The 71,038-nt window shown below is 45.9% G+C and overlaps 2 protein-coding genes and 1 pseudogene across 2 annotated transcripts; 1 reads left to right on the top strand and 2 right to left on the bottom strand.

The window, feature by feature from the left end:
- Nucleotides 1–22,823: 22,823 nt before the first annotated feature.
- Nucleotides 22,824–23,387, bottom strand: LOC122896528 (annotated as a pseudogene).
- Nucleotides 23,388–29,296: 5,909 nt separating this feature from the next.
- Nucleotides 29,297–37,684, top strand: PGRMC1 (progesterone receptor membrane component 1). Its single transcript, XM_044234946.1, has 3 exons — nucleotides 29,297–29,729; nucleotides 33,135–33,290; nucleotides 36,347–37,684. The coding sequence occupies exons 1-3, from the start codon at nucleotides 29,402–29,404 to the stop codon at nucleotides 36,448–36,450; spliced, it is 588 nt and encodes a 195-aa protein (XP_044090881.1). The 5' UTR covers nucleotides 29,297–29,401; the 3' UTR covers nucleotides 36,451–37,684.
- Nucleotides 37,685–39,886: 2,202 nt separating this feature from the next.
- Nucleotides 39,887–68,295, bottom strand: LOC122897109 (A-kinase anchor protein 17B-like). Its single transcript, XM_044235265.1, has 7 exons — nucleotides 68,246–68,295; nucleotides 66,653–66,727; nucleotides 62,180–62,284; nucleotides 49,430–50,198; nucleotides 47,903–48,030; nucleotides 46,188–46,455; nucleotides 39,887–44,426 (listed from the first exon to the last, which is right to left on the bottom strand). Exons 4-7 carry the CDS (start codon nucleotides 50,180–50,182, stop codon nucleotides 42,798–42,800), a joined length of 2,778 nt encoding a protein of 925 aa, XP_044091200.1. The 5' UTR covers nucleotides 50,183–50,198; nucleotides 62,180–62,284; nucleotides 66,653–66,727; nucleotides 68,246–68,295; the 3' UTR covers nucleotides 39,887–42,797.
- Nucleotides 68,296–71,038: the final 2,743 nt, after the last annotated feature.

Here is a 71,038-nt window from a genome sequence, read left to right as displayed (position 1 = left end):
CGAGGGCATCTTGGTGCCAAGGAGATGACCTAGACGAAAGTGCTCAGAGGCTAATAGAAAGGGTTCATTACCGGGGCATGACACAGAAATCAGAGGGGCCATGTACTGTCTGATTCCATTTGTATGAAATGTCCAGAACAGTCAAGTCCATAGAGATGGGAAGGAAGCAGGTTAGTCACCAGGGGTGGCCGGATGGGGGAGGAGGAAGTGAAGGGTGACTGCTATGGGTCAGGGTTACCCTCTGGAGTGATGAGATGTTCCCGAATTAGATAGTCCGGAGAGCCGAGTAACTCTGTGACTATTCCAAAACCTCTGAATGATACACTTCAAAGGAATGAACTTTATGATACGTGAATTCTATCTCAATAAAGCTGTTATTTAAGAAAACAATCAAAGTAGATGTCTGTATTTATGTCTCATGTGAAACCCACAAATATGTACACACACTGAGGGGTAGCTGCCTTTTCACTGACACTGACACAAGATCACAATTTAAAAAAATGTATTACTGAAGGAGAGTTGACATACAGTTATATTAGTTTCAGGTGTACAACATAGTGATTCCACAACTCTATACACTATTCCATGCTCGCCGCACTCATGTACTCACCATCAGTCACCATAGCACGTTATCATAATATTTTTTATTAACATATAATGTATTATTTGTTTCAGGGTACAGATCTGTGATCCATCAGTCATACACAATACACAGTGCTCACCATAGCGTCTACCCTCCCTAATGTCTATCACCCAACCCACTCCATCTCCCCTCACCCCCCTTCCCTCCAGCAACCCTCAGTTTGTTTTCTGAGATTAAGAGTCTCTTATGGTTTGTCTCACTCTCTGGTTCATCTTATTGCATTTCCCCCTCCCTTCCCCTATGATCCTCTGTCTTGTTTCTCAAAATCCTCATAACAGGGAGATCATATGATAATTGTCTTTCTCTGATTGACTTATTTCAGTCAGCATAATACCCTCTAGTTCCATCCACATCACTGAAAATGGCAAGATTTGGGGGGTTTTGATGGCTGCATTACACACACACACATGCTACTTCTTCTTTATCCATTCATCTGTCAATGGACATCTAGGCTCTTTCCATATTGTAGCTATTGTGAACATTGCTGCTATAAACATTGGTGTGCACATGCCCCTTCAGATGACTACTTTTGTATCTTTAGGGTAAATACCTAGTAGCGTGATTGCTGGGTCCTAGGGTAGCTCTATTTTCAACTTTTTGAGGAACCGCCATACTGTTTTCCAGAGTGGCTGAACCAGCTTGCATTCCCACCAACAATATAGGAGGGTTCCCCTTTCTCTGCATTCTCGCCAACATCTGTCATTTCCTGACTTGTTAATCTTGCCTTTGGATGTCTTCTACGCAGAAATGTCCGCTCCTATCCTCTGCCCATTTCTTGATTGGGTTATTTGTTCTTTGGGTGTTGACTTTGATAAGTTCTTTATAGATTTTAGATACTAGCCCTGTATCTAATACGTTGTTTGCAAATTATCTTCTCCCATTCTGTCCGTTGTCTTTTGGTTTTGTTGACTGTTTCCTTTGCTGTGCAAAAGCTTTTGATCTTGATGAAGTCCCAATAGTTCATTTTTGCCCTTGCTTTCCTTGCCTTTGGCGATGTTTCTAGGAAGAAGTTGCTGCGGCTGAGGTTGAAGAGGTTGCTGCCTGTGTTCCCCTCTCAAGGATTTTGATGGATTCCTGTCTCATATTGAGGTCTTTCATCCATTCTGAATCTGTTTTCATATGTGGTGTAAGGAAATGGTCCAGTGTCATTCTTCTGCATGTGGCTGTCCAATTTTCCCAACACCATTTGTTGAAGAGGCTGTCTTTTTTCCATTGGACATTCTTTCCTGATTTGTTGAAGATTAGTTGACCATAGAGTTGAGGGTCCATTTCTGGGCTCTGTATTCTGTTCCATTGATCTATATCATTATATCATTGACTATATTCCTTATACTGCAACTTTCATCTCATGACTTATTTATAACTGGAAGACTGTACCTCTTAATCTCCTTCACCTACTGCTCATAAGACTATTAATACTCAGCAATTGCATTTATGTTATCTTGTTGTGCCCGAGTTTTTGCGTCTGAGAGACCACCAAGGAGCCAAGCACCGATGCAATCGCATGAGGGTTTATTTGACAAGCTTAAGCTTGGGCCCTAGTATACCCAACACAGTGGAGTAGGGACTTGGACCCTGAGTCAGATTACAGTCAGAATTTTTAAAGGCAGAGTAGGGGTGGACTTGGCAGTGGGTGAGGACAAAGGGGGTGTTCAGAAGGGCTATCAGGGTAAAGGAGACTGTCAGGATATTGAAGGCCTGGTTACTATCAAGCCAAGGCCATTTTTCCCTTTAATGAGGCACTAGCATGAAGACAATTAGGAGTTTCCTGGTGGAATGTCACATTCTTGCTATCAAGCATCCTTGTTAGTGAGATTTGGGTTTAGAAGAAATTTAACTTTACTTTTCCTTCTACCTCAGCCTCCTTCAGTTTTGTTTATGGAGGGGAGGGTGACATTAGGGCTTAAGGAACTGAGTTATTTGTCTCTGGAAATTGGGCTAGACTCGAGGTGGGTACAGCCTTGTTTTTCTTGACCTCCACAATCTAAATTGCCCTTTGCTAAAACTCAGAAACCTCAGGGATGGGGTAAATGTAGGTGGGTGGAAGTGTGTTTTGTCTGATGATGAGGCTACTGGGTTTTTAAAAAAAAGGCCTAAACAAAACCCACCGAAACAAAACCAAAAGTCCAACAAACCACATGACAGTGATTAGTGCTTACACTTCAGATAGCCTAAGCTTTCATCAGCCTTGGGAGTGCTGTGAAGGAATCTTGACATTGGAATGAACTGTGCTCATCCCTTTCCCTGGGACTCAAGGCATGAATGTGTCTTCCTCAACATCTGGCTGATATTTGATTCCCTTCCTCATTTTGAATGTGCTGTTGTGGGTGTTTTCAATGCACGGTTCAGTACGCATTCTCATCCACGCTGCAATGAATACTTCGCCTTAGAACTATATGAAACTCAGTTCAAAGTGAGTGCCCACCATTCACGAGGCATCATAAGAAGAACAAGATGGCCCATGAGGCTATCTCCTCCCCCTGGCTGCATAACCACACTGCTGGGTCCAACGGAGAGCACTGAAATGCCTCTGTGGGTTAGTCCACGGTCATGTTTGGCCACTCTCATGACTTCATTTTAATTTATACCCAGGAAATTCGCCTGACCAATCATTTTGACACTGCCGTCAACACTAGGGTCCGCCCCAAGAGTCCAAAGAACCAAGGCAGGGCTGTAGGTGTGTACCTCTGGGGCCCTAGGCATGGCTCTGCCACAAATTCAATGTGTGACCTTGGCAAAACCACACCCCTCTCCCCTTTCTGATACATTTCTTTTGTAAAATGAGGGAGACGAGTGTGACAAATTGTTATCCAAGGGTCTTTCCAGCTTGGCCATTTTATGGTTTATAGAACCATAGCTAACGGGGTGTATCAACTTAGAGCAGGAGGGGGTTAATGCTGAGACGAGGACTGAGAATCAGTGGGATGCTTCCAGAGGCCATGAGAAAGGGGGCAGGAAGCAAGAAGTTGTGGCTGATTCTGTTTCAAGTTTATATAGGCTGATTTCCACAAAGAAAGAAGCCAGTGATTTGAAGGGTATTTGTGTTTGTCCTGGATCAAGAAGCAAGCCAAGGGATATGGGGGTTATTTTGGTGATTGGTTAGGAGATTTTCTTAAGTTCAATAATGGTTAAAATAACTCCAGGAGGATGGACCTTAGAAGTCATCTCCATTTAGGAGTATGGAAAAGAGAAAGACTCCTTTGCCCCCATCAAATACCTCTTTTCCCATTTACTATTACAAAACCAAACCAAACCAAAGCAAAAAGCCCACAGGCAATCAATAGATCTCATTGATCAGATTTACATGAAGGAGGGAGGGGCTTACAACATACTGGACTCTGTACTGGGAACTTTATTTCCATCCAATAATTCAGTTTATTCTCTCAACAATGCCATGATGTAGGGGCTACCACTATGCCTATCCTACAAATGGGGAAACTGAGGTACTTCACCTTCACTCAGCACTCTTCCAGGAATTGTGTGTGGGTGGTACCAAACAGTAGAGGCATGGAACAGCACGTTCCCTACCATCTACAGTGGTTCTGTGAACAAAAATTATGTCAATTGTCTAGGATAAAGTCACTGAAAGGATTTTCAAGAGCTGAAGAAGATCAGAGATGGTTTGCTAGTGATGTTTTCATCTTCTCACTTGAAGACAAATTTCCCATTTTCGTATTACCCCAGAATGAAGAGAACCATAACTTGTCTCTCTCAGTTTTGGTAAGAGATTGAATGCACTTTTAACAGTTTTATTGTGCTTCCTACAATGACTGTGTTTCCCTTTCTGGAAAGCAGAGAGGTAGCATGTGGCCTCCTATGTCTGTGCTTTCTCTATGTCTAGGCATTTTCTCAATGCACTGTGAAAGGAAAAATTGTGCCTTGCAAAGTGAAGAAATGGAAGGATCTTCCTTGGGAAGAGAGGACATTTATTTTCAAAAATGGAAGGAAGAAGACAAGTCAACATCACCCAGCCTCCCCCATCTCCTGCCCAGTCCCCGGCCCCAAGCAGGGTCAAGTGAAGACCGTCCATTCCTCAAACACATTATGTTCTTTCTACCTCTGTGCCTTTGGGCAGGCTGTTCTTGAGGATTCTCATTCTCTTCCCCTTCTCCACAAATTCCAAATTCAGTCAAGGTAGAGCTCAATACTGTTGCTGAATCTTGTGAACCCCATTGCCCATGTATCCTGCTCCCCCACTTCCAACAGACTGGATTTCTTTCCCTTTACCCTGCGCACCAAGGAGAGGACTAAGGTATGGCAAGTATGATCAGTATGACATGGCAGACTCCCCAACTAGGCCCATCTCTTCAACTTTGTCCCCTCCCCAAAAAAACACAAACACACACACAGCACACGCATGTGCACATCTCACAGAGCACAATAGGTGGCTGTGGTTAAGTGGCTGAACTCAGGAACCAGACAACTTGAGTCTGAGACCCAGCTTTGTCCCTCACTAAATGAACGACCTCGGGAAAGTAATTGACTCACATTGCAACTCAGTCGTCTCCTCCAAAAAATGGGAATAATAATAGCACTTCTCTCATAGAATCATTTTAAGGATTAAGTGCACAGCTCAGTGCCTAGCATATAATAATTGCCTAGTCAGTGGTACTTAGTATTATGATTGCACAGGACCTGGTACATAAACGATATCATATACATATGTGAGTGTCAGAGTGGTTCACACAATAAAGCTTTAAGGGCTGAGATTAGGGAGAAGTCAGGGACAGCTGGGCTGCACAGGGAAGCTGCTTCTCCTACCTTCATTATTCGCTCTCTCTGCACCCAGTTCTTTTAAAAAAAGAAGATTCATTTACTTATTTATTTTTAGATTTTTATTTCTTTATTTGAGAGAGAGACAGAGATAGCGAGAGAGAGCACACAAGTGAGGAGGAGAGGGAGAAACAATCTCCCTGATGAGCAGGTAGCCCAACGTGGGGCTCAATCCCAGGACCCTGGGATCATAACCTGAGCTGAAGGCAGACATTTAACGCACTGAGCCACCCAGGCACCCCAACTTATTTACTTTAGAGAGCGAAAGTGCGCGTGCGTACGCAGGGGCCAGAGGCAGAAGAAGAGGGAGAGAGAGAATCTCAAGCAGACTCCCCGCTGAGTGTTAAACCCGGCACAGGGCTCGATCCCACAACCCCAAGATCATGACCTGAGCCCGAAATCAAGGGTCGGCCATTTAACCGACTTAGCCACCCAGGTGCCTCTCACTGCACCCAGTTGTTTTCCTTCAATGCACATGCCACACTTTGTAGTCACACCTGTGTTTGTTTACTTGTTTGGTGTCAGCCATTCCCAGGAAGCTAAGTTCCATGAGGCCTGGCCCATGTGTGCCTGATATGGTGCCAGGAAGATAGCAAGTGCCCATGAAATGGTTGCTGAGTTAATGAATAAATGAAGGAAGAATTCAGGTAGGGACGTGGGATTTAGATGGTCCCAAAGGAGGGGTGAGCACTGAATGCATAGGTAGGTAAGGATTCCAAATGGAAATCCTGAGACAACTGAGCATGTATAAGGTACTCGGGGGAATACAGTCAGGAGATCCAGTTGGCTGGCAGAGCAGGAGAGCATCACTCAACTTGCAAAGAGCGTTGGTTAGTAAGAGAGAAAACAGAGAGGAGGTAGGGAATTGCCTTGAAAGTCAGGCCACTTAGGGTTTCATTCTGTTGGCTAAGGTTTTGGCCTCTTTCAAGATGCAAATATTCCTAGGGAAAGTATGTTATCAGCCAAGTAAGATGAAGTATAAATTCATTTACTTGTTCTTTGCCTTGGGGAAAATTTTGTTAGAGGAGAAAGTGATGATACCACTGGAAAGTGGGGGTAAAAAGTGTATAAAAGGGAGTGTGGATGGCTCAGTCAGTTAAGCATCTGACTCTTTATTTCAGCTCAGGTCATGATCTTGGGGTCATGGGATGGAGCCCTATGTTGGCTCTGTGCTCAGCAGGGAGCCTGCTTAGGAATCTGTCTACCTCTCCCTCTACCCGCCCCCCATCCTTTCTCTCTCTCTCTCTCTCTCTCTCTAAAAAAAAAAAAAAGGCATATGAAGAGGGAGGTGGAAACAAATCTTTTCTCCTCCAGTGTTTTCTTGGTTCAGAACCGGAACTTCAAGCTATTAATAGCTTTTCGTTTTATCGAAAAATGACTTTTCTTTATTAAAGATGCAGACCTAGAGTAGGAGTCACCAGGGTGACATGAGGGGGTTTTGATTATTAATTAAATCTCTTTACTTGGTATAGGTCTGTTCAGTGTTTCTGTTTCTACTCGAGTCAGTATGGTAATATGTGTGTTTTGGGTTTTTTTTTAAGATTTTATTTATTTATTGGATAGAGATTACAAGTAGGCAGAGAGGCAGGCATAAAGAGAGGAGGAAGCAGGCTCCCTGCTGAGCAGAGAGCCCGATGCAGTGCTCGATCCCAGGACCCTAAGACCATGACCCAAGCCAAAGGCAGAGGCTTAACCCACTCAGTCACCCAGGCACCCCAATACGTGTGTTTCTAGGAATTGTCCATTTCATCTGGTTTGTTATGGTACATTTCCCTGTGCCATTGAAAGTCCTTTGTAAATACCATTTTTTTTTTAGATTTTATTTATTTATTTGACAGAGAGAAATCACAAGTAGATGGAGAGGCAGGCAGAGAGAGAGAGGGAAGCAGGCTCCCTGCTGAGCAGAGAGCCCGATGCGGGACTTGATCCCAGGACCCTGAGATCATGACCTGAGCCAAAGGCAGCGGCTTAACCCACTGAGCCACCCAGGCGCCCCTGTAAATACCATTTTTGATAGCTGCATAAAATTCTATTGTATGAGCATCCCATGATTTATTTAACCATACTCCTAATGGTTCTCCGCAGGTTATTCCCAGGACTGAAATGAATGTCTTTGTACAAAAATCTCACCTGTATTACTATTTCCTTAAAATAAATTCCTAGACATGGAATTTCCTGGACAAAAGATGGGTCTTAAAGCATCTGGGCCAAATTGCTATCCAGAAAGGCAAGACCAGTTTGTTTTGTTCATCAGCACATAAGAGTGCTTTATAATGTTGGGGCTTATGATTTTTAGAACATCTTTGCTGATCTGAGAGGTGAAATAGGCTACCTTAGTTTTAGCAGGCATTTTGAAATTTCGAGTGACATCCAAGTTTGGTACTACTTCATTATGCATTTGTATTTCTTCATATGTGATTCATCCATTCAGTTCTTTGTCCTGTTTGTCTTTTTCTTTTAGTGTACTTCCCATTTAAAAAAATTTTTTAAGTGTATCTATTTAGGTAATCTTTACACCCAATGTGGGGCTCAAACTCACGACCCAAGATCAAGAGTTGCATGCTCTTCTGAATGAACCCGCTAGGAGCCCCAGTGTCTTTCCCATTGAGGTACATCATCTCTTTATCAATTGCCTTCAATACTTATTATAAGAATTTTCAGGGGTGGGGGGGGCTTGCCTTTTGTTTTGTTCTTTCTTCCTTTCCAGAAGGCTTCGTTTTTATGTAAGCATACCAATCAACTTCTTCCTCAATGATCTCTTTTAACATATCTGCCTAGAAAGCATTTCCCCATTCTAGGACTTAGATGGATAATCTCATTTTTCTCCTTCTAAAAATTTGTCTTTCATAGATGCAGAATTTAGTTCAGTGTAAGATGCAATTATTTTTCCCAAATCGTAAATCATTCTACCGCTGTTTATTCGATAACCTTTCCCTTTCCCATAGATTAGTGAGGTTTCCTTTACCTGATAAATTCCTGTATATTTATGTATACATATGTACATATGCACATATTTTTATTTTGTTTATTTTCTAGGCTGTCTCTTCTGTTCTGTCAATTTGTCTCATCCCACCACTATTATACTACCTTCTGTTTTTCAAAACTAGTATTTGTACTGTACAAGCTTCCACTGTACATCAGACATTCTTCTACTCTTGCTTACATAGTCACCAAGTACATACCAGCCCTTGGGCTCAGGTTCACAGGGCTTCCACGGAGAAGGGTGTCAAGCTAGCCACATTCAGGATGTCTTTCTCTAATGTCCCCTCCCAGGAGCACTGCAAAGTTTCAGGCTCCGAGCGGTACAAAGTCAGGTTCAGCTGTGTGGATGCGAAGAGCACACAGCTCTGTGTCTTGGTACCAAACAGTTTATTTCCTGGGATGGCACGGAGTGTTGTCCAAATACTCAGGGCAAAATCAAGCCCATGGGAAAGAATCATATGACTGGGCAAGATGTCCCCAGACACCCAAGCTCCCACTCCCAATGCAGGACTGAAGACCAGAACCAAGAGGGGCCAAGAGACAGTATGGACATTTCTGAGATACTCAGTCCTACAGGCCTGTTTCTCTAGGTTGTATCTCGTTGCTGGAACTACCATGCTGTTTTAAATGCTGTGGTTTTGTCATAGATCTTGATAGCATTACTCCTCTGACTCCAGGTTTCTTAGTTCTTTACATTGGCTACTCTTCCAGATAAATACAACCATCAATTTGTCAAGAAGGCTGGCCTCCCTCCAGAGCCCATCTAAGTTACAAATTTCACCTGCTTAGATCAGACAACATCCTCATAGTGAACAAAGCAAGAGCCAAAATGAACCAGGTGTCAGTTAGCTGTGAGATTTCATGCCCTCTTTCGCTTGCAGAGGGAGGGATCTAAAGAGGGAGGACATTCCAGCTACAACTGTCTGAAAAGCTGAACTGAAGCGGCATAGCCTACCATGCCAACCAGTTTCAAAGTCTATTTTTCCCTCTCTCCAAAGTGGAATCACTCCTTCAAGCAGCAAATATTATTTTTCTTTAACTTACTTCTATTGGTAGCATGATGGAGTTACATTTCCACATGCTCTTGGACTTGTCTCTGTCTGTGGAACACGAACGACGGACCTAGCCTCTCCGAGCCTCAGTTCCCTTGTCTGTAAAATGGCGATAACGGTCAATGCTCTCAGTGTGCAAAACGCCTGCATTGGAAGCTGGCACAGAGTAAGCGATTAGTAAATGGCAGCTAGAGCCATCAACTAGGGAGCTGGTGAATCATGTGGTTGAAGGCGATAGGCTCTGGGACCAGACTTCTTGAGTTCAAATCTTATCTTCATTGCTAATTTTCTGATCTTAGACAAATCACCTAAACTGAACGTGCTTCCGTTTCTTCTTCTGCAAATTATGGGTAATGGAAGTACCTGCTTTATTGGATGGAAGGAATGAGTTTGTACTATAATATAGAGGTTTCTGGTACCTATTAGGCACTCAATTAACATTTGCTGTTCTTGTTGACTATGCCCTTGATCTTCAACCTTGTTATTTGTTATTGGGTCAAGTGTCACAACCAGGAATATGCTACCTCCTAGCACCATCTAGTGCTTGTTTGGGGAAATTCCAAATCTATCCTTCAAGCAGCAATCACTTGGTTGGGAGTGTATCTTTTTTTTTTTTTTTCAAGTGGGCTCCAAGCCCAGTGTGGAGCCCAACCCAGGGCTTGAACTCACAACCCTGAGCTCAAGGCCTGAGCTGAGATCAAGAGTCAGAGACTTAACCAACTAAGCCACCCAGGTGTCCCTCTTTTATATATATACACACATATATATATGTGTATATATGTGTGTATGTGTGTGTGTGTGTGTATATATATATATATATATATATATTTTTTTTTTTTTACTTGTGACAACACTTTTTTTTTAAAGTAAGCTCTATGTCCAGCGTGGGGCTTGAACCACAAACTGGAGATCAAGAGTTGCATGCTCTGCTGATGGAGCCACCCAGGCACCCCAGGAGAGTGTCTTTTAGAAAGCAATAAGAACCATTTTTAGGGATACAAACACTTTTCTGGAACTATCTTATGATTCTGACTTTTCTCTAGCTTCTCTGGGCTTGTATTTATAATAGTCAATGTTCTTGATTACAAACAACAGAAACTGACTCGGGCTGAATTAAGCAGATGATAGAGCATTTCACGGAATCAACAGGAAGCAGATGAGCCTGCCTAGGGAAATGGATAGGAAGCAAGGGAGGCTGAGCAGGGGGTGGGGGACACCCCAGTGAAGGTCATGCCATAGGACTGGCTTGGTTAGTATGTCATCATCTCTACTGTTTCTGAATACTACCACCAGGAGTCACAACTGCCTGTGGACGCCACTAATCTGACATTAGCTTCTGGGATCTCTGCTCCATGCAGTTTCTACGAATGGAATGAACTCAAACACTGCCACTTGCTGTATAAGTCTCTCAAGATTTGAAGTCTTTGATGAGACCCTGGGTCCCCTAGTGGTGTCCTAACTGCCCAGGGCACGTGAAGACACTTATGTGCTTCCCTTGGTATTCGTAGTGGGAGGTGAGGCCTTGCCTTCCAGATTCACAGTGAAGAACTGCCTAAAAAAGGTGTAGGGGCATCTGGCTGGCTCAGTCAGTAGAGCTCAGGGTTGTAAGTTTGAGCCCCATGTTGGGTGTAGAGATTACTTAAAAAAAACTTTTAAATCTTTTAAAAAAAAAGAGAGAGAGAGAGAGAGTTCAGATACCCGCCTCAGGGAGGGTTGCCAGACAAAATACAGGACACCCAGTTGAATGCAAATTTCAAGGGGGGGGAAATGAATGCTTTTTTAACAGATTTTATTTTTTATGTACACACAGCGTGGGGCTCGAACTCACAACCCCAAGATCAAGAGTCACATGCTCTACTGACTGAGTCAGCCAGGCACCCCTGAATTTTTTTTAGTATAAATATGCAAATATTGCATGGGACATACAGCAAAAATTTGAAAAGCCAATCATGCCCAGTTTAAGTGAGGAGGGCATGGGGAGACAAGCACTCTCATACACTGTTGGTTTTATTAGTAAAAGTGTATTAGTCAGATGTCTCCAGGGAAACAGAACCAGTAGGAGAAATATATAAAAGAAGATATTATAGGAATTGGATCACACAGTTGTGGAGGCTGAAGTCCCACAGTCTACCATCTGCAGGACAGCCAGAGTCCCAAGACTGAGAACCTGGAGCAGTAATGGCGTAAATGCCAGTCCAAGGGCAGGAAGAGATCATTGTCCCAGCTCCAGCAAGCAGGCAGGGAGGTGGTGAGCCCACGGATTCAAATACTGATCTCATCTAGAAATACCCTCACAGACACACCCAGAAATTATGTTTCATCGGGGTAACTCACGGGAATCAAACTGGAGAAAACAGTATGGCAGTTCCTCAAAGAGTTCAAATTAGAACTACTCTGTGATCTGGTCATTGTGCTACTGGGTATTTACCCCAAAATACAGAAACACGAATTCAAATGGATACATGCACCCCTATATTCATTGGAGCATTTATTACAGCATTATCTGCAAAAGCCAAATTATGGAAGCAACTCAAGGGTCCATCCATAGAGGAATGGATAAGAAGATGTGGTGTCTATACCCATACAATGGAATATCATGCAGCCATTTAAAAAAGAACGAAATCTTGCCATGGGTGGAGCCAGACAATAGATTGCTAAGCGAAATAAGTACGTCAGAGAAAGACAAATACCTTATGATTTCACTCATATGTGGTATTTAAGAAACAAAACAAGCAAAGTGGCGTGGGGGCAGGGAGCGGACAGAGCGGACAGAGAGACAAACCGAGAAGCACACTCTTTTTTTTTTTTTTTTTTTTTGAGAAGCACACTCTTAACTCTAGAGAACAAACAGATGGTTACCAGAGGGGAGGTGGGTGGGGGATGGAAGAAATCGGTGATGGGGATTAAGAGTACACTTATCTTGGAGAGCCTGGGTGGCTCAGTGGGTTAAGCCTCTGCCTTTGGCTCAGGTCATGATCCCAGGGTCCCTGGGATGGAACCCCACTTCAGGCTCCCTGCAAGGAGCCTGCTTCTCCCTCTGCCGGCTGCTCCCCCTGCTTGTGCTCTCTCTCTCTTCTGTCTCTGTCAAATAAATAAATTTTTAAAAAATCTTTTTAAAAAATATTCACAACCTCTGTTTGCAATGACATGGATGGAACTAGAGAGTACTATGCTAAGCGAACTAAGTCAATCGGAGAAAGACAGTTATCATATGATCTCACTGATATGTAGAATTTTTTTTTAGATTTTATTTATTTATTTGGCAGAATGGAGATCACAAGTAGGCAGAGAAGCAGGCAGAGAGAGAGGAGGAAGCAGGCTCCCTGCTGAGCAGAGAGCCTGATGTGGGGCTCGATCCCAGGACTCTGGGATCATGACCTGAGCCGAAGGCAGAAGCTTTAACCCACTGAGCCACTCAGGCGCCCCTGATATGTGGAATTTAAGGAACAAAACAGAGGATCATAGGGGAAGAAAGGAAAAAAACAAAACAAGAAGAGAAGGGAATTTGGGTCAATTGGAAGGGGAGGTGAACCATGAGAGACTATGGACTCTGAAAAACAATCTGAGGGGTTTGAAGTGGCGGGGGGTGGGAGGTTGGGGTACCAGGTGGTGGGTATTATAGAGGGCACGGCTTGCATGGAGCACTGGGTGTGGTGAAAAAATAATGAATAATGTTTTTCTGAAAATAAATAAATTGGAAAAAAAAAAAAAAACAAGATGAAACCAGAGAGGGAGACAAACCCTAAGAGACTCCTAATCTCAGGAAACAAACTGAGGGTTGCTGGAAGGAAAGGGGGTGGGGGATGAGGTAACTGGGTGATGGACATTGAGGAGGGCAGATGATGTCATGAGTACTGGCTATTACATAAGACTGAAGAATCACTGACCTCGATCTCTGAAACCAATAATATATGTTAATTAATTGAATTAAAATTTTTTAAATGTTAAAAAAATATTCACGGCCTCTGACCCAATAATTCTATTTTTAGAAATCATTACAGCCTTTGACCTAGGAGCTGAATTTTAAGGAGTTTGTCCTAAGGAAATAATCAGAAATAAGCAGTAACTTGTATACATAGCACTTGTTGTGGTTATCATCTTTAAAAAAATGGAAATAAGCCTAAATATGCAAATAAGGGAATGATTAAATAAATTACGGTTGGTTAATGCACATGATGGTATTATGCAGTCCTTAAAATGATGTTTATGAAGAATTTTAGATATATCTAAAATGGCTCAGGTAGTGAGGATGATATTAACACGGGAGGTCAAACAGCTGTGGGCACCAAGGTCTTGAGAGTATGTTTCCCGTGCAAGACAAACTGACAGGAATGTTCGACGATAAAAGCAGGGCAGATGACCGCATGTACAACGCACCAGTGATACCATCTTTGGCAACTTGCTGAATCTCTATCTCAGTTCACTTGTCTGTACAATGGGGATAACATAACAACAGAACTTAGAATAGTGCCTCGCACATACAAAGTGTTATGTATGAGCTGGCGTACATGCGCACATTTGAGGAGAGAGAGAGAGAGAGAGAGAGAAGTGGTGATCAAAGACAGTTGCCAGGGCGCCTGGGTGGCTCAGTGGGTTAAAGCCTCTGCCTTTGGCTCAGGTCATGATCTCAGGGTCCTGGGATCAAGCCCCGCATCGGGCTCTCTGCTCAGTAGGGAGCCTGCTTCCCATTCCTGCTCTGCCTGCCTCTCCGCCTACTTGTGATCTGTCTGTCAAATAAATAAATAAAATCTTTAAAAAAATAATAAAATAAAAGACAGTTGCCATATACTGTTCACCCAACTCCATGCTCCTCTATCTTTGCAAAAGTTTCATTAATTTTGGAAAGCAGTTGATGGGGCAGTGGAAGTGGTTCAGCTTCCCCGGAGAGCAGCTGCGGTGATATGTTCTTAAAATGGACAATCCTAATAGAAGCTTCCAGATGGCCTCTTTAATGGTAGAGCCCTGGGAGTCATTCCTAAAGTCTTGCTCCTCCAGTTCTTCCAGTGATTTTGCAAGCACGTAATTCTTTGTGTTAAGTTCCCTTTTCAAAAGTACTAAACGATTTCTGTTTCTTACCACTGAACGCTAATACAGGGATGAACTAAAAAGGTCTGCCTGGGACACGTAAAAATGCTAATGCCTTTTGACATCGGGTGTGCCTAACCGTACATGGGAGCCTGAAATCTAGGCGTAGGTCAAGGGTAAGTTGTTTAAATATGTGAGTCATAGGCATATGAAGAACATTTTAAGCCATAAGAACAGATGAAATCCTCTGGCTATAGAGTGGGAACAGATCCTGGCCCAGGACATGCCCGGGGCAGCCCAACACTTAGAAGTTTGATAAAAAGAGGTAGGAATGGGAAACCAACCTGAGAAGGAGTAGCCTGTGAGAAAAGGAAAAAAATATCAGAATATTTTATATTTGTATAAATATGTATCTCAGAAACCCAGTAAGGGAAGTAACTCAAGGTGCACAAATGAACTGTGTCAAATGCTACTGAGAAACAGAGACAAGGTTATAAAAACGTCCGTGGGATTGGAAACATAGACAAGAATGTTCCTGAAGGAGTGATGGAGGTGGAGGGGGCGGGACAAAGCCCCATGGAGCAAGAGGAAGAGAGAGAGGGAATCAAGGATATAAGGACAGTGTGTGCAGATAGACAAGCCTTCTGAGAATTATGGAGATAAAGGAAGCAGTTAAATGGAGGGGTAGCTAGAAAGAAGATCTGAGGTCCAGCAGTGGGCGGGGGGAAGGTCACGTTAAAGGAGAAGAAATACTAGAGCAGGTGTATTGCACACTGGCATGATCAAGCAGACAGGATGATGTTAATATGCAAGAGAGATGACACATAACTGTGGGCACAGAGGTCTTGACAGTACGCAAGGCAAACAGGTGCAAAACCCAAGGAGGACACCGTGGACATGAGGAAGGATGCTCTCTGCATTGCACCAGAAAAAAAAAATGGAGAATGGAGACACACAGAGAGGGTGGTGGGTTTGGTGGGGCCGGCGGGGAGGTAAGGGAGTTTCCATCTAATTGCTTTTATTTTCCCAATGAAATAAAATGCAAAGTCATCTGTTGTGAATGAAAACAGAGAGGGGATATAGGAGGTCGGCAAAGCAGGGGGGTGGTGTGATAAAGCATGAGAGAGGGTGGAAAGATGGACTGTGGTTATATGGTATCATTGTGGGACAGCATTGTCCATTTGAGACTTAGGCTGAAAGAATTTCAAGTGAGTCCTTCTCCATCCCGTTCCCAGGTCACCACTGATCTGTTTTCTGTCACCATAGATTAGATTGCATTTTCTGGAGATTTATATCAATGGAATCATGTATCATGTGCACCTTTTGGTCCCTAAATCTTTCATATTTTTGATACTACCGGAAATGGCATCTTTTTCATTTCAATTTCTGACCGTTCATTGCTATTATCTGGAACTGAAATTGATACTTCTGTGCCAACTCTGTCTCCTTCAACCTTGTTAAATTCATTCATTAGCTCTAGTAGCTTCTTTCTAGAAGCTATCAGATTTCTTGTATAAATGAGCATGGAATCCATGAAAAAAGTTTTACTTCTTCTTTTCTAAAAAATATAACTTTTTTTCAAGTGAAACCAGCCAGTAGGGCATGGTACTTTCTGCTACCATGTTCAATGGTTTATGTGTAATTGGGGAATAGGAGAACAGCTGGGTTTCACCAGGGTTAGGTTTTTGAAAAGGTCTAGTGTGTGACCAAGAGGGAAAGTGGCCAATGGATGGTAGACAGAAAAGCTGGTTGGGGTTGAAGACCATCAAGGAAGTAGAAGGCCAGGGTATAGAATGGGTCGTCCATGTGGACATTAAAGTCATCAAGAATGTTGAACTTGAGGGGGACAACTGAGTCTGAAGGAAATGGCTCCCTCAGTAGAATGTATACACCTCCTGTTCCAGGCTTCTAAAGGGTGGAAGGGCCCAGGGTGTAGATCTCAGACACTCTGGGACTCTGCCCCCCTCCCTAGTATGCACTTAAAGTTAGGGGGTCGAGCACTGGCCTGGGCTGGCTCACACATCACCCCTTTTACCCTAAGAGGCCTTCACTCTCAGCCAATCTAGCCGCAAGCTCTCCCGAACCTAGACTGAAGGGAAACCAAGTCCTCTTTACTCCCCTCCTTGGGCAATTCAAGTCCAGACCACCTTGTCACCAGCCCTGGACACCCTTTCTGGCAAGACAGAGTAAGGGAGAGAAAAATCAATTTCCAAGTGGGACAGTGAGATCACACATAGAAACATGTTGAGGCATGGAGTGTGTGTGTGTGTGTGTGTGTGTTTATACACAAGCAAAAGGAAATAAGGGAAATTTGTCTTTGATACCCTACACTTGCCATATATTTGATGATTCCTCCCATTTTATTTGAGTCTCTTGTCCCAGAGGTTCTCATGCCCCCACATTTTCTCTAGGCTGAAGAGGGATGCCTCTGTGAGCCCTGTTTCTGCCTCTATTCAGCAGTCCTCTTTTATGTGACAATGGATAAGAATGGGTTAATGGGATTAAAAACAACCCTACTGTTGCTTTAGCAAACCACTGAGTTTCCTAGGCAACATAATGCCTGTATTTCTCCTGTTTCTTCCTGTCTCTGAAAGCCCCTATGGAGGGAAGGGAGAAAATATTAACCTTGGCAGGCACTCAAGTCCCTGCTCTTCCCTTCCCCCTCGCCCCTCGATTCCCCCAGCGGTTGACCTTGCTCTCCTGCTTCTCGGAAAATAGAGGCTATCAGGTGTAAATTCCCTCAACCTTGAGGTCCCCACATCTCTCCCTCCCCTTTTAAAGGAGAAGGCACATCTCTGTGTCTGTCCTTTTGATTTCAAGGTCTTGTGTCTCACTTCCTGCCATAAGACTGGTGAATATCCGCCCTGTCTTGTATTTTCAGCCTCTGAGCATGGGGGGGAGGGGAGCTGGCCATGGACGCTGCTGGCCCAAGTCTATTACAATTTAGGGAAAAACTAATCAAACCCAGAAATCCAACTTCCCCTGTCTTCCATCCTGCTCCCTGCAGGAGAGCTCCTAAAGCTTATTGTTTTAGAGCTAGATCTCCCAACCCTCACAGCCCACCTGCTCCTGAGGCCACTGGAACCAGGCTTCCACCCACCTGACTCAACACTAAAAGGGCTCTGGCTTAGGTAACCCAGCGTTTGTTAATGGCCTTGGCCCACTTACTCCTTAGTCTGCTTGCTGACTCAGCAGCGCTCAACGCTGTGAGCCTCTCCTCTCTTTGCTTCGTTCTGATCACATTTTTCCAGGCTTCATTCTCAATCTCTTTGGTGGGTTCCTCTTTCTCCACTTATCCTTACAATGGTAATCTTCCCCGAGATTGATCCTGGCCCTCTTTTTCTCTCCACAACCTGCTAACCCCCTACAGACGCCAGTCAAGTAATGTGAATGCGTAATGGGAAGATGATGGGTGCACAGTAATGCACAAAGAAATATCACCTTCCCCCCTTTTTTAAGAAACAGTAACCCTTGGGGCACCTAGGTGGCTCAGTCCTTAAGCATCTGCCTTCAGCTCAGGTCATGTTCCCAGAGCCCTGGGATCGAGCCCCCACATCAAGCACCCAGATATCCATCTGGACACATTACCGATATGTCCACAGAGATATTCCTTACGTTTGTGCTTTTTAAACATGAATGCGCGTGGCACTCATATAGGCTTCTTGTTAAGATTGGAGACTCTGATTCAGTAATTCTGGGATACTGCCCGAAATGGGCCATTTCTTTCTTTCTTTCTTTTTTTAAGACTTTATTTATTTATTTGAGAGAGAGAGAGAGAGAATGAGCGGGAGTGCGGGGGGTTGGGGTGGGGAAGGGCAGAGGGAGAAGGCAAAGCAGACTCCCACCCCTCACAGCCCCATCCTCCCCACCCCCCATGGAGCAGGGGGCCTTCCCATGCAGGGCCTGATCCCAGGACTCCAGGATCATGAATTGAGCAAAGGCAGATGTTTAACCGACTGAGTCACCCCAGAGCCCCAAAGATGGGGCATTTCTAACAAGCTCTCAGCTAATGCCTCCCTTGCTGGTCCATGAATCACACTTTAAGACACAATCTCCATCTGAACACAAGGTCCTTTCTGTAAGTTTGCTCTTTCCCCTGTATACCCCCTCTCGGTGGAAGACACACCATCTACCCACTCACCCAAGCAAGGGCTTGGGGCCAAACTTTGCTATAGACAGAATGGAGAAGTAGGAGAGGACTCCTAAGCCCTGTTCCATCCAACCCCTCGGCATCTGTCACATCCATCCCTGGGTTTTAGGTTCTTACTAGCACAGCCTGGATTTATGTTCCCATTTCTTCCCGAGGTAAGTCTCCTCATTGGTGTTCCTGCCCTAATATCCAAGCCTTCAATGCATCCTCAGCATAATACTACCAGCATAATACTTCTACAAAGAAAAATGACCTCATGCAAAGCCTGGACTCTGGAGCCAGAATTTGGGGTTTAAATCCCAGCTCTGCCTCTGACTAACCATGCAACTTTGGGCAAATAACTTAACCTCGGTGTGTCAGTTTCCTCATCTATGAAAAGAGGATGATAATAGAACCTAACTCATCAGAGACGAATGAGTTAACATATGGAAAGTGTTTGCAGCGCTCTACACACCTTAGCTGTGATCTTGGCCACATCACTCCTAGCTGTAGTATAGTTGTTGAAGGTAAGAAGTAAGTAGAAAGAGATCAAGCTAGACAGGTAGGCTGAGGTCAGATCATGGAAGGTTAGAGTGTTCAGTCAGGTTCCCTGGGAAAATGGACTCGGGAAAATGGACTCTACGATGGGAGTTAGTTTATCAGAAGTTGATAGTTAGTTTATCAGAAGTTAGTTAATCAGAAGACGCTCTTGGCATCTATGCCTGAAGGGTAAGGCAAAGAAGCAGGGTCCAGAGAGCAATCAGAACACAGCCTCAGTGGATCCCACAGGGAGCTCTGAGACTGGGATGGCCCCACAGAGTCGGGCCCGCAGACTACCTGCCTCACCCTGTTTTATGAAGAGTACGGAGTTATCCAACCAGTAAAAAGGAATGCTAATGATATGGTATGATTGAGGCATTGATGGTCACTACAATGGCAATCCTATTGCAATACAGAAATGTATCATTCACATGTTGTATACATGAAATTTACACAATATCAAAAGTCAAATATATGTCAGTAAAAAAGAGTACATATGTCACTCCATACAAAGGGCTTAGAAGATTGCCTAGCACATGGGAAGTGCTCCAGCGATGTTAGCCATTACTAAAGACGTGGATTCTTGGGCTTTACCTTATACCTACTGGATCAGAATCTTCAGGGCTGATCCTAGGAATAGACATTTTAATAAGCACTCTCCCCCTGCTCCAGATTATTCTGATCCTCACTAAAGTGTGAGAACCACCGGTTTCCCTAGAAAACTCATTGCTTCCTTGTCCACTGGGTGAACATTTTTAAGGCTCAGCCCAAAGTCACCTCTTGCATGAAATCTTCCTAGACCAGACCTCCAATTCCTCCTTTCTTTACCTCCTCCTTTTCGTGTGCATACCATGATCACAGCATCTATAACCTTTTGACTGTCTGTCTCCTGTTGCTGGACAGTGAGCTCCTTCCTTGAGGGGCAAAGATTTTGCATACTTAGTATCTGCCACAGAGCCTAGCTCAGAGCAGAGTCTCAAGAGGTCCTCAAGGTCAAGTGAATACAGATGGACAGGTCCCTTTTGGGTCTCTTTAAAATCTCAGCACCAAACGCTGCCTACTGTGATCTCTGAAATCGAAAATGTAGAGTCCCTATACTTGGTTGTTTGTTTTGGAATCTGTATACTTCTATTATGTAAGACACAGTCAGCAACTTTGAAGTTTTGGTTTTCATCCTTTTCATAGTTTGAACTTTGTATGACTTTTTACAATAATAAAAGTAATTAATGCTCACTGTACAAAAAAGGAAGCACAAATTATCCATAATGTCACAACCCAGATGTAGTTGTCATCAACTTTTTTACATTTTAAGTCCACTATAGTTAACATACTAGTTATCAGGGGCACCTGGATGGCTCAATGGGTTGAGCCTCTGCCTTCGGCTCAGGTCATGATCCCCCGGTCCTGGGATCGAGCCCTGCATCGGGCTCTCTGCTTCCTTCTCTCTCTCTCTCTCTCTGCCTGCCTCTCTGCCTACTTGTGATCTCTGTCTGCCAAATAAAGAAATAAAGAAAAATCTTAAGAAAAATACTAGTTATCATTAACTTTTTCTTTTTTAAGCATTACAATGTCCCTCTTTCTAGGCGAGGTAATGGGCAGAGACAATGAAAACTTGGTCCAACAATTCAAGCTGAAACCACAGTTTGCTTTAAGGCCTATAGAAATCTGAGTTACATTTTATTACGAAATTATAAAGTACATTCATTCAAACGACAGCGTAAAAGAAATTTTTAAAACGAAGAAAATGTCCTCATTAGACATTTGCAATTGTTCTTTCCTAAACACATACAACTAGACACGGCTCTTAAGAATCCAAATAATCAGGGTGCCTGGGTGGCTCAGTGGTTTAAGCCGCTGCCTTCGGCTCAGGTCATGATCTCGGGGTCCTGGGATCGAGTCCCACATCGGGCTCTCTGCTTCGTGGGGAGCCTGCTTCCTCCTCTCTCTCTCTCTGCCTCTCTGCCTACTTGTGATTTCTCTCTGTCAAATAAATAAATAAAATCTTAAAAAAAAAGAATCCAAATAATCAGCTTGAACTTAATGAGGAATCCTATACTTACCATAACGTGAAAGGTGTTCACACTGAGATGTTCCAGCCCCAACTTCTGCAGACTCGAGTGGAAGTTGGGAGATGCTCTATTACTCGATGGAAAAAATTTCACTTACGTCGGAGGAAATTATCTTAGACAAACAGTTTAAATGAGCAAGAGCTCACATATGTTAGAGGAATCACCTTGTGCCTTAAAAGGCAAAATAAATTGTGTAGGGAATTTGGGTCAATTGGAAGGGGAGGTGAACCATGAGAGACTATGGACTCTGAAAAACAATCTGAGGGGTTTGAAGTGGCGGAGGGGTGGGAGGTTGGGGTACCAGGTGGTGGGTATTATAGAGGGCACAGCTTGCATGGAGCACTGGGTGTGGTGAAAAATAATGAATACTGTTTTTCTGAAAATAAATAAATTGAAAAAAATAAAAAATAAAAAATAAATAAATTGTGTAGACCCCTTCTCTGGAGAGGCCATCAGCTCACTATCAAGGCTCTGAAACTCAGTAAGCACAATCGGGGAAAAACAAGGCAGGCTCCAATATGAGAGTTGGCCGACCCACATTTCCCAAGGGAAGCAATTCCTGGTTGTTCTGGTTAAGTGTTCTCTTGATCCTCGAGCTCTTTTGAAACCCATTCCATTCCCGAGATCACTCTGAAATTGCCTCAGTCGGATGCATGGACCCTTTTTTGGTAACTTTAAGTAAAACACACCTTTGGAAAATTGCGTACAGTCAAAACTTTTCAAGTCCTGATACATAAAGCACAGAAGCCGGGGGTTTCCCTGGGACAGTCTAAGGCTCACTTTTGCAACCACCAACTGAGGAAGTTTCCTCGACACCTAAGTTTGCCTTTTGGGATGAGAACTCAACACAGAAAACAAAGTCAGTTGTCAAATAGCTACTAATTTAGAAAAAAGCTGTACGACACAACAAAACCCCATTTATTACATTTTATCTTCTGCAAATTTAAAAATGTTTAAATAAGAACTCCAGGCTCCAATGTAGACCATGAATCTACTATTAATTTTTTTCAAATATTTTATTTATTTATTTGACAGGCAGAGATGACAAGTAGGCAGAGAGACAGGCAGAGAGGGGGAAGCAGGTTCCCTGCCGAGCAGACTCGAGATCCCAGGACCCTGGGATCATGACCTGAGCCGAAGGCAGAGGCTTTAACCCATTGCGCCACCCAGGAGCCCCGACTATCCATTTTTTTTTCTTAATTTTCCATCTTCCTAGAAGTGTGGTGTTTTAGGGTGGACAGGTCAACATCAGAGGTCAAATCTGTTGCCACTGAATGCAACCCGGTAACATAAAACCATTTGGTAAATGGACCCATGGCCAAGAGTCTAAGACTACAGAATTAGAGGCTTTCTTTTGGATTCTGTCCCTTAATAGAAAAACCATGAAAAGTCTTCCAGCTCAGTAGAGACCTTGAACAAAGCATGGTAGGGGCGCCTGTCTGGCTTAGGCCCTGGAGCCAGCAACTCTTGGTCTTGGGGCTATGAGTTCGAGTCCACATGGATTGGAGAAATTTCTGGGAGAAAAAAAAAAATTAAACCTGGTAACAGTGGGCAGCTTTGCAGACCCTGGGTAATGCCAGGCAAGTTCAACAGGCCAGAGGAGTGAGTTTTCATGATGGGGCTCTCACCACTCGCTGGTTTAGGACCAGTTTTCCATGGCCTCCTCCTCCGGCATCACTGTCCTCCCGACACTCATCTCCTGTCTGGTCCCCAGATCGTCCACGGCCATACTGCCTGCCTTCTTTAAAGCCTGCGTCCACATCTGTGCAAATGAGCGGGTCACACAGACGAGTTCCATGTCTGCAGCGTATGGCATTTTCTGCTCTTGAATAGGACTCCAGAACCCACATCCAGGTCCATCACGGTATTCTTTATGCCGCCACTTTTGCTCCAGAGTTCATAGATGTGTCCTTCAGTGGTGTCAAAGGAAAGGTTTCCAGTACACAACGTGCAGCCCTTGTTCAGTAATTTTTCCTGCTCTTCGTGATCACCCCAGAAGATGACCCGTGGTCACCCCAGTACTGGCTCAGCTCCATGTCAGAGTCACTGCCCAGCGTGCCTTTCCAAGGCCTCTGGGCATCAGGGACAGACAGATGGACGGGGCACAGCCACCCGAGGAATCACGAGGTGGCAGAAGCACTGTTGTCATTTACTATTATGCGCATTTCCTTCATGTCTTGTCTGTGTATTTTTGTTTCACGCAGTGGTTTTCCATATTCAAATCAATTGAAGTCCACAAATATATTCCTGAGCACCTGCTACGCATCGGCCACGATTCTAAGTATGGGGATGGTACGGAAGGAAATAAAATCTTTGTTCTTCAAATTGAAGGAGATTACCAAAAAAGTGAGTAAAGGATATTGTATATTAGGAAGCAGTAAATGCGATAGAGAAGAATAAAGCCAAGAAGGAGGATGGGGTGGGGGGGAAATGTTCCAAAATTTGAAAGCAGTAAAGGAATGATTCATGAAGATATTTGGGCAAGAACATTCCAGCAAAAGGAATCACAAGTACAGGGTCCCTGAACTTGAAACATGCCTAGTTGTTCCCGGGCCAGCAAGGCAATGACTGCAGCTGGAAGTTGAGTGACCAGGAAAGGAATTGGGAAATGAGGTGCTAACATCCAAAAAGTAAGGGTAGGGTGGGTGGTGTGAATTCTGTGGGTCCCAGTAAGCTGCTGTAAGGACTTTGGGCTTTTACTCTGAGTGAGATGGGGAGCATCTTTGAAAACTTAGGTTGTTTCCAGGTTTTGCTACCATCTATCATGCTTTGTGATTTTTTTCTGTTTTTTTTTAAAGAGTTTATTTATTTATTTGAGTGAGAAAGAGGCAGAGATAGCGAGAGAGAGAGCAAGCAGGGAGGACAGGGAGAAGCAGACTCACCAGCTGAGCAGGGAGCCCAACGTGGGGCTCCAACCCAGGACCCTGGGATCATGACCTGAGACCAAAGCAGATGCTTAACTGACTGAGCCACTTAGGCACTCCTGTGATTTTTCTATATAAATCTCTGTTCACGTCTTTGAGCACTTCCCTAAGAAAAAGTTCTAGAAGTTAAATTCTTTGGTCACAGGTTAGGAATAATTTGAGGCTCTTGCTGCATATTGCCAAAAGGGCTTTCCAGAAAGACTATACTCACTCAAAATATAATTTAGTTCAACAATATTGAGTGCCCACTACTTTATTGGGATAGACATGGTCAAGGGACTTGAAGTACACTGGTGAACAAAATCAATCTTTCATTCTAGCAATTTCACTTTTGCCAGCATTGTGTCAGAGTGTCTGCCTTTATTGTATGCTTGCCAACACCATGTATTACCATTCTTAAAAAGCTTCAAGAAACAAAAGGCAAAAGAGAATGCTCCTGTAATTTGAATGATGAAAAGTGGTACCTTGTTATTATGTTCTTGTAGATTTGATTACTAGTGAAGTTGAATTACTTCTCACACATTTTTTCGCTAATCAGCCAATTGTCCCATTTTTCTTTAAAAGCTTTCGAAAACCTTTGAAAATAATTTAAAGAAGGCAGGAAGTTTGGAAAAGTCAGCAGATTTAATATATATCTTGGGAAAGAAGTAGTGCTCAGGTCAAGTACATAAGCTTTAGAAATTGATCTGAAGCCAAAGAGCACATATAATGCAACTCTCATGTTCTGGAGAGGGCTTTTTAGTCAGGAGCTCCCTTCCTATTTCCACAGAATTTAAGAACTCTGGACAAGACCTTTCTACCGACTATAAATTAGAAGGGGGGGTGGTGCTTTTCCCCAACAATCTCAACATCCCAGTGTTTCCAGTGTTACTTAAGAGCCCACTTTAATATCAAATCTGCTTTGAGAGCATTTATATTTTCAAGCTGTCATTGCTCAAGGTTTTAAGTTGCACAAGTTTTCTACCCTCTGTGTGAGGCAAGACTTCCTTCAATCTATTATCCAGGGGAATACAGAGATGTAGCAGAAAGGGCACTGTACTGTGATAAATGAAAATTATAAATAACCCCAGCCCTCCCTAAAGGCATTTCTCCCACTTTTTATTAAGATAAAATATAGGGATGCCTGGGTGGCTCAGTGGGTTAAGTGTCTGACTCTTGATTTCAGCTTGGATCATGAGCTCAGGGTTGTGGGATTGAGACCCACATCAGGCTCTAGGCTCAGCGGGGAGTCTGTTTGAGATTTTATCTCTCCCTCTCCCTCGGCTCTCCATCCCCCATTCTTTCAACCACACACAAAAAAAGATAAAATACATAACATAAGTGAGATAACATATAGCATTGTGTAAGTTTAAGGTGTCCAACACGCTGATTTGACACATTTATGTTGTAATAAAGTTGTTATTGTAGCGTTAGCTAACACCTGTGTCATCACTTAATTTTAATTCCTTCTAGTGGTGGGCACAATTAAGATCTAGTCTCTTAGCAAGTTTACTGTTTAAGATACGGTTTTGCTGTCTAGAATCACTGTACTACACGTTAGCTCTTCAGGACTTACTTATCTACTAGTTGTAAGTATGTAGCCTTAAACAACTTCTCTTCCCTTCCCCCACTCCTAGTGCTTGGTCACCATCATTCCACTGTTTTTTTGTTTTTTGGGTTTTTTTTTTAGTTCTGTGTCTGTTTTTAGATTCCACATATAAGATATATCATACAGTATTGTCCTTCTGTGTCTGACAATGCCCCCACTTTCAATAGTACTTATTTTTGAGGAGAGAGAATCAAAGCCGAAAGAAGGGCTTTAATATACTTTTTGTGTCTTTCCATAGTTTGAATTTTACGACCTTAAACAAATATGATTTTGAAAAAATTTCAGGGGCACCTGGGTGGCTCAGTGGGCTGGGCCTCTTCCTTCGGCTCAGGTCATGATCTCAGGGTCCTGGGATCAAGCCCCACATTGGGCTCTCTGCTCAGCGAGGAGCCTGCTTCCCCCCTTGTCTCTCTGCCTGCCTCTCTGCCTACTTGTGATTTCTCTCTGTCAAATGGGTGAATAAAATCTTTTTTAAAAATTTCAACAAAGGTTATCTGGGTGGGAACTGATGATTTATTCTTTTTTTTAAACTTTTTATCTGTTAGGGAAAAGACCCCTGGTAAACCATTTATAATTTTTAAATTTCCCTAGTTTTGTAAAACAAAACCTGTGTGTGTGTATAGGTGTGTGTATGTGTGTTTCACGTGTCTGTAAGAATATAAACCAAATTGCTAATGTGTGGGTCCCATTCAAAGATTGTCTGGGGAGCTGGGAGAGAGAGAATGAATCTCATTTTTTCTTTTATGCACTTAAGTATTGCTTAAGTTTGTCACAATGAGCATGTATTACTGTTCTACTTTTTTTTTCACAAAAGTAATAATAAATCATTTTTTTTCCTCCTGAAGCTAGAAGTGACATGTGCTCATTGTGGAAAACATAGAGAAGTACAAAGAAACTAACAATCACAACAGTTAACATTTTAGCATGTTTCCTTTTAGGCTTCCTTTTCATGCATTTTTTTTTTACAGAGTTGAGTTTTCATACTGCATAGTTTTGTATCCTTTTTTTCTCTCTTAAGATTAAGATATAAGCATTTTCCCATGTCATGCATGTCATAATAATGTTTTATGGGTTTGTCACATTTCAAGCGGATTAATTAGCTATTTCTTTTTTTTTTAAAGATTTTATTTGTTTATTTGACAGACAGAGATCACAAATAGGCAGAGAGACAGGCAGAGAGAGAGAAGGAAGCAGGCCTCCGGCTGAGCAGAGAGCCTGATGTGGGGCTCGATCCCATGACCTGGGATCATGACCTGAGCCGAAGGCAGAGGCTTTAACCCACTGAGCCACCCAGGTGCCCCTAATTAGTTATTTCTTAAAGCTTAACATTTAGGTTGTTTCCAGTTTTCTCATATTCAGAGTGATTTTCTGGGGTGCCTGGCTGGTTCAGTCAGTAGAGCATGCAACTCTTGATCTCGAGGTTAGGAGTCTGAGCCCCACATTGGGCAAGGAGCTTACTATTCAAAAAAAAAAAAAAAAGGTTTTCTGATAAGCATCTTAGTATAAGATTTTTTTTTTGCATTTCTAAGTGTTTCCTTGGCATGGATTCCTAGAGGTCAAAGTACTGGACCAAACAGTAGATTTCTAGATGTGGGATTAAAGGATAGAGAGTGTTTTTATGAATGACAAAAGATTATATCAATTTCTACTCCCAACAGTGTACAAGAGTCTCATTACTCTTGTGCCGGCCTTGTAGATCATCTTTTTTTCATTGTATCTTTTTGACAGGAAGGTGGTAGGTGAGTGGTATCTCCATTTCTCATTGCCAGCAAGACTGAACATTTTTCTTTTTTTTTATGTTGTGGGCCAATACCATTTTATTTTTTTAAACCTATAATGTATTATTTGTTTCAGGGGTACAGGTAAGACTGAACATTTTTCATATGCTTATTCACCATTGGTATCCCCACTTCTGTGGACTACCTATTTCCATTTTTTGCCCATTTATTGACTAGCATCTTCTGGATTTTCTTATCAATTAAAATGAGCTCTTACAAGGTATTAACCCTTTCTCTGTCGTTAGATGTAAATTAAAATATATTTCAAAAGTTTGCTTTTGGTTTTGTGTTTGGTTTTTAAAAATATCTTGGCCATAAACTTTTGAAACAAAAGGTAACTAGAGTCTAACTAAGGCCTTGCGCCCTCATTTTAAGCCTGTTTTCCCTTGATTACATGGAGGAGGTTTGACAAAAGCTCTGTTAGGGCCATTTCAGCTAACCCTAAATTTAGATCTGTGAAGAAAAAAATGCGTAGGCCCCATTTAAGGATAATTCTGCTCCTATGCACTTTTAAATGATTTAAGAAGATGGGGTGGGGGCAGGGATGGAAGCAGTTAGTGCCAGAAATTTTTAGAATTCTGAGCTAAGACGCCAGTTCTCTCAAATCTCTTGCGTGTTGAGAGGCGGAGTAAATTACGTGCAAGCAAACAGAACTCTTGGTGGAAAAGTACTGCTCTGGGCTGCAGATGTGTGCAGGACTTGGTTTTAATTATTTTTCCCCCTTCTCTCTATCCTTTCTTCCGCTACCCACCCCGCCCCCCACGCCCGTGACCGTGAAGAGAGCGGCAGGATTAGGGTTCTGAAGGATAGAGACAGCCCTTCCTCCGTAAGGCCTGTTCCTGCACAGACGGTTAGCCCATCAATAACCAGTGGACCAACTCCCGCCTTCGTCTGGGATACAGCACAGGGTCATTGAGCCTGCCAAGGGTAGCTCTACAGACTACAAATAAAAGAACGCTGCCAACAAAGAAACTTCGGTCATTATTCTGAGCCAAAAAAGAAAAGGCGCAACAACAGAGTTGCTTGCTGATGCGTTGGGACTGAGCAAATCTGTGATTGCGAAAGGGTTTAGATTTCCGAGAATGAACCAATTTGATCTGGCAAGCAGATCTGTCTCCAACAAATATTGGGAGAGGTGTCAGGCATGGGCGGGGTGGGGGGGCTGTGTGCGGACTTGAGCTACACGGGGGAGTCCACACCACAGCCTCTGGCAGGGAGGATTGGAGAAGGTCGTTAAGGAGAGTGAAAGCGGGTTCCCAAGGTGGAAATGGGTAGTCTGGGCCTCCAAGGTGGAGAGAGTTTCCTTGCTGTCCCCCGCCCAATGGAGCCTCGCGGTCCCGGGGCTATGGGCGGGGAAAGGTGAGGTTTCAGAATGGAAGGCGAGGGAGAAGCTGAAGCAAGAGGAATGGAGTCGTGGGTGGCGCGCATCAGGTGGCCAAGCGGGCCTCGGCCAGAGCTCTGCAAAGCCGAGGCTCTAGGAGCGGGTCCCGGTGCAAGAAGCCGGGGAGGGTGCGGAGGAGGGGTGCGCGCCGCGTCGCGCTCAGCTAGAGGCTGGAGCTGGGATGGCGTGAGGATGGGGCCGCGGCCTCGCAGGTAGGGCCGAGGCGGGAGCTGCTCCCGCCGCCGCAGGGGAGGCGGGATCCGGCCGGGGGCCGGGGGGTGGGGAAGGACCGTCCGGAGGCCAGGTCGGGCACCGGAGTCGGACCCTCCGCTGCGCCCCGGCGGTAGCGGGGGAGGCGGGGCCTGGAGGCTCCGCCCCGGCCCCGCCCCGGCCCGCCTCCTCCGCTGGCTAGTCCTTGTCCGCGGAGCCCCGCGCGCCACTAGCTCGCTGAGAGGGAGGAGAAAGCCGCCAGTTCCGGAGCCCTCCCTAGCCCGGCCCAACCTTTGCTCCAGAGATCATGGCTGCCGAGGATGTGGCGGCGACCGGCGCCGACCCGAGCGAGCTGGAGAGTGGCGGGCTGCTGCACGAGATTTTCACGTCGCCGCTCAACCTGCTGCTGCTCGGCCTCTGCGTGTTCCTGCTGTACAAGATCGTGCGCGGGGACCAGCCGGCGGCCAGCAACGACAGCGACGACGACGAACCGCCCCCGCTGCCCCGCCTTAAGCGGCGCGACTTCACCCCTGCCGAGCTGCGGCGCTTCGACGGCGTCCAGGACCCGCGCATACTCATGGCCATCAACGGCAAGGTGTTCGACGTGACTAAAGGCCGCAAGTTCTACGGGCCCGGTAACTGCGGCCGCCCAGGGGACGCGGAGACAAAAGAAGGGGCCCTGGCCCGGGGCTGGGGCTGGGGGGAGGTGAGGGGGGAGCGGGGCACCCCGGAGGAGAGGAATGGCCGCCCCTCGGCGGCAGTGGACGAGGGTCGCTCTAGAAGGGCTGCGACCGGCGGGGGACGCCGCCAGCGCCGTGATGGGCGGGTGGGGGGGACGGAGAGGAGGCTGGAGCGCCCGGGGCGGGGGGCGGCTGCTGGAGGGGGACCTGAGGGGTGGGCGAGCCCGCCGGCCTGGAAGAGGGGGCACGGCCGCGCGCAGAGTTGAGGGAGCTTCGAGGGCATGGGGTTTGGGGGGTTCCTGGAAGGAGGGGCGGTGTCGGGCTGGAGAAGGGAAACGAGGGTGTCTCGAGGGAAGCGGGGGCGAGGGGGGGGAGGGGGCAGGTCCCGCCTGGGAGAGGAGGCAAAGGCCGCTGCCGCCGGGAGGGGCCGCGGTGTGTGTGAAGGTGTGGGAGCCGGAGAGCGGGGGTGGGATGAGCGGCAGGTAGCAGCCAAGTGCAAGCCAGCGGGCGGTGTGTGAGTGCGTAGTCCGTGGCTGTGGCTGGCCAGGCGCGAGTGTGCGTGCGTGCGCGCGCTCGGAATGTGGCATGTGTCAGGTATGTGTGTGGCATGTGTTTGGTATGTGTGTGCGCGTGCTGTGTGGGGCCGAAAGAAAAGCTGGAAGGTGAACGGGGAGGCTCGGTGGGGGGAGAGGGGGCGAGGTGATGGAGGGAGGTTGGGAGGAGGCTTAACGTAGCGGACAATGGGAACGTGGCGAGAAGAGAAGGTAATAGAGCATTTTAATCTATAGCGGGAGAGAAAGGACTAGAAGCCAAAAAAAAAAAAAATTAAAAATGGAGGGAGGGAGAAGTGGGAGGATCCTGGGAAACAAAAGGGGTAGGGCTGTGAGGGCTGCTGGGTGTGGGGATTTCAGGAAGAGCTAAGCAGAGGGGAAATGAGGGAGGATGACTGCTGAGCCGTTGGAGGGGGGCAGGCTTGGAGGGCCGTAGGGATGAGGCTTTCTAAGCCTGGTTGCGGATCAGAATCACCTGATGCGCTGGAGAAAAAAAAAAAACACCGATTCCCGGCTTAATCGCAGCCACGGTGGAGGCGGCTCTGTGGGGGAGGTCCAGCAATCTGCATTTTAAGCAGCTCCCCCAGGCGCATTTGAGAAGCGGCCGGGTTTGGAAAGTCGCGCCCCGTAGACTATTCCGGAGAGGGGGAGGAAGAGATTTTAGCTCCTCTAATACGGACTCCTAAAAGCAAGGAGCTCAGTGTGTCCATATTGAGGGCCCTCTTCCCCACTCGTCTGGAGAGAGGGAAAAGGATAGAAGGCGGTGATCTCTGTCATCTCCGCTCCTGCTTTGTTTTACCCGCCCAGCCCAACTAATCAAAATCAGATGGGTGAAGGTTCTTCAGGAACTGGTCCCCCTTACCGGTTTTTCCTTGTGGCTGATTTAGAAGACCTACTTTCTGTAGGCCATGTAACTGTCCAAAGAATGTGGGAACCACACCTTCGTTGTTGTCACTTCCCCTGTCACTTCCACTTTACATAATCCAGTAAATAGCTGTCCCTCCTGAGCTACACCATCAAGGACTTCAACCCAGTGCATGGGGTAACATCCTAGGATTATAATTTGCAAAGTCATTGTGAGGAATGCAGGCCTGTGCACAGAAACACAAAACTCCGGGGAGTCAGGCAACCTGAGTTCTAATCCTGGTTGGATTACTGACTAGCTGTGTGACCTGGTGCAAAGCATTGTTCCCTCTCTGGGCCTTAGTTGTCCCTCTGAAAAATGCTAAGGATGGCCCCCCATTGTGAGATCTCCTCAGTCTCTACCCTGTGGTATCATCCCGTGAGCCCATGAATATGTGACCTCACGTGCAAATGATCCTTCATATTATAGAGGATTCTTAAAAATTACTCATTCCAGTGCCCACCATTCCATGCACGGCGCTTTTGTGGTTACTGGGAATACAGCTGTGAGCAAAACAGACACACATCTGTGCTCATGGAGCTTACATTCTAGTGAAGATACGTTCTGGTGAATAATCTCTATTCTCCAAAGACGTTTAATGCTCCCCTTGAGCCATTTTTTAGTGTTCTGTGACCATAATCTCTGGAGTAGCACAGTCCAAGCCAGAACAATTGGCCTGGTTTCAAGTACTAGATGCTACCATGTCCACCAGAAGTATGTCTATTTATATACACACGCATTTGTGAAAACTGTGAGATGGGTTCTTTTTTTTTTTTAACCTTCATTAGACTCGATAGTATACAATGAAGATCGCAAGTAACTGGTTTTCTTTCGAACCTTATTTGCATTTAAAAGTTGATCATACATTTTGTGTAATTTGTTAAAAATTCCTAGGGGATTGAGGTATCCAGTGACCAGGCCATATTGAAACTTGATCTCATACTTGGCATTACGGTTACCTACAAACTTTAATGTCAGAGTTGCTACCCAGTCTACCTGGGGGGAACAGCACACAGTTGAAAGTACACTGGCTTCTTTACCTTTACTTGTGCAATATTTAAATAAGTCTACACATCCACTTTAAGTACCTACAGAATAATTCACCACTCTCTTAGACAAAAGTTCAGTATAATATTATATATAATAGGATTCTAATGTTTTATATAATTTATAAAGTTATTTGGGGATATTGATTCAGCCTTTTTTTTTTCCCCCATGAAAGTCTAAAGTGTTTTGAATCTTACACTCACCAGAGCGATGGAGCTGATCTCCTCTGCTACCTCTTTACTGACAGTTTTGATGATGTAACATGGGGATAGATTTCTGGACCCCTGGTACTCTTTATCAGATGATTCCTGCTACAGATGCCACATGTTTAACAGAGTCGCACAACCAAACATCACTACGAGATTCTTTTGACTCATTTAAACATACCAGAATACATTTCATAAGGAAGTGTTTTCATTATGCCTCAGTACCTACTATCTTAAGGAGCCATAACTTTCACTGATATAGCCCAAATGCCTAGAGCTGAGACAGGCTCTGGGTTCAACATCCTCAGTGAATTCTGACCTTTGGATTCAGTATTATCTTGGATGATTTCCCACCACCCCATCCCACCCCAGCGGATAATCATTTGTGGCTCGTTTTATTAGCTATTTGAGAATTACAGGAAACAGATGATAACGTATAGCATATTGATTTGTAAGAGTCTGATGACAAGAGGTCCTTTGGGATCTGCCACATAATGGGGAAAGCGCCACATCGCTTCTGGTTTCCACATGGAATTTGACACTGCCAAAGGGGGTGGTCTTTGTTGATGGGGAAGGAAGCCATTTTCTGGGTATGAACCATGGAGAAATTGACTAATAAAGAATTGGTCTTTGGTTTTGTTTGTTTTTTAAGAGGGGCCATACGGGGTCTTTGCTGGAAGAGACGCATCCCGGGGCCTTGCCACGTTTTGCCTGGATAAGGAAGCACTGAAGGACGAGTACGATGACCTTTCTGACCTCACTCCTGCCCAGCAGGAGACCCTGAGTGACTGGGACTCTCAGTTCACTTGTAAGCATTTTTTAACAAATTGTGCCTGGATCAAATTTCTACCAGTAATAGGATTCACAGCAGTACAATAGTTATTACTAAGCAGCCTGAAACTGGGGAGCATTTTGATAGGCTCCTGAGTCTTGGACGGATCAAGTTCATGGCTTGGAGTAATTGCAGCAATGCTGAGTCACTTGCTGTGCTTGCTTCCAGTTTTGAGCCAGTTCTTTATGGGATCTTGGGTTTCTGTTCTTTAAGTCTTTCGACAGTTTCGCCTGGATTCCACACTAGGGTTTGGTGCTTGGTGTGTAGGGGAAAGGCTCTGTAGGGTACAGAGAGAGGGACTGGCAGAAGTCTTGTTGTTTAAAAGCAGCCCACATTTCTGTTGAAGAATGGGAGACTTGTGTTCTGCTACCGAACAGCTTCTCTCTGAATCTAATTGAGCCTAACTATAGGCCTCATCTACAAATGATGCTTATAATCTGCCCAGCAACAATGGTGTCTGCATTTTTAAAAAGAGAGGAAAAAAGGAGCCCCTTGTTTCCTGGCTTACGCTCCAAGGCTGAGGTCTTTGGGAGGAGGGGGCGGAATGAGGATGGGGGTTAAGTTCCAACCTTGAGGCTTGAGGAATTGGCTTTGGTCAAACCAAAGTCTAATGATCACTTTAGTGACGCTGCACTAAGAATTTGACTAATCTTTCCCAGCTTTGATGGTATATAAAGACCATGACCCGCGCCTACAGATTTGTTATTTTACAGTACATCTTCTCTATTTGCTCTTCTCTATAGCCAGTTAAATATTACTGACTCTTTTGGCTAAACCCCACCATTTTCTTTGAAAATACTGCTGACTTCAGAGTTTCTGGGTTGATCATTAGCCAGCTGTGGTTCCACCTTTAGGTTTTGGGTCCCAAGCAGACAGAAGTAGAGCTTTCAAGTCTAGAGGCAGGTCTTTTTACTTCAAAAACATAATTCAGCTACCCAACATCACCCCTGATTTTTTTTGTTTTTGGTAGGGGTATCCTAAGGATGCCTTTGTAAATACAGATTCTTCTGTGTGGGACCAACCCGTTATAATTTCTAACTTACACAGCTCTCTCTTCTAGAGCTTGCCTTTGTCAAGGAGGTGAAGCCTGGGTCAGAATGTTCTCCCCCTTAAACCAGGACACCCCCAGATCCCCTGGTGCCCTTTGAGCTCCACTCAAGCCTGGCATGGAAGCCCCTTAAAGCAGGTTGCCCGGCGCTGCCTGCCCTGTGTTTGTTGTGCGGCCCCGAGCACCCTGGGGACCTTTTATAACATGTTCCAATAGGCAAGTTCCCATTGTTCTTGGTGATTATTTTGCACAAAAGCAGGTCTGGCTACCTGGTTAGACGGGTTGGTTACTCCTCTCTAATTCCTACCCATACTCAGAAAGGGGAGACTCTCTTGGCCTGGGACAGCGATAGGATTAACCCCGCGTTAGGTGGGCCCCAAGAATGCGGCCAGCCGGGAGGGGGGGCGCAGTCTGTTGGCTCTACCCCTTCTCATCCCTTTCGGAAAAATGTTTTATTTCAATTCAGTTTAGTTGACCTTAACCGTAGAGGTCGAGTTCAGTGGTTCTTCGGCTGCACCTTACACCGAGCGCTCCCCCTATCACGTGCCCGCCTTCATGCCCCGCGCCCGGTTCCTCTCCAGCAGCCGTCAGTTTGTTCTTTGCAGTTCAGAGTCTCTTACACTTGGCCTCCCTGTTTTCGCCTTGTTTTATTTGTCCTCCCCTTCCCCTATGTCCACCTGTTTTATTTCTTAAATTCCGCAGAAGAAATCACGTGGTATTCGTTTTTCTCTGACTGACTGATTTCGCTTAGCCTAACACCCTGTGGTTCTACCCGCGTCATTGCAAATGGGAAGGTGTCGTTCTTTTTGATGGCTGGGTTTCTGGTCTGCGCTCTCAGATCTGTTTCCTCCCGTGCTCTCCTGCCTCCTTAACCACTCACTTTAACTGCTATGCATAGCTCTTTCCTTGCGTCAGGGAAAAAAGACATGGGTCTCCTGCTTTCCTCCATCCACCGGACTCCTCACCCCTTCCCTCCACCATCAGCCGCCTGCGAAGTGATCGCCCCTAACCGCTGCTTCGTTTCCTCCCTGCACCTGCTTAACTCCTCCCGCCGTTTCCAGCCCCACGATTCCACTAGGCTGCTCCTTCTCTGAGCTTTCCGGGGACCTGTTTCTTACCAGCAGTAACCTGACTTGTCCAGCCCTTGCCTTGGATTTCCTGTCGCGTGCCCTCCCCACCCCAGCCCCGCCGAGGGTCTCAGACCCCGGAGTCCCCGGGTTGGTCCATGGGAGCTCCAGTTTTTAACTTCATTAACTCACGCTTCCAATTTTCCTTTAAAGTAGCTCATACCCTCGCCTTTCCGTTCCCATGGACACCCTAGTATCAGCTCTTGTTCCTTCACACGCAGACCTACCCACTGGCCTCCTGGGCAGCCTGCACCTGCTCTCCTCGCCAGAATCCGCCCGGTAACGCCTCTGCCACCCTGCGTGCGCCAGAGCACTGGCTTCCTTTGTCTTAAACCCTTGCCACTTACAGGATCAAGTCCAAACTCTTCAGGCTGTCTTTCCACAACCTTCATGCTACACTGGCTTCTCCACTCTCACTCCCACTCTGTCGCTGTCAGCTTGCTCCCCGGATCTGTTTGGCCTCCCTGGCCTGCCTTTGTACGTGGCATTGTCACTTTCTGGAACCCCCTCTTGCCTCAGGTCCTTCCATGCATTGTCCAACGCACAGCCGCCTTCGTCAGGTGTTCAGAAGACCTCCTAAGGACTCCTCCGGAGCCCTTGCTCTTCTCACTGGCCCCCCTGCACACAGACATGACTCACTTGGACCTTCCCTTGCCCACTCCGTGCCCGAAATTGCTACCTGTTTGCTGTTTTTTCCAAACTCTTAATTCTTAATTCCCCGTGGGCGAGGACGGTTTGGGGGACGGGGGGTCCCGGGCCATTGACAGCTTTTCGGGAAGCCCAGCCCGCAGGCCTGCAACGGATGCTTTCAGGTGAAGCATGACTGTGCTCATTTGTGTTTTCTTCTCTCCCTCCAGTCAAGTACCATCATGTGGGCAAACTGCTGAAGGAGGGGGAGGAGCCCACTGTGTACTCTGATGAGGAAGAACCAAAAGACGGGAATGCTCGGAAAAATGATTAAAGCAACCAGTGGAAGCATATCTATTTTTGTATTTTGCAGAATCATTTGTAACATTCCAGTCTGTCTTTAAAACATGGTGATTTCAATATTTAGAGCAGTTTCGAAGTCGCTGTTAAGTTTTTGTAATTAACATCACTAGTGACACTGAACCAATTAACTCTTCCGTCTTCAAGTGCATGGCGTGTTTGTGTGTCACAAATCCAGACCGTGAACTGCAGTGCTGTAACCAAACATCAGGACTTTCCCCTTCTGTCTGTAGTTAGTGCCAGCTGCCTTTAAATTGGTTTTTTTCCTTGAGCGACACAGGTAAGACTTGGGTATTTCCCCCAAACAGGTTTAAGAAAAAAAAAGTTAACTGGGCAAAGTCCTAGCCGTGAGAACCAAGGATCAACTTCTTGTCCTCATGTCCTCAAGATAGCAAATCCCTTATTTCTCAATTGACTTAACTGCATGATTTCTGTTTTATCTACCTCTAAAGCAAATCTGCAGTGTTCCAAAGCCTCTTTGGTATTGACAAAAGAGAGCTTCCCAGGAAAAAAATTGAAAAAAAAAAAAAAAAGAAATCTCAAAGCTGGGCCTGGTCGGGAAAAATACATTCACTGTGTTCGTAGACTACATCATTCTTTTTGTCCTCTGGACACTCAGATGCCTCCACTAACACAGCAATGTACAGTAAGGCTTAAAACAGGATCTGAACATTCAAAAGAAAGCTTTGGAAGAAATCCACTGGCTTGCTGAGAAACCTAAATACAGGAAAAAACGTAGAACTATCTCTCCCATCCCCACGTTCACGGTGGGACAAGAGTGATTTCACACAGTTTGCCGGGAGTGGGAGGGTATGCCTCTACTCTCCGGAGAGCCTTCACACCCTCCCCCGCCACCTCCCAGGAGTGAAGAAAGTATGCATCACTAGCCAAGGGGTTTTTTAAAGTATATTCCTTAAGGTAACAGTTAATTCTTCTGTTACAAAACCATAGCCACTGCAAGAGTAGTAGGCCAAGTGTCTAGGTCTTTGATATTGGTCTTTTGGTTAACAATAAACTTCCCTTAAGTAGACTGTACAGTTGTATGAATTTGTAAAAGTATTATATGAACTAGTGAGGTTTCAAACTCTTGTAATTGTAGTTGAATAGTCCTTGTATTTTCTTGTGAACTGTGTTTAATGGTTTTACCTCAAATCAGAAAACAAAATGAAGTGCTTTGGTCAGTTAATAAAAAATGGTTTTACCCAGTACAGTGTGGTGGGTTTTTAAACCCTTTAAGGTTCTTTAAACCTTAACCTAAGAAACCAGATTGGATCATTTTATTTTAGCTTAATACTCAGCTTCGTGTGTGTGTGTGTGTGTGTGTGTGTTCCAAAAGAAACCAGTAAAGGGGCAAAACTTCAGAGGCCTCATACCACAAACCAAATACCAGCTTGTCCTGTTAAGAATTGGTGAACTGGGGCGCCTGGGTGGCTCAGTCATTAAGCATCTGCCTTCAGCTCAGGTCCTGGGATGGTGCTGCACTGGGTTCCCTGCTCAGCGGGGAGCCTGTCTCGCCCTCTGCCCCTCCCCTCCATGTGCAGGCTCTCAAGTAAATATTTTTTACAAACAGTGAATTGAGATTAGCCAAACTGTACTCATGAAAATGTACAAACTGTCATTTTTAAGAAGTTAGTGAATTTATTTTTGTGACTTGTCAGTCTCTGCCCCTTAAATCAGAACTTTCTAAACTCGAAGCCACCTCTTCCTTGAGGGCCATAGCAAGGTTGTCAAGGGCTAACTTTACTAAGGACATTAAAAGTGCCTTGGCAGGTTTGGCTGTTTCTGTTTTCAGATACCATCTGATCAGGAAGGCATTCGGAAATTCTTATATGCTAGCAAAGTTAATTAGCCTCCTGTCAAAAGGTCAGATTTGCATACGCAGTTCGTTGTGTCAGCACAACTTCTAGAATATTAGTGTTTTGCCATTCTAATGTTCAAATCGGCAGAGTTTTCTTTTTTTTTTTTAAGATTTTGTTTATTTGAGAGAGAGAGAAAAGGCACACAAGCAGGGGGAGGGCAGAGACAGAGGCAGGCTCCCTGCTGAGCAGAAAGCCAGATGTAGAACTCCATCCCAAGACTCTGAGATCATGACCTGAGCTGAAGACATCCCTTGGTCGAGTTTTCTTACAAGGGGATGAACTCCGACCCGGAGAGGGCTCGCAGCTTCCTGCTTTTTATGTTCCCGAACCGTTGCCTCTTTCTGTTTTTAAAAGGGCCCTGTCCCCACCCCCACTAGGTTTCATTCAACTAATCAAGTTGCCCATTTCGTGCCAAGTACCCTGTTACACCGTGTGCTTCAGGGGAAGGGGTGGAAGACAGAAGCTGGGCCACCTTGCAGCCTGAAATCTCATTCAGATGCGAAGATTAGGCTACTCCTCTTTCTGAGTTAAAATGGGTTTGATGCCAAGAGGAAACCGTCCAGAGCCTGGTTAAAGCTTCGATCTCAAATAGCCCAACTCCCTGCCATTCAGAGTGAAATCAACATTGTATTGATTACACGTAAAATGATATTACAGTAAGGCAGGACTTGGGTCTAAAAACTTTTCAAATCTAGCTGGCATATTGAGAAACCACATTACATAAAAGGCGCCATTTAAGATGGTGGGGCGTGGTGGTTACAGGCACCCAGCCAGCGGGGGTGGTGGCAGGTGAACCCCACGGGTTTGTTCCCCTACTTCTATCCAGGCCCCCACCCCCCCCCCCCACAGAGGCACTGTGTTCTCTCCATGGTTTCCGTACCTCCCAAATCTGGCTGTGCATGCCACATTCACCTTACTACCTCAGAGGGCCAAAGAGGCTAATCCAAGATCTAGAACAAGCATCAGGGCAGCCCTTGCTGTTTTGGAGAGCGCTCTGTGACCATCCTGCCCTCCCACCCCCAACAAGGACCCTTTCAGCTGTAAGGGAACCAGATGGAACTAAGGTACAGCCTTTCTTATAGAACACTCGGAGGCAGCTTGCTGCACGCTTCATGTCAAAACGCAGTAACTCCAGACTGATCAGGGACCAAGCAGTGAAACCCTTAGCTTCTCCCACTAGAACCCCCACCCCATCCCACACCCTCGATGACATCAGGAGATTGTAGAACTCCTCTACCAGGTGCTACAGGGGGGAAGGGAAAGGCCACTGGGTCCATTTCGCTGCCTTCTAAGATTATTGATGAAACCTTTGCCAAAGGGAGGATAGTGTTCAGTCCAAATATTGTTATTTCAATTTATCCAAAATGAAGATAAAACCGTGATCTCCAGGTGCATGAGCTCTGACATAGTCCGTTCCCAGACCTCGGCATCATGGAGGGAAAAGTCATGTAGAGGCCATATCAAAACCAGATGTGTGTGTCTGTTTTCATGGAAAATGCTGGAGATGTGGGACATCCTAGCCAGCGTGCGTGGCAAATGAACAGGCTCTAGTCACCTTGACCATTTTATTTTTAATATATCTGAAAATTAAATATGTACTATTTCTCTAACAATGCAAATGAGACAAAGGGTTGGCATCAGGAGTGCAAAGCAGCTTACTATAAATAGAAACTCCCCCCCCACCCCGTGGAATTATTAGCATTTATTTAAAACATTGTAGACAGTCTCGCAACAAATAAAAATACATTTATTTGGTTCTTACTTTCAAAATTACCAGGTTATGTGGCTTTCTACCTGAGAAATTCAAACAAATTGAACAAAAAGACATCGACAGGTTTTTAGTTTTCTTGAAGCGCTATTAGCAGCACATACAAGGGAAACACAAGAAAACACCTATTTAAAAAGACAGAGTTTAAAGTTCAGGCCCTTACTTACTTAATAGGTCATAGAAAAAAGATGAGAAAATACTCTTGCACCACTTAAAGAACAGCACAATGAAGAAGAACAATGTTAATTAATAGAAAGTGATCACAATATTTTCGGTTCTATTTCATTCCTTACTAAGCCACTCATTCCACTGAAAAGTACAGGATAAATTGTTCTCTTCCTCATTTAAGGCCTACACACACACACACACACACACACACACACACACACACACAAAGGTTTATTCAAATCTAAAACGCATTACCACAAGACATATAAAAATCCAAAGTTGTACAGAACGTAAACATGAAACCAGTATTTTTACTTACTTCTAGGCCCCAGGATGGTATTTAGCAAACAAACAAAACCAGACAAAATATTAGATAGAAGTGACTTAGCACCGGTTCTATTATACCCCCCAAAAAATTGCACATGCTGTATTCCGTAATTTTTTTTTTTATGTCTGGTTACTGCGAAGCAAATTGTTTTCATGCCCAAAAAGCTCTGCAAAGAAAAATTATCGAATGGCAGAAGAAATGAAGATTTGTTTTCAAAACAAGCACAACTGCTTTCCATTACAAACTCATAATGTTCTTTGTTTCAGTGGCATGAAACATGAAAAAAAAAATAAGGAGCAAGGGTCTCACCGGAGGAGAAAAAAATACCTAGTTACCAAAAGTTGTCTGACAAAACACAAGCTCTTAGCACTTTAAAAGGCTACTCTGGGCAACAGTACTTTGAACATTAACAGTCCTTGCTAGTCCTCAGAGGAGAAAAGGCACTCACCCCACGAGCCATTTTTTCAGATGTGACAAGCCAAGCCTAGTGGTGATGGTAGAGTCACTAGCTTGAAGTGGAACTGAACATGAGGAAGCCCACAAATCATTCGTTGGTTACCGTAAGCATGACCTGCTACGTTACATTCATTTTTTTGAACTTCTGCATGAACTAGTGTACCTCTATTAAATGCATTTAGAAGAGATCAATGAAACAATGTGCGGTTCTTACTTTCGGTGAATTAGAAGATTGCGTGGCCCCTTCAGCTATCAGGCTGCTCAAGGGGCTGGTTCTGAGCACAGGACGTGCCTCGTCATTCAGGGCAACCCCACTGACCGGCATCCCACCCTTGGCCCTAACAGCTGGTACTTTTCTACAGAACGCCAAGTTAAGACTGAAATGAACCACGCCCTATAAAAACATGGCCTTCCACTACTTCTGTGAATGGAAATCTCCTTCTCCTGCCGCAGCCAATCTAACCTCATTGATGTCTTCCACTGCCGAGTCAGGTATAAGCTTTGTTGGGAAAAAAAAAAGAACGTCATCTACTGCCTCTGGGGTCCTAAATCCTATATAAGGCAGAAGGAATCAGCCAAGCTTTCAATAGAACATGCGCTGCATTGAGATGTAAGTCTTTACGAATCTATAAAATATCTCCATTTAAAAACATATTCAAGAAGTCCAAAATCAGTAGGTAAAAAGATAAATTGCTTCTGTTAAGAGATTACAAATCCTACACACATACCGATTTTTTCCCCAGCTAGAAAACTAGGGCTTTGCCCTTGACTCCTCCTAACTCCATGGCATTACAGAGGATCGAGGAGGCACTTGTTCGTGTTTGATAAAAGTCAGTGGCTTTTTACAAACTGATGTCACCCAACCCTGAGTGAAAGGATTACAGAACCTGAAATGGATTACTGCCATGTCCCAGCTTCCGAAGAGACATTCATGGCACCCCGGGATCTTTCCATCTTGCCTTTTGCAAATCCCACTGGTTATTTTGCTTCAGTGCTCTTGTTTTTCGAGGATGGAATGACATGAGATACTTCTAAAAACAGCTCTGTGAATGGTCCGCTATCTGTTTAAGCCTCAAGAGACAATCCGAGGCCCTTTCCGTGGATTGTTCAGAGTTTTGTTTCACAAAGGATAATTCTTTAGAGTACTGTGAACACACTGAATGAAATTAATTTCCTCCTGGTGGGTGGTCATGAAACCATCGGTGTCACAAACGAGTCTGTGATGTGTCCTAACTGTCATGTCTTCTGCTACCTGTCGTTATGTCTGGATAAAAGGGAAGTTTTGTGGCCACACCTAGCTTTTCTGACCAAATCCAAGCACGTGTGAAAAGATCCTAGTTCAGCTGCCGTTGTCCCCTTTGAAGGTAACTGACACTAAATGATGGTGTTCTAATAGCTAGAGAGCCGCAAGGGGGCTGTTGACTCCACGCCATGTCCATTTGCTTTCTGGCTGGCATTGGTCTCAGGTTGCCGCTGCACTGTAGGAAAGTTTATCCTTGGATCAAGCTGTACAGGCATGTGGTTTTACCAACCCTTGGAATCTGGAATTTTCTTATTTCCAAAGTTTCCCAACACACCTGCAGTCATTTATGCTTTATACTTTGGCGAGGGAAACAAGGTTTTGCCTTTGACCTTGCCCAAGCTTTTAAGTGCTGCTCTCTTGCTCTGTAGTTCCTAACTACATTAGCTGTATTTGGTTTTAAGTGTTTGCTGAGAATGAGGGTTTCTGATCTACGAGGCCTTTAGAACATCTGAAAATACAAAGAACTAGCGTAGCCATTTCCAAAATAGCTTCCATAGTTGAGGTGCTCCTGACTGTCATGTCTAATATAATAATTACCAGAATTCAGCGTGGGATCTCTAGAACGCTCGTGTCTTTTAAATCTTCTGACCTCCTGGTTATATTCTGACTTCCATGGGGTCTCTCTTCTTTGGGGCAAATTCCCCACGTAGAAAACGTGACCACTTTTTGCTGATGCTACGGGCACATGAGCAGACCCGTAGTTCGCCTGCTGGCCAGATGTGCTGTCGCCGAGCCTCCTCCTCTTCCTTGTGATGTGGTCTAACAGACCTCCAGGACCTGATCCGCCGAGCAAGTATTTGGGGACTGCTGTTGCCCTCCTTTTGGTGGTGCTCTTCTCATCCCTAATGGAATGGTTTTTGCCCTCAAGCCACGAACATCTCCGTTCACACTTGGATCTCTCGCCTGGTTTCCCCAGCTTGGGTTTGGAGGAGCTGTGCTCCCCGTGGCGGCTCCACTTTGAATATAAGGCCTGCGGACTTGCCCTAATTTCTCGATCACTAGTGGTGAGGTCGTCATCATCAAGAGATCTTTTTTCTGGGGAGCTATCATATATGGCCACAGACCTCTCTTCCTCCTCTTTGTTTACGCTAAGGGTTTCACTGAAGCATTCAGAATCACTACTGATTTCCTCTAAGAAATCTGTCAACCCCAGATCTAAGTCGGCTGACCTCCTAGGTGAGGAAACTTGGCTGTGACTTGGAGAGTTAGAATCTCTGAGCTGGTGAGCTTGCATCTTTTCTAACAGATGGCTCTTTCCATCAGCTGGGGACAGGTGATCACCAGCGCCGCCGGCTGTGTCCTTACAATGATTTTTCAACTCCTCGGTACATTCTTTGGCATGATCCACTTTTCCTCTCTTTTGTGGTTTAAGCTCAGGATCCTGAGTACAAACCTCGGATGGGGTTTCATCTTCTTGAACCCGTTCTCTTGCTGCCAGGTTTTGCATTTGGCTCGGACTGGTGGAGTGATGCTTCCGTTTTCTCAGATTGATCTGAAATCCGTCTCCCTTAGCATGGACAGCCCTCTGCCACTGACATGGGATTGCTAGATGACTTGGTTCTAGGCAGATGCGGGCATACTCTGGAGTTTGATAGTAGTTTAATAGGTAATCAATAAATTCATCTGTTTCATAGATCTTCTGTTTCTTGCCGTGGCCTGGCTCAGATAATCTAGAAGCATTGGATTTGTTAGAACTGCACTGGTCTTCTCCCTCAAGAGACTGATCTTGAATCATCACATTCTGCAAAGAATTCTGGTTAGAGACCAAACTGTGACTGTAGCCCTCGGTTAATAACTTTCCAGTTCTCTCTTTTCTAGCTGAGTATCTTATTTTTTTTCTCCCAAGGTGGTGGGAAGATTTACGTAAGTGAGCCCTAGTTCTTTTCTTCATTTTTTGTTTTCCTTTATTGTCTGACTTGGCAACCTGATATTTTGGCATTTCCTCCTGATTTTGAAGATACTGGGTGTTTAACTCTTCTTGCTTCAGCATTTCCAGCTTGTTCCTTGGAGCCTGGTTCACTCTGGGGCTTGCATCATCTACCCCCTGTGGGTTAAACTGTGTGGATCCCTTTAAAGAGAAAGGTTAAAAATCTCAACATGAAAAACCTCACAGTGCAACAGTCTCAAAGAAGATGGGGCTTTCTGGCATGGTTCTGAAGAGGTTTCTAACATGCAAGGTAGATCCAAATTAGGAACGATATTGCCCGGAGGAAAGAGGAGGTATGGGATTCGATCTCTCAGGCGAACGTGAGCTGTGTTTCTGAGGTCTGTGTGCATGATTTATGTACCTTCAAAGCACATGACCACATTTTTTTTAATCTGTTCACAAACTGGTGAGGACTTCTGTTTCCAGGTCTTAGGCTAGAGGCTGGGGATAGTGAGAGGAATAAGAAATGCTCTACAGCCTTCCCAGAAAATCCTAGAACAGGAAATGTGTGTCTCAAAGGGAATCAGCTGGCTTACAAGAGAGCCTGCCTGTTTGTCAGCCCAGTCTCTTCCCATGGGTTAGCTGGAAAGGATGTCCCTGAGCTGGCCCCCTTTCTTCTGCTTCAGTTGGAAGAGAGGCTGCAGGTAGAAAGTGTGGCCATGGCAATGGGTCTGCCTATGCCGTCTGCTCTGCAGAACCGCAGGCAGGTGAAAGGTGGCCCATGGGCCCCACCCCACTGGGAGCGATCACACTGTGCTCTCACTGACACAGGGGCGCACCTTGGGACAGTGCCTACCTGTGACCCGGGACTTGAACCTGGGGACTGCGTCATCAATGTCAGGCCCCATCAATGGGAAGCAAGAGTTAGGCACCACATACATTTAAGGAGACAAATTCATAGAAAGGAGTCACCCTGGGTGCCTGGGTGGCTCAGTTGGTTAAGCATCTGCCCTCAGCTGAGGTCATGATCCCCAGGGTCCTGGGATCTAGTCTCATATTGGGCTTCCTGCTCAGTGGGGAGTCTGCTTCTCCCTTTGACCTCTCCGCTCTCATGCCCTCTCTCTCTCTCTCAAATAAATAAATAAAATCTTTTAAAAAATGGTTTAAGTGGACAATTTAAAGAAAGAAAGAAAGAAAGAAAGAAAGAAAAGGAGTCACCCCCGGAGGCAATTACAGTAAATTAAAAGATCCAGTGAGACTTATTGAGAGTGTAAATGTGAGATTCTTCTGACCCTGACTTCATAAGTCTGACAGTCCACTCTCATGAGAGAAAGGCCAGAAATGCAAATAGCCATCAAAGTCCCTCTATCTGATCCTGATGTCACTCACTCTGCATATTTGAAAACCCCGAAGATGCATTTTTAAATGAACCGCCTGGGAACCTTTCTGGCCTTTCCTCCAGGCCATCTGCAGAGTCTGATTATCTTTAGGAGGTCAGTAAAGTGGGGCAAACAAACAAACAAACAACAATAAAAAAAAAATCCTGAAACTCCAAAACTGGAAACTCTCCAAACCAAACAAATTGCTCTGTGATGTCAGCAATTCCTTAGCAAATAGTTGAAGACCAGACTAACGGGCGCTCGCTACACAAAGGTCTCCGTCCAAGGCTCTTCCTTCCCATCCAGACCCGTTGCAGATGAATGGACAAGTCGAGTTAATGGAAGACTCCTACCAACCTCACACCCATGCCATCTGTCCCCCGCCTCTCCCCGGGGCACGAGGGGCCTAGAAGAATAGATTCAGTAGCTATCCTGCTCTGGGATGCACCGTCCCAAGACCGCAGGGCTAAGACAGCCTGTTGAAGACCAACCCCAAAGAAGGCAAATGATCTTCCACGGAGTCAATTTCAAATGGGCCACAGTGTCAGTGTCAAAGTGCGTCTCTAAGCGATCAGGTACCTACCGACAGTGAAGACGAACGGAGCAAGAGCCTTACAGCAATTTTCCTCAAGAGTACCCGCAGCAGCCGGAGGGCCTCCACCCGCCTCTGGGCCAGCAGGTACTTCCTCTCCTCCCACTCCTCCGAGGAGTCGGGCTCCCGGGCGCTGTCCGCAGGGGCTCGGGCCTTTGGTTTCCTGCGCCGGTGTCTGTCTCTCTCTTTCGGGCCTCGTCTCCTCACCCTGGCCTTCTTCCTCTTTTCCTGGGCTCTCCTCTCCTCCTTTTTTCTTTTTCTGGACAACGATTAAGAGTCAGTCATTCAGAAGGCATGGATTAGGCACTGGCTCGCCTTCTAGCTCCTTCCCCACTGCTGCAGGGAGGGTGGATGGGTTAGGTTTCCCGGAATCACGCAGTGCTAACGCCGGGGTCTGTCTTAGGGACTAAGACACCATGGGTGCATCAGTCAAAGGGGAAGGACCCAAAACTGAGCTGGTCAGTTAGAAGCATGTACAGGAGAGAGTATATAAAAAGGCTACAGAATTCAAAGAAGGGGTTTCTCAAAGTCCCCACTTTGTCAGACCACCAGCAGTCCAGCTTGGGGATTTAGCTGTCATAGCCGTCATTTCATTTCTCTCGAGATCAAAAAGCTTCCATGGAGTTGACTCTCTATAGGCTTAATAAAGGAATAATAAAGGAAGTCAAGGTACTCAGAAACTCTCATGGCTGAGTACTGATCCTTGGTACCTATGACCTAATACAGGACCTGGCATGGAAGAATATGGGCTGTTGTCCCAAAATTTCAACTGTTTTGCTTGGGCCCTTATGAACCGTGGCGAAGGGGAAGGAAGGGACAATTACCTGAGTGAGGACTTCGCCAGAAGCTGGAAGATTATCTCAACTACATGTTTAGTCTGGAAATTTGGGAGAACAGTTGCCTTGACCGGGCTCAAACTCTGGCCGAGTTTCACAGACATGATGTCAAGCAACTCCTATTCACCCCACCAGCCAAAAAAAATAAAAGGCACACGGAAGGGGACTCTTTATCTCCTTTTTTGAATAACTATAATTTACATGAAAGACTGAAAGAGTAAACACGTGAGGGGAAGGGCCAAGAGGCCAAACTGGTTTTGAGAGCCCATTTGTACTTCTTGGCAAACCTTTGGCAATCCAATAGTCTTTTCTAGGCTCAAGTCCCTAAATTAGAAAACAAGGATAAGCTCAAAGAAATCAACATGGAGGCTCCTCAAATTCACCAAAAGAACTTAAGCCAACAAGAAACAGAAGGCCAAGAAATCCATGCCTTCCCGCTGAGGGGCTGGTTTGACTGTTGACCATTTTGTGGAAGAAAATCTCTCCCCAACTTAAAAGAATTTTTTTTTCCATTTTAAATTAATAGGCAAGGTAAACTTGGGCAAATTGGGGGTGCACGGGTCAACTTTTTAATTGGGTGGGCTAGGATTTTCACTGTAAAAGCCAAGATCCCTTTATTTATTTATTTTTTAAAATAATTTCTTCCCAGGTATCTTGATCTAGCTTGCTACCTATTGTCCCTGATATGTTGTTTTTTAAGTTTCTCGTCTTTCAACCACATTTTGGTCTTGTAACAGCACAGCCGGAAGACTGTACCAATTCTGGCCACTCCCACCTCAAGGTCACCCATCCAGGGCAGCCATTCACCTGAAGGGATAAGCCCACACGTCAGAAGTGAAAACCCCCCTTGGTCAACGTCAGTCGCCTCACCTTGCAGCCTCCTCCTCATCTCGCTTTACTTTTTTCCTTTCTTCCTCCAGCTCTTGTAACTTCAGCCTTTCTTGATTTCTCCTCCTGATAGCCCCTTCGCTGAAATGTTTGGTCGTGTCAAACATAACCTGTGCACAAAACAATTCAGACTCTCATTAGGAAAGCCTGCCCGAGGCCTGGGTGTTGTCCCAAGCCAGCAAGATGAAACCAGTGTGTACTGAACAATTCAAAACTCGATGAATTCAAAATGCCCTCTCCCCATCACTGTTCTGCTGTTTCCTGGGCATCTGCCCAACGGCCTGTGGGTTCTAGAACCGTCTTTGGCAAAACCTTTCAGGAGCTCTCACATGGCCCCATCACCAAGTCATTATGGGCACAGGCTGTGAGGGATGTGAATTAACTACCTCGGGCTTGTTATAAAAATCAACTGAGTTCAGGTATTTTAGTCGCCAGAGACAAAAAAAGACAATAAATAAATAAATATTTCAAATGTGAGGGATAGGGGTAGAGGAAGGATTGGGGAAGGAAGGATTGGAGAACTGACTTACTGGGATCCGAGATTGGACTGTAGTGATTACTGAGCTACTTTGCAAATCCCCCAAATAAAGTAAAAGCCCTCTCGAGGCACTCCAAGAGAATTTGCTTGAAAAATAAAAGGAGGTAAAAATAGCCCTTCAAATGTGCACAAGAAGGCTAAACACCAAATTCACGATCATAGCCACCTCTGCGGGGAGGGAGGGAGATGGTATCTAATGTAACAGGGGATGTTTTCCAGCCAGTGGGTACCTGGGTGGTCACTAGGGCATGTGTTTTATCTTTTGTCTGGCTGAATAGCTCATAATTTTTAAAAAGATATATTTTAACATAAGTAGTTTCACACATCTCACACACACACAGACACACACGTACACGTAGGAAGCTATTGAAGGCGAAAGTCCAAATTCATGCTCAAGGCTAGGTGAGAGAATAAGCAATGTTTAGCCACATCTTTTCCTCTGCTGGAGTAAGAGGTCACAAAGGAGATGGGGTGGCCTGACTGGAGAGACAGGACGATCTCAAAAGGAAAGGATCCCAGTTTCCTGAGCTTATGTTCCAGCAATTCACCTGACAGACATTCCTGAAAATGCAAACTGTTGCCCCCAAGAGTAAAGGGGGGTAAACTGCTCTCCTGTGGGGTCAAACTGCATGGATCCTCTCTCTCTCAGCAACTCAGGTGGAACAAGCCTAGGAGATAGCTCCATAAGAGTCATTAGAATTCCTCAGCGCCCCAAGAAGTTGGCGCAGAGCCCCGGATGATAAGAACCAACCCTTCCAAACCACAGTCGGCAGAAGAATGTCCACGTCAGGATTAGTTTTCTTCTTAAACATCCATTTCTGAATGACAACACAAATCTCTACACCAGCCATCGCTCAGAGCCTAATGGGAGGGGGGCGGTCTAAGGAAATTTGTTCTAGAGGCTTCCTTCCAGCTTTTGCTCGGGACCACCTGAACAGTGGGAAATGAAAGAAATCCTGGCTCCTTCTTACCTTGATGTTACAGGCCAGAGCTTTCCCATCATCTCCTTTCAGCATCAGCTTCATCCCTCGAAGGGACTCCATGGCTTTTGCGAAGTCCGTTGACTCCTGGTACTGTACGAAGGCCTCAAATGTCTGCAAGCCGAAGCTGAAACCCCCGAAGCTTCCACTGGTCATCACTTCCCTGTAGGGGTCCAGCATAGGGATGTCCACGTTCTTGATCTTTCCAAAGCTCTCAAAAACCACCCGAAGGATCTCTTCACAGGGCTTCTCCCCACTGGAACCTTTGGGCGCAAACCATTTGCAGGGCAAGCCAGCGAAATAGATAGAATCTGGGCTCTTATCCTGGTCCTGATCTTCGGCCCCATCGCTCACCGAGGCCTCCTTTTCCCTGGGGAAGCGTTCCCACTCTCCCTGGGCATCTGTAGCCACGACTTTTAAGTCCGTTTTCAAGCCATTCAGCTTGATGATCTTCCCGTGTAACTTGGCCTTCAAGATCTGAACCAGACTACGCGTCTCGGCTTCGCCCTCGAATCGGATGAAATCCTTTGTGCTCTTGGAGAGCCGAACGGTGGTAAACTGGTCAGGGCAAATCAGGCTCTTCAGCTGGTCCAGAACTTCCCAGTTGGAGAAGGGCCTTGTCGGCTCTGAGCTTTCTGGGAGCAAGACATTGATCATCAGTTTTGCGATGGGCTTGAGGTAGAGGTGCTGAGCGGCACACAGCTCTGTGGCCTCGGAGTTATCGTACACCACAGTGACCGTCATGGTAGCCCCCGGAAACCTGAGAGGGCCAAAGAGAACATTTTCATACAGATGGTGCAAAACACAGACTTGGATCTTAAATGGTGCTAGTACTCCCAGACTTCCACTCAATTAGTAAGGGAAAGAGTACTCTGGGGAGAACTGAGACAATAGCATCTGTCTGCTTACTGGGTTTCAGAGCTTGCAAAGAGTTTCCATATACAGTGGACTCTTGAACAGTACGGGGGCAAGGGGCATCAACGCCCCACCCCTGTGCAGTCCAAAATCCATGTATAACTTGTGACTCCCCCCAAAACGTAACTCCTAATAGCCTGCTATGGACCAGAAGCCTTACCGATAACAAAAACAATGGAGTAACAGCCACTGGGTATGTTACACGCCTGCTATTCGGTATTCTTACAATGAAGTAAGCAAGAGAAAAGAACATGTTTTTTGGTTTTTCTTCTAAAGATTTTATTTGTTTATTTGAGAGAGAGCATGTGAAAGAGAATGAGCATGAGAAGTGGGGGTTCAGCGGGAGAAGCAGACTCTCTGCCGAGCAGGGAGCCCGATATGGGACTTGATCCCAGGACTCCAGGATCATGACCCGAGCCAAAGGCAGTCGCTTAACCAACTGAGCCACCCAGGCATCCCAGAAAAGAACATGTTATTAAGAAAACCATAAGGAAAGGCGAGAAAAATGGGGGTGCCTGGCCTGGCTTTGCTGGTGGAGTGTGTCACTCTTGACCTCAGTGTCGTGAGTTCGAACCCCACGTTGGGGTAGAGATCACTTTTTTTTAAAAAATCATAAGGAAAAATACATTTACACCACTGTGTTTATCGAAAAAAAAAAAACCCACATATAAGTGGACCTGTGCAGTTCAAACTCATGCTGTTTCCAAGGGTCAAATGTACTGCCGTTCAGCTTCCTTCACTGAAAAATAGAGATTCTAGGATTTCCAAGAGGTTTTGTTGAGCAAGTACATGTGAAATCCTTAGAATAGCGCCTGGCACACAGGAATTTCTCAATAAACACAAGCTATATTGATTATTTATTCGTCACAATAGTCTCACTTTATCTCATCTGATTCGTGAAACAACCTGTGAGTAGGCATTGTCATGCCTGTTTTTACAGATGGGGAAATTCACACAGATTCAGGAAAATGAAATGACTTGCCCACACATTGAGACCGCAGGATGCCAAGTCTATTGAGTGACGCTCTCAAAGGCAGAATCCCATAAGAACTGGATGGAGGTGCTACAGAAACAGGGCGTTCACGAACATGCACCTGACTTTGCATTCTAGGACGTATGTGGACATATAGGCTCGGGTGCCTCCAGTCTATTGACATGAAATAAACTGAACTCTAAGTTCAAGTACAGGGGAGACAACCTCCTTTAATGAGTGACCAAATGAATTTGCCCTCTATTCTGGGACTGGAAAACCTCCCAAACCTGAGTGCTGGCTGGCATTTCCTATTAACAAACTTTCTCAAGCTGCCCCGAGGTGAGTAAGATCGCTAATACTGGGAATTGAGGATTTCTGCTCCTATTTGCTGACTTCAAAGAGCACTTCCCAATAAAGGAGTTCTTCCTAAAGTGTATATATTCAGAGTCCATATAACCCGAGCTTCTCACTAATGTCAACTTCAGAGAGGTTTAGACTCAAACATATACAGGTAGCTGATGGAAATTCTAACACAAAATTTACTGTTAAATCTTAGTTAACTTTATAGGTGCACAAGTTTTAAAAATTTTTTTTATTTAAATTCGATTTAGTTCATATATAGTGTATTATTAGTTTCAGGGGTAGAATTTAGTGATTCGTCAGGTGCATATAATAATTCATTTACAAAATAACTGTCCATAAAGGACAAGCCATATCAATTTCCTTGGGTTTATATAAGCTGGTTTTTTTTAAAGGCCTCCAAAGGCTGTATCTAAGATACTAAGGTACTAAGAATTCTTATAATAGCAACACTGAACTGGGATGTTATGAAAACAAGCATGTTTTCTTTCTCCAAAAACATTATCGAAAGAGCAAAACAAAGAAGAAAATTCAGTTAGTTTTGCTGCAATTTGCAACCTAAATAAGAGTTAACACTAAGCTCCTTTAGGAGAAAAATTAATCTGATATCCAACTAAAATATACTGAATTCCAAAATTTATCTATAGTCAATGGGTATTTGTTTATACAACCTAATTTAAAGCAACGGCTTTTCTTTTTTTTAAAGATTTTATTTATTTGATAGCGGGAAAGTGAGAGAGCCACGAGATAGTGGAGGGCCAGTGGGAAGAGCATAGTCCCCAGCTGAAAGACTAGACCCTGGGACCCCGGGATCATGACCCGGAGCCGAAGGCGGACGCTTAACCGACTGAGCCACCCAGGCGCCCTTAAAGCAACAGCTTTTAAAAAAACATTCCAGAAAAAAATAAACACAAAATAGTTAACCACTTCAAAGTAATCAGGTTTGTCATGCTCTTCCCACTTATTCCAGTGCTATTGCCTTTGTGTTAAACATCTCAGAATGTTTCCTTTCGGATGGATTTCAAAGTCTGGGTTGATGGATGTCAATTTTGAAATTCTTTTTCTCATGGTTTTGATATTTAGAAATTGTCAACAATTACCTAGAATCAAGAATGTTGCATAAAATGGGTAATTATAAAAAGCAAACTGATTTTCTGGGCACCTGGGTGGCTCAGTCAGTCAAGCATCTGCCTTTGGCTCAGGTCATGAACCTGGAGTCTCCGGATCAAGTCCCACATCCGGTTCCCCACTCAGCAGGGAGTCTGCTTCTCCCTCTGACCTTCACCCCTCTCCTGCTTTCTCTCTCTCTGTCTCTCAAATAAATAAATAAAATCTTTTAAAAAACTGATTTTCTTAATTGGCTTATAACCACCCCCCCTTAAAAGGAGATTCTTTTTTTTTTTTTTGTGACTTTATTTAAAGCTACCCAGTATTCAGTGTTGCCTGTATTTGTTAAAAGGAGATTCTAATAAAGGCTCTAATTCTTTCTTTTTTAATTCATTCATACATCGTTGAATGAGTTTAGAGCTTTGAAAGATGACACCTCTGAAGGACAACATTCATTTGGATGTCATGGTAGAACAGTTACAAAAATAATCCCAGGTTACCACCCAGCCCCATAGCCATACTCTGCAATGTGACTTCAAGTCATCGCTGCTGAGAGATAGAATCTATTTCCCCCCAGTTTTTGAATGTAAGCTGGCTTTCCCCACACACACACCACTAGAATGTGGCAAAAGTGACAGAATGCCAGTTCTAGGCCTAGGTCTCAAGCGGCCCTTAATCTCTTGGAACTTTGCCATTCGGGGAGCACACGCCTGAGCTGGCCTGCGGGAGGATTCTGAACCAAATGGAAAGGAGCCCCCTGGTGGCAGATGAGACATCCTCATTGAGCCAGACCCCGGCCAACCCACCACCTGACCATGACCCCCTGAGCGAGCCCAATAGTCCAGCCAATCTATAGACCTGGGAGAAATAATAAATCACTATTATTTAAGCCACTAAGTTTGGGGCTAGTTTGTTACACAATAGCTAACTGATACAAACATCTAGCTCTTAATTAGTTTCAAGATACACAATTCCACTAATAGTTTTACACAAATGAATACAAATAATAAAAACCAATTTCTGGGAGAGTTTTGGGGAGAAAAACACAGGCACCTTCATATCTTGCTTAAGATAATGTACTTCATTCTTTCTTAGAATAATTTAGCAAAACAAACCAAGACTCATAAAAAGGCTCATCTCCTCAGACCAAGAAACCTGGCCTAGAAACTTATCCTAGAGAAATAATCAAAAATAAGAAAAAAATATGGGGCATCTAGCTGGCTTAGTAGGTAAAGCGTGTGACTCTAGATCTCAGGGGTGTGATTTCAAGCCCCGTGTTGGGCATGGAGCCTACTTTACAAAAAACAAAATGCTCAAATCTAAAAAAAAAAAAAAAATACTCAAAGCTGCTTATTACAGTGTCATTTGGATATAATTTTGTCCAAACCATGTATATATGGGAATAAAGTCCAGAAATTGTTATGACTTTTTGTATAGTAGGGTTTTTTTAAAGATTTTATTTATTTATTTGACAGACAGAGATCACAAGTAGGCAGAGAGGCAGGCAGAGAGAGAGGGGGAAGCAGGCTCCCCGCTGAGCAGAGAGCCCGATGTGCGGCTTGATCCCAGGACCCTGGGATCATGACCTGAGCCGAAGGCAGAGGCTTTAACCCACTGAGCCACCCAGGCGCCCCTGTATAGTAGTTTTAATAAAACGTTCTGCTAATGTAATCCAACTTACAACTGATGCGTTTTTAGTCACTCATTTCAAAGTATAAATGGATCTTATTTAAAAAGTTCTTCTGCTTAAGGGGCGCCTGGGTGGCTCAGTCGTTGAGCATCTGCATCTCAGGTCATGATCCCAGGGTCCTGGGATTGAGCCCCACATCGGGCTCCCTGCTCAGTGGGGAGCCTGCTTCTCCCTCTCCCACTCCCTCTGCTTATGTTCCTTCTCTTGCTGTGTCTCTCTGTCAAATAAATAAATAAAATCTTTAAAAAAATAAAAATTAAAAGTTCTGCTTAAAATTAAATTCACAAAGACTACTAAAAATCATCACTTTTGAGATTTACTTTATGCCTCATGTCCCTCACAAGGGTGATTTCTACAGACTAAAGTAAGTGTCGATATTTTAGCCAGATGTCTCCATTTTCCTGCAATGTCAAAAAGGCTCTTATCAAATTTGGAGAGAAATGAGTCAAATACTATGGCAGGTGTAGATGAGCTCTTCTTGGGATGAGAGAACAAAGAACCAATCACCATGGAAAGTCAACATTTGGCCGTCACTTAGCAGAGGAGGCCTCGGCAAGAAGATAGGAGCAGCCAGACGCGTCGGAGTGAAGAAAGGGGGTTAGTCAATGGTATTAACTATTCCTAAGAGGCCAAGTAAGATGAGAATAGAGAAACATCCACTGAATTTTTTAAAATTTATTTTTAAGTAGTCCCTATACCCAATGTGGGACTCGAACTCACAACCCTGAGATCAAGGGCCACATGCTCCACCAACTGAGCCGGCCAGGTACCTCAAGAAGTGTCCACTGAATTTTGCAGCATAGAGGCTCTTGAGGGCAAAAACCCAAACTATAGTAAGTTGAAGTTTTAAAAAGAAGTAGAGAAGCAGGGAGAGTGTGTGGATTATGATTTTAGGAAATGGAGCAGGAGTGCCTGGCTGGCTTAGTCAGAAGAGCATGGGACTCTTGATCTCAGGGTTGTGAGTTCAAGCCCCACACTGGGCAGAGAGCTCACTATTTAAAAAAAAAAAAAAAGGAAAAAAAGAAGGAGAGAGAAAGAAAGGGGGCAATATTAGGAGCATGCTATAGGGTCAGTTGAGGCTTTAAGGATCAGGGGATATACTGTATGAGAAAGTGATTTGGATTGTAACTTGCTATGTGTAAAGAGAAATCCAGAAAGAAGATGGCCAGGGACACAGCCCTGGGGAACACCCTCATTTACAGAGTAGGGAAAGAGACTCGGAGGTGTTCAGCTCAAGACAGATGAGCATGTCTTCTGCTCTATGTAATTCCTTCGGTGCTGGGGTTTTAAGAAGGATTGTCTGGATCCCCCAACCTCAAGCACTTTATGGTCTGTTGCTGTGTTTCACAAAATACAGTCGTGTGAATCACCTGCATCCAGATAGGCTTGTCTTTTTTTTAAATTTATTTATTTGACAGAGAGACAGTGAGAGCAGGAATGCAAGCAAGGGGAGTAGGAGAGGGAGAAGCAGGCTTTCCACCAAGCCAGGAGCCCAAGGTGGGGCTTGATCCCAGGACCTGGAGATCATGACCTGAGCCAAAGGCAGACGCTTAATGACTGAGCCACCCAGGGCCCCCCAGATAGGCTTGTCTTAAATAAAAATTCCAGGGTCCCACCTCAGGCCTCCTGAGTCAGAATTTTGGGGGATGATGCCAAGAATTGGAACCACTGTTCTAGAAATGTTTTGTTTATGAAGGGTCTTACCATAATTTCTGGAACCGCTCCTCTCATGGAGGGTCTGGGTTATTTTCACTTTGTTTCTCTTGTGGATACTGCCAGCATGGACGCTGAGGTAGTACCCAGCATAGGGATAAGACTGTGGGTTCCAGAACAGCACTGCTGGGATTTAAGCCCCAACTCTTATCACTTACTAGCTCTGTGATTTGGAGCAAACCGTGTAAGTCCTCTATACTTCGGTGTGTTCATTTTAGTATAAGTATCACAATCACAGCGTGTAATTTAGCTGATGCAAGGACTAACAGAGTAAATAATTGTGATGTGCTTAAAATGGTGCCTGGCACATGATAAGCACTTAATAAATGTGGGCCATTATTATTATTATTAACACATATCTTTGTGAATCTAGAGTCAGAGTTCTGTTAACTACTGCCCTAGGATAAAATCTCAGCATGGGATGACGGCATACGTTCCTTGGTGACAGACGGCGACAATACTTGTTGTGGTGAGCACTGAGTAACATAGAGAACTGGTGAATCGATATGTTGTATACCTTGAAGCTAATATAGCAAGGTATGTTAATTACACTACAATTAAAAACTTGTAGAATATAGGGGCGCCTGGGTGGCTCAGTGGGTTAAGCCGCTGCCTTCGGCTCAGGTCATGATCTCGAGGTCCCGGGATCGAGTCCCACATCGGGCTCTCTGCTCAGCGGGGAGCCTGCTTCCTCCTCTCTCTCTCTCTCTCTCTGCCTGCCTCTCTGCCTACTTGTGATCTCTGTCTGTCAAATAAATAAATAAAATCTTTAAAAAAAAACTTGTAGAATATATATATATAGAGAGAGAGAGAGCATGTGCACATACGGGGTGGGGGGTGGAGAGGTGCAACCAGGTGGTGCAGTCAGTTAAGTGTCTGACTCTTGATTTCAGCGCTCAGGTCATGATCTCAGGGTCATGAGATCGAGCCCCGTATCAGGCTCCACACTGGATGTGGCACCTGCTTGAGATTCTCTCTCTCCCTCTCCCTCTGCACCCATCTCTCTACTATAGATATATCTATATAGGACCTAGTCTGTACCAAGAAGTCGGCTTTTTACGTATGTCATGGATTCAATGGCTTCAATGCTATAGTGATGTCACTGGCAACTTCTGACAGATCACTAAAAATTAACTAGACAGTGCCTAGCTTATAGGTGCCCAATAATTCCTGTTGTGATGCTTTCTCCTTAAGGAGACCTCAGCCAAAAACTAACAAAAAACAAAGGGAGAAGAGGAGGATTGCCACCATGAAGACAGGAAGGAGGAGAGACAGAGGGAGGAGGAAGAAGAAGGGAGATGAAGAGGGAGGAAAGAAGAAAGGAAGAAAGGGAAGGAGGACGGGAAGGACTTGGTCATGGTCATGGTCCCAGGGTCCTGGGATCGAGTCCCGCGAGGAGTCTGCTCCTCCCTCTGCCCCTCCCCCTGCTCGTGCTCTTTCTCTCAAATAAATAAATAAAATCTTAAAAAAAAACAAGTTTCAGGATAATAATGTACAATGTGATCTTGTTTTTTAAAAGTAATATAATAAAGTAATGAAATATCAGTACACATGCATGGGTGTGTCCATGCCTTCTGCACATAAAGTCTGTGAAGAGGGACATCCCATTGTGAACATGATTTCCCCTGGGAAATGAACTGACAGTAGAGGAAAGGAATGGGTTTGCCCTTTTCACTCTGTACGCTTACTGCTTTGATTTTGGGGTACTTGCAATAAGCATGTGTTCATTTTGTATTAAAGCTGTTTTGGGGTTTGGGTTTTTTTTTAATTTTTAAGTAGGTTCCATACCCCATGTGGGGCTTGAACTCACAACCCTGAGATTAAGAGTCACACGCTCTACTGACTGAGCCAGCCCAGTTTAAAATTGTTTATGAAAAAGAGGAAACTCACATGATGATAAACAATGAAAAGTAAGCAGTTCACAGATGCTGATCTAAACTTGCCCAGAAAGGATCAAAACAGTCATGAAACAGCATCTCCAGTTGGAGACACCCCTCCATCTGCCATCACCAGAAAGGCCCACAGGCACCTGCACCCACAACCAAAGTCTACGTGGGTTATGACCGAAGCCTGGAAGATTAGATCATCAGATAACGAGGAAGCACTTGCACTTGGCCATGTTTCATAACATAACACACTGCACTTGTACCAAAACACTTCGATGAGTTCTGACCTAGGTTCACAAACCTACGGAACCATCACCACAATCAAGACAGTGAAAATGCTCGCCAACCCCCCAGTAGTTCCTCGTGCCCCTTCGTAACCCTTCCCCCGCCCCCAGCAACCACTGATCTGGCTGCAGAATGTTTAAGTCACAACTGGTTTATTTTAGAGCAAAAGCACACGGATGTTTCTGGAAAACATTCAGAGTTACATGTAGCACCAACTAACAAATGCTTTCTTCGAAGTCACGATAGTTTCTCAACTCCAAGGTTCAATGTGCCAAGTCCCTGAATCTAGTTAAAACTGCAGAGGGCCCATGGGTGCTGGGGGGCTGGGGTCGCTGAGTAATGCGCAGGAAAGAGGCCACTTGCTGGGCTGAGCACGGGTGTTGTATGCAACTGACGAATCCCTAAATTCTACCCCTGAAACTAATAAATTACTGTATGTTAACTAAATTTAATTTAAATTAAAAAATGTTTTAAAAAGCTGTACAGGGCCCTACTTCGCTCTTGAAAAATAGATCTAAGAAGGCTTATGCTTTCCCCCATACAATCCCTATCTTTGACCCTGTTTAAACCAAATAAACATTCAGAAGACAATCTGTTCTAATGAGATAATTATTTAGTAGAATAAATAGAATATAGCTCCATACTGTATGCATATTTATACACAGGAATATAACTATATCTAATTAAAATAGATGGAATCACTGAGATCAAGTTGTTAGGCCATGACAAAATTGGTTCTCTAGCACAACTTAATTGGCTTTAAATTCCCCTTTCATATATCTGTGCTTCCACTGACAGTGATGGTAGAATTCACTGACAATTTTCCCATCATTTTCACCCATCACTGTCAGCAGTCCGGATCACTTTATTCGACAAAGGTTTGAGAGCTTTGTATCAACCAAGCCCGGATGGCAAGGAACGCCATAATTAGGCCTCCACAGATTTTGAAAGCTGAATTTTAATAGTAATTTTAACTCTTCTCACATTCCCTTGTGTTCCACCATGACCTCCCCAAATCTCTCCCTCTACCCCACCCCATGCCCACACCTTTCTTCTAGTCCTGTGATTAAAAGCAACACTTCTGGGGCGCCTAGGTGGCTCAGTGGGTTAAAGCCTCTGCCTTCGGGGGCGCCTGGGTGGCTCAGTGGGTTGAGCCGCTGCCTTCAGCTCAGGTCATGATCTCAGGGTCCTGGGATCGAGTCCCGCATCGGGCTCTCTGCTCAGCGGGGAGCCTGCTTCCTCCTCTCTCCCTGCCTGCCTCTCTGCCTACTTGTGATCTCTCTGTCAAATAAATAAATAAATATTTAAAAAAAAAAAAAAGCCTCTGCCTTCGGCTCAGGTCATGATCTCAGGGTCCTGGGATCGAGCCCCGCATCGGCCTCTCTGCTCAGCAGGGAGCCTGCTTCCTCCTCTCTCTCTGCCTGCTTCTCTGCCTATTTGTGATCTCTGTCTGTCATATAAATAAATAAAATCTTTAAAAAATAAATAAAAGCAACACTTCGGAGGAAGCTTACTCTTTAACACCTTTGCAGGGTCAAACAAGAGCTCCTCCAACCTTCAAAAATGATAGTCATTCAGTAATGTTTACACAGCGTGCATTCCAGCCGTATCTTGTGTACACACGCATTTCACTCAACCTGCTCCCAATGCCAGAATGTTTCTAGAAGATTCGCAGAGAAAAAGACTGCTTTCTCTAGTCACCCGTCTGCCTCACCCTCCTAGTCTCCATACCTAGTGGCAAAACTGCCCAAACAGCATAGGATAAGAGAATAGAAAAAAGAAACTGGTCTTGAGATGTCTCCACAATTGTAAAAACGTTCTTTTTGTCCAGCAGTGAATATTACAGAAATTCTGCCAGGTCTGCATCCAAAGCCACTCTGACACCTTCTTTCACTTCAGAAGATACTCCGAGAGAGTCCTCTGTTCTGCCTCAGGATTTTTTTTTTTTAAGATTTTCATTCATTTTATTTGACAGAAAGAGAGACAGCGAGAGAGGGAACACAAGCAGGGGGAATGGGAGAGGGAGAAGCAGGCCCTCCACTGAGCAGAGGGCTTGATCCCAGGACCCCAAGATCATGACCTGAGCCGAAGGCAGACGCTTAACGACTGAGCCACCCAGGTGCCCCATGTCTTGGGGCTTTTAGATCAGAAGTATAACTTTACAACCTTAAAATATATTTCAATCATAAGCTAAGGATGTGTCATTTACCCTCTCTTGCTTTTCCTCATGCTCATAAATGTTTGCTATCAGAGTGCAGGAAAGGCCGCATCAACGAGGCATGTTTTTTTTTAAAAACAGTGGGGGGAAAAAAAGGAAATGGACAATCTGCACAACTGCATATCCTCTTTCTGTTTCCTTCCAGGCCTCTGAACTTTAAAGTTAGTCATTTTGAACACATGTAAGATGGATAAGATTATATCAATGTATTTATAGTCAGTGGGGCAGCCAAAATGTATTCAGGTCAAAGCCTCCTGGCCACTTCCCAGTTTCCTGGCTAGTACAGAATCGCAGGGACTCTTGAACAAAGAGAAATATTCCCTAGCTCTCTAGCCAAGAGGTCACGGATAAACATTCACGTGTCTGACGCATCGTTAACCCAAACCACAACTTTCAAACTGAGGCTGACCATATGCTCTGATCTTGACATAATCAAAGATCACATCATTAAAATGAGTGGCACTCAGTGTCGCAATAGCAGGAACAGAGGCCGTACGGGGCCCATCAAATGACTGCAATTCAATTAGTGGGGCACTGGGGGCTTTGGGAACAGATAGAAAGGGACTTCTGGGGACCCACAGCCACGTAGCAATGATAAATTAGTGATGACCACAGGATTCTGGAGTCCTACTGAGGGAGAATCTCAACGAAGATCTGCTCTAAGGAAGAGTTCAGTTGGAACATTTTTTTAAATTATTAAGTTTCAGGTGTATGACTCTGTCATTTGACATCTGTTCGCACTACAAAGTGACAGCTCCCAAAAATCTTATTACCATCCATCACCCTACACTTGGCCCCCTGTACCCTTTTGCTCCTCTCCCATCCCCCTTCCCCTCTCGTAACCACTCATCTGTTCTCCGTATCTAGGAATTTGGTTTTGCTTTGTTTTATTCTGCTTGTCTTCGTGTGGCTTGGTTTTTTTGTTTTTTTGTTTTTTTTTTTTTTTTGTCAGAGACAGAGGGAGAGAGAGCGAGTGAGCACAGGCAGACAGAGAGGCAGGCAGAGGCAGAGGGAGAAGCAGGCTCCCTGCCGAGCAAGGAGCCTGATGTGGGACTCGATCCCGGAACCCTGGGATCATGACCAGAGCCGAAGGCAGCGGCTTAACCCACTGAGCCACTCAGGCGTCCCAGTGTGGCTTGGTTTTTAGATTCGACTTATAAGTGGTATCAAAGGGTATTTGTCTTTCTCCTTCTGACTTATTTCACTGAGCGGAATATCCTCCAGGTGCATCCATGTTGTTAAAAATGGCAAGATCTCATTCTTTTTTACGGCTGAGTAGTATTCCTGTGCGTGTGTGTGTGTGTGTGCGCGCGCGCGTGTACATGCACATGAGTCTCTCCAGGTTTTGCCTATCCTGTGCGTTTCATGACATCACCAGTGTTTTCCTTCTCCACGTTACCCTTCCCATCTGAAAATGACCAGCAAAACCCCGCCCGCCCATCCCCCCCTACAGGGGAAAAGCAAGCCTTACATGGGACAGGGCTTTGCACAACTGAGCAGTTCCTGAGAGCTGCAGTTATCTCCCAGCCTCTTCATAATCCCAAGGCGAACTTATCTGACCCCAAGTCCTACAGAAGACGATATTCCCCAATACCTTCTGGTGGAAATGTGATCAAGGAAGGACCAACTGGAGAAGCCACAGTTTGTGGGAACTCATCACGGTAGCCTGCTACGTCGTGGCATCTGAACCGCAGGGACACTGTCAGAGAGAAAGGGGAATAGAGTCAAAAGCAGGTGAAATGGTCTGAAAGAATAAGGCACCTGGATATTGACGACTTTGGGCACAGAGAGCACGGAGATTTACAACTGTGCTTACAGACCATCACGATCTCACTTTTGTACCTGTTTAATAGCAACATGGCCAATGTGCTTCTCCTTTTCCACAGCCGCTGCAAATTTCTGTGGAAATTCTATATAGGGAGAAGCTCTATATGGAAGTACTGGAGAGACTTGCTGTGTGTTTGGTTAGCTAATTCCCCGCCTCTGGGGATTTGCATTTTCCAATTATTCTTTTTTTTTTAAGATTTTATTTATTTATTTGACAGAGACACAGCAAGAAAAGGAACACAAGCAAGGAGAGTGGGGGAGGGAGAAGCAGGCTTCCCGCTGAGCAAGAAGCCCAATGCAGGGCTTGATCCCAGGACCCTAGGATCACGACCCAAGCCAAAGACAGATGCTAAAAGACTGAGCCACCCAGGCGCCCCCCAATTATTCTTTTTGACTGAAAGAGCACTCCTTCTGAAGGGGTACCACTGCTACTCTAGTCTACCGCCATAGGAAAGGGGACCACTATGAACTTCTTTGTTCACGTCTCTTAACACATCGTTTCCTCAAAACATGTCACCACGTCGAAGGGCAGGAATGGGCTTATATAGCTCATGACAGATTGGCCAACTGATCCTGTGAAAGATGATGGCACTTTATCGTGACACTGGCAGTATTAAAGGGCCCACCTGAAATGACTTGAGTTTGCACTTCATTTTTTATGCTTTTAAATAGAAATCAAAGTTTGGATCCCGGCCCATGTTGATAATCCACAGCCTGTTCGATGTCCCCAGGCTGAAGGTCCCATTCATCTCCCAAGCTACTAAGTACAACAAAACTCTTACGTTCCATGGCCCCGCAATCTGCTCTCTGCCCTCGCTTGCCCCCCCCCACCCAGTGATTCCCATGTCCCTACCCACAGCCACCCTCCTCCCAGGCGCTCAGTCTCCAAACCAGGAGCTGTCCCTCCCTTCCCCTCACATTCGACCTTTGAGCCGAGTCCTCCTGACCCCAGCTTTGCCACATTCCAAGGCCACATCCACCACTGCCGCTGCCCCCACAGCCAGCTGGGGTGCAAGCCCGCGCCATCTGGAATGTGGCTTACTGCCACAGCCTCCCAACTAGTCTCTCCTGCTCTCCCGCCCCCACAGAGTCTCTGCTAAGTGACAGGCAAAATGATTTTTTTTTTAAACCTCAAATCAGATCGTGTCACTCTGTTCAAAACCCTCCGACGGCTTCTCATCATGCCCCGAACACCACTCAAACTGCTAACCCTCAAAAGCCAGGCCCTGCTCACTTGCTTCTACTCATTTTGTACCCTTCTCCCCCACTGCTCTGGATCTCTGGCTTAAACATCACCTCCTCAGAGACGCCTTCCCTGAGCACTCTCTTAAATAGCCCAGCCCCCTGCCTCACCCCCAGCCCCGATGGAGCACAGCACCCATCTTATTTCCACTGTAACAGTGACAGGCTCAAGTATCATGTGCGCTTGTTAACGTGGCCTGTCACATGCACCTGCCCAGCCCTCATCCCCAGTCTGGAATTTCCCTGAGGGTGGGGACGGCATCAGTCTGGGTCACCAGCTCATCTTCAGAGCCTAGAACCATGTCTGGGGTTCTGGCACGTGGCAGGAACTTCGTAAGGCTAACCGTTACCTCAGAGATGAGGCACATCTGCTACATTTCAATGGTGTTACTTCTGTATTGAAAATACCAATGACAGCGCCTAGAGCTGAACGGTGAAATGCTCCTTTGGGCTTCTGGAGCTATTCATGTTCATCAGGGAACAAATGTCGTCAAGAGCCACCCAGTGGACCTCCTGAGCAAGCACTCCATTGAAGACCCTTTGTGTGGGGGCTACAGGGAGGAGTCACCCCCAAAGAATGGAGTCTGGAGAAAAAAAGAAATGAAGACAAACCGAACGTGAGAAATAAAATGGCCAGTGCCGTGACACGCAGAGGATACTTCTGGGCTGCAGGGAAGTGAAAAGGGTGTGAATATCCTTTCATGCAAAAGGGGTGTCGGAGGCCCCAGGAATATGCTTCTACGCTTTTCCAAAGGGCTAGTACCTCCCGCTTCAGAGCGCTGGGACGCATGTAGCAACAGGGGGTTGTACAGGTTGTCCCAGGAGCTGGAAGAAGGAAGGACACCGCTGTCACATGGTCGGCTGGGGGCCAGAGGTGCTAAGCGTCCTCCGCCCAATGAAGAGCCCACCACCCCAAACGCCAGGGTGGGGAAACAGCTTATGCCGGTCCCTCCAGCACGCAGGGAGCACCCTCGGGGACTTGGGGATTAACATGATGAACATGCTAGTCTCTAGGTCGTTGTTCCTGACTTGTTTTTCTCCCCCTGAACTCTTTTTACCATCTCCACCTACCCGCTCTACCCACCAAGTAGGCAGCAGAAAGAAAACCTGCGCCCAAGTGAAGGATGAGAACGGGAACAGCAAGGCCTGCCAAAATGTCTCCTTGGGGCCCTCGCATCGTGGGCTTCAAAGCCCCAGCCCATTACCCTTGCGGGTAATGCTCAGGCCCTGGCCATCATACCAGACTGTCCCCAATGACACTGACCTCCCTATGTGGGAGACTTTATTCCCATTCCAGAGTCAGCTCTACTACCTGTCCAGCAATTAGTAAGACCAGAAGCTGACCTTGAATCAGTCTTCCTGAGCAGGGGCCTGTTTCCCTAGAGCAGTGGTCTGGGGCCCTCAGTGGCGGTGGGGGGGTGGGGGGGTCCTAGGACTGGGCCCCAGCTGAGGGAATCTGCCGTGTACAGCTCTACCCTCTGCAGCTAGAATGTGGATCAAGCCTTCTGATGTTTCTAGAGAAACTGGAAATCCCAATTTTTATTGAGCTCTCTACCCACCACGTGGGGCTCAAACTCATGACCCTGAGATCAAGAGTTGCACGCTCCACTGACTGAGCCAGTCTTTTGGTTTTTCAGTGTGGACCCCTAATTCAAAGGCTTTTTAAAATATTGTGCAGGCTGGGGGCATCTGGGTGACTCAGTCAGGTTAAGCGTCTGCCTTCGGTTCAGGTCATGATCCCAGAGTCTTGGGATCGAGCCCCGTGTCAGGCTCCCTGCTCAACGGGAACCCTGTTTCTCCCTGTGTGATCTCTCTCACTCTCACTCTTTCAAATAAATAAATAAATATTTCTTAAAAAATATTGTGCAGGCTGAGGCACACCCATCTGAGGCTGATCTGGGGCCCCTTTCCTAGCTTGCTCCTTCTAAACACTGAACCCTGGAATCTGTTTGGTTGCAGGCAACTGGTGCTCCCTGAGGGTTCAGGAAATTCAGAAACAAGAGTTAAATATGCTGACAACTGGGCAAGTTTCTTAAGAAACAGTGGGATGGGGTATAGGCTCAGGGAACCAAGGAGGGCCCGCCAAGGGACTGACACTGGTTTCGCTGTGCTCTTCCTTGGAGAAAAACTCTCAGCAACTCCCTAATTCCTATGACATCAAATCCCAAGTTCCTGGCCAGGCCCCCCCACCCCCGCCTCAGCAGCCTTATAGTTCATGGTCTTCCTGCGTCCCTTCCCCATTCTAGTTGGGCCAGCCTTCTTTGAGCTCCTCCAAACTCAAAACCAGTGAACCCTTCAGCCAGATGTTCTCTCTCTGGGTATATAAATCCCACCCACCCTTCAAGGCCTGGCTCACCTCCCACCTCCTTTAGGAAGCCTTTGTCACAGGAAACAGGACAGTGCTTCTGAGCTCAAGGGCTCATGTCAAGGAGGCCCGGGTTCAAATCCAGACTCTGCCCTCAAGCCCCTGGATGATTTATCAAACTTCTCTGAGCTTCCGAAGATGGTTCATCATAGTGCCTACCTTCCAGAAATCGGGAAGGATTAAGGCAAGCAATACAAATAACATACTTAAGCTGTTGTGAGCCCTTCTTCCTATTATGGTCGACCTCCCCCTCCTCCTCTAAGTGTCGCAGCCTTATGCTGTCTCTTCTGGGCAAAGCACCAGTGGATTCCACGTGGCCCCCATTTGCTCAGGCTGAGCCCCCGGCATTGGTCTACCTCAGTTCCCAGCTTGGCTTTAACGCTTCTTAACGTTCCAAGAGCACGTTGGCTATAACCTAGAACTCACAGAGGCCCAAGCAGACACCACATCCGAGAGTTGTACAAGTAACACAACCCTGGCTCTGAAACGACTCCGTAGAAGTCCCCCTCTTGAGCAGCAGCAGAAATGCATGCCGGGAAGAGCCACACGGAGCCAGAGCCAGTGACAGAGAGAAACAGACTCTCCCCTTCCCCCACACCGCCACCTTCACAGTCCCTGCTCTCAGCTCCTCACCTTTCCTTCTGATGCTGGAGAGGAGACACGAATCCAGTCAGGGTCCACTCTTCACACGTGCACGATGCGGGAACCCTGGACAAATGGGCCACATGGCAAGTGTCACTTTGGCTGGGATTAAATGGAAAGCCCGAGCCGGGATGGCTTCTGTAGGCCCTGTCTCCCACCCGCGTGACTCCACCTCCAGTCGGGCCCATTCATCTTCCAACAAGCACCATGGCTGGGATCTCTTGGGCCCCGGAGCCTGCGGGCTTATCCCACTTGTCACTTTTCACTTTTCTCTGGGCTTAACAAGAATCAAAGTAAAAATGCCTTTTTGCAATTTAGCCCATGTTTCCAGTTACCAGGGCTTTGAGTGACTCCCTCCGAAAAAAAACAAAAACAGGGCACAGAAAAATGTGACTCCTGGAAGGCCGAGTTCTTTAAAAAACAACCAAAAAACACACAAACACGCAAAAACCCTTGAGAGGTCCCAACCAGAGAATCCCAAGGAGTGGCTTCCTCAGCCTGAGGACCGAGCCCCGTGGATCATGGTGTACAAGTTCTCACTACTTCCACAGCAGGAAGTTGCAAAGTTATTAGCAAAGGTAGGCAGGGGAAAAAAGCACAACGTGGGCATGATTTTTGAGACCCTATTCTCAAACTAGAAAAGACACAGGGAAAATGAAGAGACCTGAAAGATAAGAAGTCAGTGTTCCCAACACAAGTAAGTCATGCCTCAGCGTTAGCTGTGCTGGAAAGTTCTCCAGTAATGGTTGGCTTCAAAAAAAAAAAAAAATCGCAGTAAAGGCAGGAGAACAAATGTGAAGACGCGGGTCCCAAGGACGAAGGCTACCCCCAATTCCCTCACCTCCCCCCCCACCCTGCACCACCCCCCAGTTGGAGAATGGTAGTTTCCCCTACAGCTTGGGCCTCTCCAACTTGCTTCTTCCCCTCGCCCCGCTGACCCCCAACCCAAGCTCAGGACCCGGTGCTTCGAGCCTTGTGGGTGAGTCCTGCTGTCCCAGTCAGACTGGAAATGGTATTATTCCACCCGTACCAAAATCTCAAGCGATACTCTTGACAAGTCCCCGTAGCCACGGACCGGGTCATCAGCGAGGCAGAGGGGGAGGAGCCCTGCTAATGATTAATTGGATGAGTGCCGGCCGAGCAGGGGGAGGAAGCCCTGGCCCCGGCGTGTGGATCGAACAGGAGAGGGCACCTTCAGTTCCCATAAGCGGGATGCCACAGACAGCGTACCCCAGGGGAGTGCCTCAAGTGACCTCTGCTGGAAGAGGGGCCCAAGGGAGCCCCGGAGAGGGTGCGAGAGCGCCCCCTAGTGCGGCGCCAGGGCCCGAGGAGGTGCGGCACGGTCTAAGGGAGCAGGGAAAGGACCGGGGGAACAGCCCAAGCACATCTCCAGAAAACCTGACGCTGCAGGGGCAGCTGGGGTGGCCCGGGTCTCCCGCGCATCCCCTCCCCTGTCCCCACCGAGGGCCCCACGTGGCTCTGGCTGCAAGGGACCGCAGCTCCCCTAGGCCGGGGCGCCCAGCGGGCCGAGACGCAGCGGGACGTGGCCGCCTGCCGGCCTCGAGCCGAGCGGGGGACATTTACCGGGAGTCTAAGGAGCCGCCGCGCCTCCACTCGGGTCCCCGCTGGGGTGGCGGAACTCCCGCCGCCTCTCTCCAGCCGCCGCAGTCGCAACCGCCAACGCTCCCGGTCGCTCCCTGCGACTGTGGCCCGCGAGGCCAGCTGTTGAATGGCTCGCGTCGAGCGCACCCCGCGCACAAGCGTCCCCGCCGCATCCAAGTCAGCGACGCACGCGCGTGCCCCCGTGCCAACGCCCCGTGCACCCCTCGCCCCGCTGCGGCCCTAGCGGGCTGGCCGCGGCGCGGCTTCCCGGCCCCAGGCTCCCGGCTCCCGGCTGCGGAATCGCCCGCCCGCCCGCTCCCCTCGGTGGGCTCTAGCCAAACCAATTGCCTCCTCTGGCCGGCTCCGCCCCCTCGCTGCCATCCCTCAACTGGCCCGCAGGACCAATGGCAACAATGGGCTAGTCCCGCCCCCTCGATTCCCCCGGGGCCAATCTCCTTCTCCTGAGGACCCGTTCAAGTAACCCCGCCCCTCTCGTGCGGCAAAGCTGCAGCCAAAGTTTATCCCACTGCGCGGTTGCTCCTGACGATGGCGAGGTTGTGCCCAGGCTCCCCCCGCCCCCAACCCCCCCCCGCACGAAGTTACAGAGATTTCAAGGCTGCAGCTCACCTGCTCTGCCGACCCCCGACGCGACCTGTTCTTTTGAATGTGAGTATTTCAAAAGCTAATGAGAGAGGTACTGTTGTCCTCATCGCCCAGCAGGGCTGCCGCAAAATGTACCCGCGCCTGGCCAATACTTGCACATCACAGGGTCAGCAGGAATCTCGAAGGTTATCCACTGACTCTGTCCCCGGAATGCTGCGTGTTTGGTTTGCGTTTTGTTGTTGTTGTTTGTCCTGTGTACAGGGGCTCTGCCCTCTAGGCTGGACGACTTCCCGTGACAAAGACTCACTGACACCTTGAACAGCCCCTTGGGTAGCACGAGGTTTAGTGAAACAGGCCCCCTGATAATTTCCGCCCCCTTGAACCCACACAAAGCCAGCTTTGCCCCTGTTTCCACAAGGGCCCAACAATTTAAAGACAAATCTGGCCCCACAGTTCTTCCAGGCTCTGTTGCTCCAAAGAACTGAGTTCAAGGCTCTTCTTTGAGTTTATGCCACTTCCTTTATTATCTTTCAAAAGCAGAAGCTGGGAAAGAAGTCTCTCCCTGCCCCTCAACCGCCAGCCCCAGGACACAGACCCTTCTGCATAGAGCAGACCCAACAGCCACATCCCTTGTCTAGAGGGTAGATTTTTCTACTCCATCTCCCTAGGATGGCATTTGCTTTCCTGACTGCCATATCATAGCTGAAGAATATTAGATTTACTGTCAGCTAACCCCCCAGGGCTCTTTCTCACTGCTGCTGCTGACACAAGGCTCTGTTTTCTACTTGATTAGCTGGTAAATGTCATTGGGTTTTGTTGGCAGGGGGAGTGTGCTAATTTCACTCTTTTCTATCAAGACCTCTTTGCCGGCTCCTTCTGTACTTCTCTCTGTCCATTTGTCTTGCTCCCACCGCCAAGCTCAGGCCCTCACCCTGTGTGCGGAACAGCCAAAGAGGCTCCTCACAGAGCACCTTACCCCTCGGCTTGTACCCCCCTGGGCGGTCTTCCAGGGCTCCTGTCCTCATCCATCTGACACCAGAAGCCACAGTGGTCTCTAAAACACGACAATAATCCTGTCACCCCACCCAGCCTAAAAGCCCACCCACAGCTTCAAAACCTTTCCTCCTCCTTTTCCACACACCCCCCACTTGGCCTCCAGGACGAGCTTCAGAACCCCCGCAGAGCATGTGAAACCCTTAGTGATCTGGCCTCACCCGCCCAGGCCTCATTACTAGCTGGTTTACCTCCAACACAGAGCACTCAATACTTGAGATCGACTGACTTCTGCTGTTTCTCAAATGAGCCTCGCTCTCCAACCATTTCTATGCCTTTGATACAAAGTCTGGAATAACCTGCTCCCTTCCCCGCTAATCCTGACCTATTGATTCATTCACTGAATACTACCCTGAGCACCTACATGTGTCGAGTAGGGAGGTATAACAACGTAATTTTTAAAAATCTGGCTTGATCCCTTCATCAGGTGCTTCCCAGGAGAGGGTAATGATTCTGCTTCCATTCCCATCGCCGTACAGACATCAGGCAGCTATTTCTAATGACTGGACTTCAGATTCCTCCAGGCAGCTGAGACTGGGATTGTCTTCCTTGCAGAGTATCATTCAATACTGGTCAGCCTCATTCCATTAAGGTTGACGGTTTGAAGGCCAGAGGTCACGGCCCTTTTCCTTCATTTCCTTCACTTTAGCTTACAAAACTTAGTGTGAGAGAGTACGTGCTTATTGCCCATGTTGGGTTCTTTTTCCTCTTCCTTTTTCTTTTTTTTTTTAAAGATTTATTTATTTATTTATTTGACAGACAGAGATCACAAGTAGGCAGAGAAGCAGGCAGAGAGAGAGGCGGAAGCAGGCTCCCCGCTGAGCAGAGAGCCTGATGCGGGGCTCTATCCCAGGACCCTGGGATCATGACCCGAGCTGAAGGCAGAGGCTTTAACCCACTGAGCCACCCAGGTGCCCCTTCCTTTTTCTTTTTTTAAGATCAGGATCAATCAGACTGACGCTGTACGCTTTGAACTTATACAACGTTATAGGTCAATTACATCTTAAACAATTAGATAAACAGATCAGGATAGCAATTTATAACATACCGTAGGCATTGATGTTTCTGGGTCTGAAGAGAAAGCACATGAAAAGGACTGACTGTATGTTATAAAAATGA

This window comes from Neovison vison, chromosome X (assembly GCF_020171115.1).
Source record: "Neovison vison isolate M4711 chromosome X, ASM_NN_V1, whole genome shotgun sequence".
In the NCBI taxonomy this organism is placed as follows: domain Eukaryota; kingdom Metazoa; phylum Chordata; class Mammalia; order Carnivora; family Mustelidae; genus Neogale; species Neogale vison.
This window is presented reverse-complemented; position numbering and strand designations above follow the sequence as displayed.

Coding starts and splice junctions, on each gene's coding strand:
- PGRMC1 (XM_044234946.1), top strand. CDS start 29,402: ATGGCTGCCGAGGATGTGGCGGCGACCGGCGCCGACCCGAGCGAGCTG. Junction 29,730..33,134: donor CCGCAAGTTCTACGGGCCCG/GTAACTGCGGCC, acceptor TTGTTTTTTAAG/AGGGGCCATACGGGGTCTTT. Junction 33,291..36,346: donor CTGGGACTCTCAGTTCACTT/GTAAGCATTTTT, acceptor CTCTCCCTCCAG/TCAAGTACCATCATGTGGGC.
- LOC122897109 (XM_044235265.1), bottom strand. CDS start 50,182: ATGACGGTCACTGTGGTGTACGATAACTCCGAGGCCACAGAGCTGTGT. Junction 46,456..47,902: donor GATGAGGAGGAGGCTGCAAG/GTGAGGCGACTG, acceptor ATCGTTGTCCAG/AAAAAGAAAAAAGGAGGAGA. Junction 44,427..46,187: donor TCCGTTCGTCTTCACTGTCG/GTAGGTACCTGA, acceptor TTCTCTTTAAAG/GGATCCACACAGTTTAACCC.